The 72,089-nt window shown below is 36.5% G+C and overlaps 4 protein-coding genes across 4 annotated transcripts; 2 read left to right on the top strand and 2 right to left on the bottom strand.

The window, feature by feature from the left end:
* The first annotated feature begins 28,711 nt into the window (after nucleotides 1–28,711).
* On the top strand, nucleotides 28,712–30,347 carry LOC121972670 (IQ domain-containing protein IQM2-like). Its single transcript, XM_042524318.1, has 8 exons — nucleotides 28,712–28,989; nucleotides 29,082–29,196; nucleotides 29,280–29,345; nucleotides 29,428–29,516; nucleotides 29,597–29,687; nucleotides 29,767–29,913; nucleotides 30,033–30,125; nucleotides 30,213–30,347. Exons 1-8 carry the CDS (start codon nucleotides 28,712–28,714, stop codon nucleotides 30,345–30,347), a joined length of 1,014 nt encoding a protein of 337 aa, XP_042380252.1.
* A 476-nt stretch (nucleotides 30,348–30,823) lies between these two features.
* Nucleotides 30,824–55,278, bottom strand: LOC121970722 (protein SABRE-like). Its single transcript, XM_042521612.1, has 23 exons — nucleotides 53,901–55,278; nucleotides 53,174–53,285; nucleotides 52,007–52,252; nucleotides 50,601–50,842; nucleotides 49,714–49,933; nucleotides 48,651–48,824; nucleotides 48,489–48,566; nucleotides 46,764–47,012; nucleotides 43,905–46,010; nucleotides 40,235–42,152; nucleotides 39,830–39,924; nucleotides 38,147–38,503; nucleotides 37,918–38,036; nucleotides 36,521–36,770; nucleotides 35,840–36,064; nucleotides 34,543–34,682; nucleotides 33,808–33,880; nucleotides 32,961–33,062; nucleotides 32,699–32,875; nucleotides 32,041–32,379; nucleotides 31,797–31,964; nucleotides 31,330–31,708; nucleotides 30,824–31,247 (listed from the first exon to the last, which is right to left on the bottom strand). The coding sequence occupies exons 1-23, from the start codon at nucleotides 53,969–53,971 to the stop codon at nucleotides 31,156–31,158; spliced, it is 7,932 nt and encodes a 2,643-aa protein (XP_042377546.1). The 5' UTR covers nucleotides 53,972–55,278; the 3' UTR covers nucleotides 30,824–31,155.
* Nucleotides 55,279–55,581: 303 nt separating this feature from the next.
* LOC121972669 (ethylene-responsive transcription factor 8-like) lies at nucleotides 55,582–56,064 on the top strand. Its single transcript, XM_042524317.1, has one exon. It carries the CDS (start codon nucleotides 55,582–55,584, stop codon nucleotides 56,062–56,064), a length of 483 nt encoding a protein of 160 aa, XP_042380251.1.
* Nucleotides 56,065–57,768: 1,704 nt separating this feature from the next.
* LOC121970720 (pre-rRNA-processing protein TSR1 homolog) lies at nucleotides 57,769–68,014 on the bottom strand. The gene is made up of 21 exons (XM_042521611.1): nucleotides 67,860–68,014; nucleotides 67,706–67,788; nucleotides 67,403–67,480; nucleotides 66,610–66,741; nucleotides 66,377–66,427; nucleotides 66,146–66,289; nucleotides 65,928–66,050; nucleotides 65,745–65,822; nucleotides 65,394–65,486; nucleotides 65,208–65,330; nucleotides 64,335–64,418; nucleotides 61,824–61,922; nucleotides 61,136–61,318; nucleotides 60,832–60,907; nucleotides 60,414–60,517; nucleotides 60,080–60,339; nucleotides 59,397–59,483; nucleotides 59,053–59,280; nucleotides 58,454–58,532; nucleotides 58,303–58,366; nucleotides 57,769–58,198 (listed from the first exon to the last, which is right to left on the bottom strand). Exons 1-21 carry the CDS (start codon nucleotides 67,948–67,950, stop codon nucleotides 58,089–58,091), a joined length of 2,370 nt encoding a protein of 789 aa, XP_042377545.1. The 5' UTR covers nucleotides 67,951–68,014; the 3' UTR covers nucleotides 57,769–58,088.
* Nucleotides 68,015–72,089: the final 4,075 nt, after the last annotated feature.

Genomic DNA, 72,089 nt, shown 5'->3' with positions numbered 1-72,089 from the left:
ACTTCATCACATTTACTGATGACTTCAGTAGATATGGTTATGTGTACTTGATGACACATAAGTCTGAATCCTTTGAAAAGTTCAAAGAATTCAAGAATGAAGTACAGAACTAGCTTGGCAAGAGTATTAAGATACTTCGATCAGATCGAGGTGGAGAATACCTTAGCCATGAGTTTCGTGACTACCTAGCTGAGTGTGGGATTCTATCCCAACTCACTCCTCCTGGAACACCACAGTGGAATGATGTATCCGAAAGGAGGAATAATACCCTATTAGATATGGTACGATCTATGATGAGTCACACAGATCTTCCGACATACCTTTGGAGCTATGCTCTAGACACGGCAGCTTTTATACTTAACCGAGTTCCATCCAAGGTCGTGATAAAGACACCATATAGGATATGGACTGGGAGAGATGCCCAGGTGTCTTTTATGAGGATTTGGGATTGTGAGGCTTACGTTCGACGTCAAGTCTCAAACAAGTTAGGACCCAAATCTGACAAGTGCTAGTTTATTGGATATCCCAAGGAAATCAAGGTATATTACTTCTACATTCCCAGTCAGCACAAGGTAGTTGTAGCAAAGACTAGAGTCTTTCTAGAAATGGACTTTATTTCTAGAAAGACTAGTGGGAGCGCGTTCGATCTTCAAGAAGTTCAAGATGCGAACAATAGCACTGAAGCCTCGATGGAAGTTAAACTGGAACCACAAAATGTTGTGGATGATGTTGTTCCACAAAGAGTTGAGGAACAACAACCAGTTCAAGTAGATATACCTCTTCGCAGGTCTGATAGGGTACGTCGTCAGCCTGAGAGATACTCATTTCTCTTGTCTGACCATGATGACGTTGTGCTCATAGATGATGAGCCTACCACCTATCAGGAAGCTGTGATGAGACCAGATTCTGAGAAATGGCTAGAGGCCATGAGATCCGAGATGGAATCCATATACACCAACCAAGTATGGACTTTGGTTGATCCACCTGAAGGGGTAAAACTCATTGGGTGTAAGTGGGTCTTTAAGAGAAAGACTGACATGGATGGACTTGTCTATAAGGGTCGCTTGGTAGCTAAAGGTTTCAAGCAGATTCATGATATTGACTATGATGAAACCTTTTCTCCAATAGCGATGTTTAAGTCCATTCGGATCATGCTTGCTATTACAGCATACCATGACTATGAGATATGGCAGATGGATGTCAAAACCGCGTTTCCGAATGGAAACCTACTCAAGGATGTGTACATGACACAACCTGAGGATTTTGTAGATCCATGGCATACTAGCAGAGTATGCAAGCTGCATAGGTCCATTTATGGACTAAAGCAAGCTTCTCGGAGCTGGAATCTTCGATTCAATGATGTAATCAAACAGTTTGGTTTCATCAAGAATGAAGATGAGCCTTGTGTCTACAAGAAGGTTGTAGGGGATATAGTAGTCTTCCTCATATTGTATGTGGATGACATACTACTCATTGGGAAGGACATCCCTTTGCTACAGTCTGTCAAGACTTGGCTAGGGACTTTTTTCTCAATGAAGGACTTAAGTGAAGCATCCTGCATTCTAGGGATACAGATCTATAGAGATAGATCTAAGAGATTGCTTGGCCTAAGTCAGAGTACATACATTGACAAGGTACTCCTACGGTTTGCCATGCAGAACTCCTAGAAGTGATTTCTGTCGATGTCACATGGCGTGAGTCTTTCGAAGACTCAAGGTCCCTCTTCTAGAGAGGAGAGAGACCGCATGGATCAGATCCCTTATGCTTCAGTCATAGGATCTATCATGTACGTCATGCTATGTACTCGACCTGATGTCTCGTATGCTTTGAGCATGAAGAGCAGATATCAGTCAGATCCAGGTGAAAGTCACTGGATAGCGGTCAAGAATATTCTTAAGTACTTAAGAAGGACTAAAGAATATTTCTTGATATATGGAGGCAATGATGAGCTAGCTGTAAAGGGTTACAGTAATGCAGCTTCCAAACCGATCAGGATGATTACCGATCGCAGTTAGGGTTCGTATTTTGCATTAATGGTGGTGCTGTCAGCTAGAAGAGTTCGAAGCAGGACACAGTAGCTGATTCTACAACAGAGGCCGAGTACATTGCTGCATCAGAGGCAGCAAAGGAGGCAGTTTGGATCCGTAAGTTCATCACTGAACTTGGGGTGGTTCCTAGCATTGCTGACCCCATTGAGCTCTATTGTGACAACAATGGAGCTATAGCACAAGCAAAGGAACCTCACTCACACCAGCGGACCAAACACATACTACGGCGCTTCCATCTCATTCGAGAGATCATTGAGAGAGGAGATGTGAAGATTTGCAGAGTACCTACAGAGGCTAACATCGCAGATCCCTCGACCAAGGCTTTGGCACAGAGGAAGCATGAAGGTCACACTAGGTCATTGGGGATTAGAGCCTACACTGATTGGCACTAGTGCTAGTGGGAGATTGTTAGCTACAGCCCTAGAGCCAATCATTTGATGATTGTATTTTTGGACTTGTTGTATAATATTCTATATAAATAAAGGCATTTGGTTTTTGGTTATTATACTTACTTATATTGGTGCCAAATAAACTAAGTATAATAACGTCCTTGAGTAGAAGGTTCTTACCTATATCAATCGATTGCTTGAATCGATAGTGAGATGATATATGGAACACTACTCTTAATCATTCCTAGTCAAGTATTAACATTCAGGGACAATGTTAATGCAATAAGACTAGCATGTAGGTCAACTCGATGACTTGATCTCACAAGTCATGGATATAGAGATATCAAGTTGACACATGGGTATACATTAGAGAATGTATACTGAATGACCCGCCATGAGAAAGTATCATGGATCGTTATATGAGTGTCATATACTTTCTCATGTGGCTATTAGTATGACTACTAGTCCTTAGACCTGAAGTCACCATAGATCCCTACATAAGGAGTTATGTACTTTGGTTTCGTCAAACGTCACCCGTAACTGGGTGGACTATAAAGGCGATTACTGGGTATGTAACGAATTATGCAGAGGGATGTGAGTGATGTAGATGAAATCTATCCCTCCTATATGACGGGAGTGACATCGATATTCTTGATAGAGTGAGATCACGAAGTGCATGACCATGCCCAAATGAGTCAATATGAGATATTGAGCTCATTTGATTGAGTGAGTCTATTTGGAGTTCAAGATTTAGATTGGTCAGAGGATGACACGGTTTATGTCTCACATTGATCAATCTAGATATCTATGATAGAAGGACACTTGTCATATTTTGTGAGGAGTCACAATTAGTAGTCACAAGGTGATGTTGGATCTCAACATTCTTGTAACTTGGGTAGTAATGATGTGTTGCTAGATACCGCTCATTACTTATGCTCCTAAATAGGTTTAGGGACATTGCCAACGTTACAAAAACCTATAGGGTCACACACTAAGGACAATTAGATGGAGATTAGGTTCATATGATGAACCAAGAGGATTAGATTCATTTGATGAATCAAATTGGATTAAGAGTAATCCTAATTGGGCTAACTTGAGTTGGACTCAAGTTGATTCATGTGTTCAATGAGTCTAATTTAGATTATGACTCATTGAATCAATTTAATTAAATGAATTAGATTCATTATATTAAATTGGCTTAAATTAAATGGTTGGATTAGGTCAACCATGAGAGAGATTAAGTCAAGTTTGACTTGACTTGAGAGGAAGAGAAAGAGTCAAGTTTGACTTGACTTTTTGCCACATCACTAGTGAGTTGGCAAGATGTGAACCAATGATGATGCTCCACATCATCATGATTAATTAAGTGAGATGTCACCTCATGGAGGTTACAATTCTTCACTTTAATGGCTACACATTAATTGCACTTAATGCAAAATGGGAGTTACATTCTTTTGAATGTGGTCGGCCACTATGGTATGGTGTGGTGTGGTGTCGAATGAATTTTTCATTCATGTGTGCATTCACTCTCTCTTCTTCCTCTCAAGCTCTCCTTCTCCCTCTTCTCCTCTCTTGCCGTGACCTATCAAGGTGCTAGCACACCTTCGTTTAGGTCTTCTCCACCTAATTAGTTTGTGTGGATACTTCTAGAGGAGTATCTATTTTGATACTCTTGAGATCCGGCACCGTTTGGACGAGCGGGAACGCGAAGGGCTTCGCTTCAAAGGTATAACCCTTTTTCATGTAGATCTAGGAGTAGATCTTGGTAGAAACTCGTATTCATAGTTTTTCAAAAAATTTCTTTGCACGGATCCGTTGGCTTTGGGGCTTTCTGTTGGTGCAATCGACCTCCTAGGTTTTAATGTCAGACAAATATGTTTAAGTAAGAATGTTTTAGTATGGAGCTTAATCTAGGGAAGTCCTAGTTGTAGGCTAGGCAAGGGAAGTCCTAGTTAGAGGCTAGGCAGAGAGAAAAATCTCGGTGTATCGTGGAAGCCAGGTGGATAGGTCTGGAGGACTTGATCCCTGGGTAGCCGAATACTGAGTCCTAGTTGTAGGCTAGGTAAGAGAAATCTCGGTATGTCGTGGAAGCTAGGTAGATAGGTCTTGAGGACTTGATCCCTGGGTAGTTGAATACTGAGTCTTGGTGAGTGAAGCCAAGTGGAGAAAATCCTAAGGGGTGGTAACCTTAGGTAACGAGAAGTCTTGGAGGAGTGAACTCCAAGCAAGGTTGATGGGATGGTTTCTGGTCGACCGCGCGCGGTCGACCGGACCAGCGGATCTCGGTAAATCTAGGTTTAGGTTTACTATTGTTTTCTGTATTACTATTATTGTTGTTGGCTAATATGGTATTGCAGGAAAAGTCTTAGTGGATCAGGCGATCAGACACTGAGCAGGCAAAAGTCCAAACATGTCTGGAGGAGCATGTTTGGCAGGTAAGTTGAGGTAAACAACTGGAGGAGCGACAGTGAGGACGGGTTCTCAAAGGGAACAACCTAAGGTCGCTGATCCAACTGAAGAAACCGGGAAGGTTTCCAAGTTGAGATCAAGACAGGCCTACTGTCTTTATACTACTCATGCATTATATATTACTGTTTTAACCTTTGTGTTGCATGGATACTTTGCTTAACTCTGTGTTGCAGGTATAGCCGAATCGGTCGACCGAACAGAGGGATCGGTCGACCGAACCAAGTTGACTCAGCACAGATCAGTTATGTCAGCACCGATCAGCAGCAAAGGAAATAGAAGCTGATCGGTCGACCGAACCTGGGGATCGGTCGACCGAACCTGGGGATCGGTCAACTGATCCAATAGCATTTAATCAACATTAAAGGGTGATCTCGGCAGATTTCAGCGAACAAGGAAAAACCTTGTTCGGTCGACCGATAAAAGGGTTCGGTCGACCGAACCATTGAAGGCCAGTTAATGCAGAATTTACGAGCCAGCGTCAGACTCCAGCTGTGGGTGAGCGGAGCTGGTTCGGTCGACCGAACAGAGGGATCGGTCGACCGAACCTCAGTCCACCTATAAATTCAGACTTGAAGACAGAGGCCATAGAAGAACTTTCTGATCACAAGTTACTACTATGCAAGCGACTCATCTTCAGTGCAAAGCTACGTCATTTGAAAGAACCGACCTACGCTACATCTTCGATTCATTTGTCGGTATATTTATTTTTTGTTTTATACTTAATTGCTAATAAGATAGTAGGTTTGTTACTATCTTATTCTATTGTACTTGTACGATCTGCTTCTCTCCGAGGAGTTCGGAGAGAAGGGTTTTAGTGTTTTGGCCATCGGTGCGGTCAAGGACCGCGGGCCTTCAAGTAGGAGTGGAGCTAGGCTCTGAACGAAGTAAACGATTGTGTCTCCTTTCTTATTTTCCGCTGCACGATTCTAACTTAAAAAGAAAAGAATAGTTTTTAAAAAGAAGCGATATTCACCCCCCCTCTATCGCGCTACTCAATCCTATCAATTGGTATCAGAGCAGGTTAGCTCTGAAATTTCTTAACCGATTTTCAAAGCATTTTAAAACTTTTTTCTTTTCTTTTAGTATATTAATTTTCTCTTCGTATATTTATCTTTCAAGCACTACTAATCCCAAGACAAAAGTCTTGGAAATATTTTTTAAATCTTTTCTTGCAAGAATGTCGATATCATATCAAGAAGGACGAAGTATCTATGACCCTCCTCTGTATGATCGAGTATACTTCAGTTCCTGGAGGCAAATGATGGAATGTTTCGTTGGAAGTAACAATTTCGACTACTGAATCGCACTAAGACAACCTTCTCGAAACTCAGAATCGAACAAAAAGGTAATGAATATGTTAATAGATGTTTTGCCTAATGAAGTTTTGTGTCAACTAGAAGGTTACAAGAATGCATTCGAGATGTGGACCAAGTTGATCAAGCTTCACGAGACCCCGTCGAGGCTAGAAGATCAAGGAGAAAGTGAGTCCGAATCCGAATCCGAATCCGGAGAGCTATCCTCAGAACCAGATCTAGAAGATCTAGACCAAATCAGCTTCATCGCTCTAGTGGCTGAGGACGAGGCTAATAGATCTGAACCCGAGTCTGACCGAACACTTGAGTCTGAATCTGAAATGGCAATGGTCAAGGGGGAGAATCCTAATGAGGATTCAAAAGGTAATATTTTAAATACAAAATTTAAAGAACACATAACGTGTTTTAATTGCAGTGAAAAGGGGCACTACAAAAATAAATGTCCGATGAGTCGATCTGCACAACCGGAGGCAAAGGAGGAGCTGAAGCCTAGAGTCCGGAAAAGGAAGGACCACATCAAATGTTTCAAGTGCAAAAAGATGGGACACTACAAATCTCAATGCTCGGAGAAAAGACTCAAGGATTCAGGGGGAGCTAGTATGGTAAATAATTTTAAATTATATGAAAATTTGCATGCTTTAGATCCTTCTTGCTTGAATGGTAATATAAAATTAAAAATGCATGAAAATTCAACATTAAAAATACTTAACAAAAATAATAAAAACTTAATTAATAAAATTAAAATTGACCAAATCAACCCAAACCTTAATCAACATTCAGATCTATTTAATCAATATATTCAACATAATTCGAATCAAAATAATAATTATCTAAAATTAACTAACAGCAAACAGAATTTAACTAAAAATCTAGAAAGTAAAAATAAGAAATTAAACTATAAATCAAACTTTAGAAAACTAAAAAAAACAAAATAATGTTTTACAAAATAAAATTAATAAATTAGAAAACATTATTAATAATTTTATAAACTCACAAAATCTAGATTTAAATTATAAATCAAAACCAAATTTAAAACAAAACTTTCATAAACTTAATTATAATAATGTACCTTTTAATTATAAAACTAAACAATAATAATAATAATAATAATAAAACAATAACAACAATAACAACAATAATAATAATAATAAAACAATAACAATAATAATAATAATAATAATTAAAAATGCATGAAAATTCAACATTAAAAATACTTAACAAAAATAATAAAAACTTAATTAATAAAATTAAAATTGACCAAATCAACCCAAACCTTAATCAACATTCAGATCTATTTAATCAATATATTCAACATAATTCGAATCAAAATAATAATTATCTAAAATTAACTAACAACAAACAGAATTTAACTAAAAATCTAGAAAGTAAAAATAAGAAATTAAACTATAAATCAAACTTTAGAAAACTAAAACAAAAACAAAATAATGTTTTACAAAATAAAATTAATAAATTAGAAAACATTATTAATAATTTTATAAACTCACAAAATCTAGATTTAAATTATGAAAAATGATATGTACAAAGAAAAAAACTCAAGGAAAACCTCAAGGATAGACACATAAAATGATGGGGCCCACAAAAAGTGAAATGGTGGGCCATGACTTTATGTGTCTATCCTTGAGGTTTTCCTTGAGTTTTTTTCCTTGTGCATATCATTGCTCTTAAATTATAAATCAAAACCAAATTTAAAACAAAACTTTCATAAACTTAATTATAATAATGAACCTTTTAATTATAAAACTAAACAATAATAATAATAAAAATAATAATAATAATAATAATAATAAAACAATAACAACAATAATAATAATAATAAAACAATAACAATAATAATAATAATAATAAAACAACAATAACAATAATAATAATAATAATAATAACAACAATAATAATAATAACAATAATAATAAAACAATAACAACATTAATAATAATAACAATAATAATAAAACAATAACAACATTAATAATAATAACAATAATAATAAAACAACAACAACAACAATAATAATAACAAAACAACAATAACAAGAATAATAATAATAACAATAATAATAAAACAACAACAACAACAATAAATAAATAACTAAACAATAATAAATCATGTATGACTTGTTTGAATTATATGACTTGCCATGTTCATGCATACTTATCTATTATTTAACATGTCATGCATCTTTTCTATATGCTACTAGTTTAGAACGGTTAATTAAAAAGGTTTACCAAACCCTAACAACATAGCACCGGAATGGATTGGGATGATAGTATGTCAAGAAAACTTTGTCGAAGACATGTCTAGGCTGAATATGGAATTCTACCTGGTGCACTAGACTTAGTGGATCTGACCGAAGCTACCCCAGTTAAACATGGGCTAGTTAGACCAAAGCTTAGTATTAAGTTTTTTTTGGCAGGAACAGTTTGGAAAGTCTTCAGCAAGTGGTCTAATGATATTCAAGTAGGTCATATGCCACGCCACTGAACTGAAACTTATCCTTACGATGCCTGCTTGATTAACCCAAAGCTAAGTTTGAATCTAACATGGGTTCAATAATCTTTTTCAATAAAATCTAATTCAAACTAAATTAATTCAAATTCAAACTTAATTAAAATTATTTTAAAAAACTTAATTAAAATTATTTTAAGACTTAATTAAAATTATTTTAAAACTTAATTAAAATTATTTAAAAACTTAATTAAAATTATTTAAAAAACTTAATTAAAATTATTTTAAAACTTAATTAAAATTATTTTAAAAACTTAATTAAAATTATTTTAAAAACTTAATTAAAATTATTTTAAAATTTAATTAAAATTATTTTAAAACTTAATTAAAATTATTTTAAAAACTTAATTAAAATTATTTTAAAAACTTAATTAAAATTATTTTAAAAACTTAATTAAAATTATTTTAAAACTTAATTAAAATTATTTTAAAACTTAATTAAAATTATTTTAAAACTTAATTAAAATTATTTAAAAAACTTAATTAAAATTATTTTAAAACTTAATTATTTTAAAAACTTAATTAAAATTATTTTAAAACTTAATTAAAATTATTTTAAAACTTAATTATTTTAAAAACTTAATTAAATTTATTTTAAAACTTAATTAAAATTATTTTAAAACTTAATTAAATTTATTTTAAAACTTAATTAAATTTATTTTTAAAAAAAACTTAATTATTTTTAAAACTTAATCAAAATTATTTTTAAAACATTAAATAAATTAATTTAACCTTTAAAAAGTAATTAATTAAACTTAAATAATCATACTAAATTGAAACTATTTTTTAAACCAATTATTAATCTAACAACCTACAACCGTAGCAATTAAAATTAATTAATAATCATTGAATTTTAAAACTAATCCTTTATTAATTAGTTAATAAATTTAAAATCAGTAAACTAAATATTAGTTCAAATAATGTTACCATTAATTAATCATTCATTTTAACCCAAAATTAATTTAAGTTAAACTAAAATTCAATTTAAGTAAAGTCATCTCACATAATTATAGGATTACCATACTTGAAAATTTAGAATGGGTGAGATGCTAAGAAAATTAAAATTTAAACTATTTTCTTAAAAAAGATTTTGAAAACTTATAAATCTATTTTCTTATAAAATATTTTTCAAATCTTGATTGATGATTGATTGAGTGTATTATATATAATTATTGTTATTCACCGCCTAAGTCTTTAGAACCTTAAGTCAATCGTGACTCTTAGACACACATAGAAAAGTCTTCCTTATGGGTAACAAGGATATCTAAAAAATAGTGTCCAGTTAAGGGGAAGAGACTTGGTTGAAGGACATATTTTTAATTCAAAATCATGCTTTTGAAAACATATTCTAAAAAAAAAAAATTTGTTTCAAAACACTCTTTGAAAATTGCTTGATAAAACTTCTTTACAATTTTTTTTTAAAAAAAATCTTAAAATCTCTTAATCAAATATTTTTAAAAATATATATATATTACTTTTACAAAATTCTTCTTCAAGCATTATCTTTTCAAAATCATATTTTTCAAACTCATACTTTTTGAAAAATACTTTGAAAATTACTCTAAAAACTTTATGTTTCATACTTTGAAAATACTTTGAATATTTTGACATTCATATCTTAGTAAACCAGTAAGAAAAATTTTTTTTTGATAAAGTCCAAGCCTTGGAATATCTTTTTAAAATCCTTGAAAATGTTTTTAGCCTTGAAATATTTTATATTTATTTTGAAAATGGTATTGAACTCAGATTTCAAATACTCTTTGGAAAGAATGCTTGATAAAAACGCTTTACAAATTTATTTTTGAATTTTTGAAATTTTTTAATTAATATTTGTTGCGTGCTCACTTAGAAAAATACATCTTATTATTGTCCTTCAAAAGGGTGGGAGAATACCTTAGAAAATATCTTGGAAATGTTTAAAGGTATTCTATCATTGTTGGTGCAAAACTTAGGGATCCTTAGCAATTAAAAGTCATTTATGAAGGGTTCTTTTTGTTGTACGACAAAAGGGGGAGAAAAGAGGTTTAAGTTAGAAATCTAAATCTTTTTAAATTGACCGAACTTAAACATATTTGTCAAACATCAAAAAGGGGGAGATTGTTGGTGCAATCGACCTCCTAGGTTTTAATGTCAGACAAATATGTTTAAGTAAGAATATTTTAGTATGGAGCTTGATCTAGGGAAGTCCTAGTTGTAGGCTAGGCAAGGGAAGTCCTAGTTAGAGGCTAGGCAGGGAGAGAAATCTCGGTGTATCATGGAAGCTAGGTGGATAGGTCTGGAGGACTTGATCCCTGGGTAGTCGAATACTGAGTCCTAGTTGTAGGCTAGGTAAGGGAAATCTCGGTATGTCGTGGAAGCCAGGTGGATAGGTCTGGAGGACTTGATCCCCGGGTAGCCGAATACTGAGTCTTGGTGAGTGAAGCCAAGTGGAGAAAATCCTAAGGGGTGGTAACCTTAGGTAACGAGAAGTCTTGGAGGAGTGAACTCCAAGCAAGGTTGATGGGATGGTTTCCGGTCGACCGCGCGCGGTCGACCAGACCAGCGGATCTCGATAAATCTAGGTTTATATTTACTATTGTTTTCTGTATTACTATTATTGTTGTTGGCTAATATGGTATTGCAGGAAAAGTCTTAATGGATCAGGTGATCAGACACTGAGCAGGCAAAAGTCCAAACATGTCTGGAGGAGCATGTTTGGCAGGTAAGTTGAGGTAAACAATTGAAGGAGCGACAGTGAGGACGGGTTCCCAAAGGGAACAACCTAAGGTCGCTGATCCAACTGAAGAAACCGGGAAGTTTTCCAAGTTGAGATCAAGACAGTCCTACTGTCTTTATACTACTCATGCATTATATATTATTGTTCTAACCTTTGTGTTGCATGAATACTTTGCTTAACTCTGTGTTGCAGGTATAGCCGGATCGGTCGACCGAACAGAGGGATCGGTCGACCGAACCAAGTTGACTCAGCACAGATCAGTTATGTCAGCACCGATCAGCAGCAAAGGAAATAGAAGCTGATCGGTCGACCGAACCTGGGGATCGGTCGACCGAACCTGGGGATCGGTCGACTGATCCAATCAGCATTTAATCAACATTAAAGGGTGATCTCGGCAGATTTCAGCGAACAAGGAAAAACCTTGTTCGGTCGACTGATAAAAGGGTTCGGTCGACCGAACCATTGAAGGCCAGTTAATGCAGAATTTACGAGCTCGTCAGACTCCAGCTGTGGGTGAGCGGAGATGGTTCGGTCGACCGAACAGAGGGATCGGTCGACCGAACCTCAGTCCACCTATAAATTCAGACTTGAAGACAGATGCCATAGAAGAACTTTCTGATCACAAGTTACTACTCTGCAAGCGACTCATCTTCAGTGCAAAGCTACGTCATTTGAAAGAACCGACCTACACTACATCTTCGATTCATTTGTCGGTATATTTATTTTTTGTTTTATACTTAATTGCTAATTAGATAGTAGGTTTGTTACTATCTTATTCTATTGTACTTGTACGATATGCTTCTCTCCGAGGAGTTCAGAGAGAAGGGTTTTAGTGTTTTGCCCATCGGTGCGATCAAGGACCGTGGGCCTTCGAGTAGGAGTCGAGCTAGGCTCCGAACGAAGTAAACAATTGTGTCTCCTTTCTTATTTTCCGCTACACGATTCTGACTTAAAAAGAAAAGAATAGTTTTTAAAAAGAAGCGATATTCACCCCCCCCCCTCTATCGCGCTACTAGATCCTATCACTTTCGGGGTTTCCGCGACGCGAAAACGCGGTTTTCGCGGCCCGAAAAACCCAACAACACAACCACGGGATGCTGGGTTTCTTGGTGGTCCACCGCAAGTACTTTCTGATTTACCCTAGCGGCCTGTGAGAAATTTTCGTGTGTCTAGACCGGTCGCCCCAAGGTCGGTGTTACCTGTGTTAGTGTAATCTTGCTCCAAGTATCATTTACTTTTGATGTTTGGTTAAATAAGTATGAAAGGTCATATACTTGAATTGTTCAAACCTCAGTTTTGAGGTGTACCAGTCGACTGATACTTGATCCAAAAACACACATAGAGTTGCAGCAGCCTACCAGTCGACTGATGGTCAATACTAATCGACTGATATGTGACTATTAAGCCTCTGATGGCAGAAAATCCCCTAAATCCCTAAGTGTCATTGAAGCTCATCAATCAATTCATGTGAACACCAGTCGATTGATCTCTATAGAAAAGTATAAAATAAGTTTTTAGAGCTTGGAGAGAAATACAACTCTTTCATGCAAAAATATTCTTAAGCTCTCTAAGTGATCTCCAAGCTTTCATACTCTCAATCTTTTCCTCCCAAACTTATTCTTTCATCTTGTAAGTGGAAAAGATCATCTTGTAAAGGTTTCTCCACCTTTGTGTTTGATTCGAAAAGGAGAAGATCGTAGTGTAGGTGCAGCAGAGGCCGACAAGAGGGGGGTGAATTGCCTGCACAAATTAAAACTATCCTCCTCGGATCTTTCAACTCGAAAGTGCAATAGCAATAATAAAAAGTAACTTAAAACAATAAAGCTAAACAAAAGGACAGAGAAGACTGGGAGTTAACCTGGTTACAACCAAGAAGGTTGTTAATCCAGGGCGATGAAAAGCGCGCACTAGAAAAATCTCCTTCTCTGAAGGCGGAGAAGCCTTTTACACTCTTACAGCTCAGAACTATTGCTAGGAATTGATTGCAGAGTTGATGGAATAGTTGATTTCTAATTCCTAGTTCCAGAGGCCTTTATATAGCCTTTGGAAATTCTATCTCGGATGTCCAAGGCACCTTCATCAAGAGAGTGGATAAAACTTTATCCGAAAGCTCAACGTTCACTTCTGCTAGGTCCGAGGCACCTCCAACAGGCATTGAAGGCGCCTTCAAGCTGGAGGCGCCTCCAAGCCTGATGGAGGCGCCTCCAAGCTGGCTGGTAGCTTTTTCCAGCTTGCTTGCTTCTTTGCTTCGTCTTCAGAAGTCCCATTCTTTAGGGTGATTCCGGCCAACCTAAATAGGGCTCACCCGAATCCAATTTTCGGCCTTCTCCTCGAGTAACCTGTTGGTTGCTACTCGGAAAACCTATCGGTTCCATTGTATAAAAATTTTGTACAAAGGTCTGAACCTTTTCCTAGCTACCATGTGTTTTTTTAAATTAAACTTGGATCGCCTACGGAACTTAACACGTTTGATCCTAAGTTTAATTTATTTGTTCTTTTAGGTTTAGACTTGGATCTCCTGCGGAACTTAACACGTTCGATCCAAATCATCTAGGTTATTAATTCCATTAAATATTAATTTCCAAAATTGGCTTCCAGGACTACATGGCGAGGCACATGACCTTCTTGGATATGGGAACAACCACCACCGCCTAGACAAAGCCTTTTAAGGAAAGCTAATATTTAATTTCCTTAAATAACTTTAGGTCAACCAAAAGGAACAATCAAATCACAAGGAAAATAAAAATAAAAGAACACAACATCGAAAACTAATTCGAAAACTAGAATCGCATGCCTCTTGTATTTGGTATTTTTACAAAGAAATAAAACTAGTATGATGCGGAAATTAAATACTAGTATACCTTTTCTTTTGCAAACAAAAAACCTCTAGGTCTTCTACCGTATTCCTCTTCTAATCCCGGACGTTGTGTGGACAACGATCTTCCGAGACGAGAACCACCAAGGCACCTTCTTCTTCCTTCCTTCAAGTTTCGGCCAAGCATATCTTCTAAAGGATGAAGAATTTTTTTCACCAACCAAGCTCCAAGGGATGCAGGCTTTCTCTCCTTCTTCCTCAAGCTAGATCCGGCCACCTCCTCAAAGCTCCAAGAGATAAAGGATTTCGGCCACACAAGAGGAAGAGAGAAAAGGAGAAGGGTCGATCACACCAAGGAAGAAAAGAGGGAGAAAATAGAATAGAGTCGTTTTTCATGAAGCCTTCTCTACCCCCTCTTTTATAATCCTTGGTCTTGGCAAATAAGGAAAATTTAATAAAAACTTCCTTAATTCTTTTGCCATTGAAAAAGAAAATTTATTTAATTAAAAACAATTTTCTTCTCATCAATTATAATGACCGACCATATTAAAGCTACAAACAAGGAGAGTTTAAATTAATTAAAACTTCCTAATTTGTCTCCAAAAATTTATAAAAAATTTCTCCAATAATTTTCATCCCTTCATGATTGGTTAATAAAAAAGAAATTTTATAAATTAAAATCTTTCTTTTAAACATGTAGATAAAAAGAAAGTTATCTCTAAAAATTAAAATCTCTTTTAATCTATAAATAAGGAAAGATATCAAATCTTGTCTTAATCTCTTGTAGAAACTTATAAAAGAGAATATTTAATTTTTAAACTCTCTTTTAAATCATGAATATGGTTAAAAAGGAAAGTTTTCTTAAAATTTAAAATTCACCTTTTAATCAACAAATAAGGAAAGTTTTCAAATTTTAAACTCTCTTTTAAACATGTAGATGATTTACAAATAAGGAAAGTTTTTACCAAAAAATTAAAACCATCCTTTTAATCTACAAATAAGGAAAGAGATTAATCTCTTCTCTTAATCTTTGTAGAAAGCTATAAAAGGAAATTTTTAATTTTTAAACTTTCTTTTAAAACCATGATATCCACATAAGAATTAATTTTAATAAAAATCCTTTTTAATATTTTAGTGGTCGGCCACCTAAACTTGGGACCCAAGCTTTGGCCGGCCACCAACTTGGCTCATCCACTTGGTCTTGGCCGGCCCTAGCTTGGGTTCTAAGCTAGCTTGGCCGGCCCCATTGGATGGGTAAGAAGGTGGGTATGTGGTGGGTATAAATCTCTATATACAAGAGGCTACGATAGGGACCGAGAGGAGGAATTGGTTTTGGTCTCCCGATAAAATTAAGCTTCCTGTGTTCGCCCCGAGCACACAACTTAATTTTATCAATAATAATTCATTCCACTAAAGAACTATTATTGAACTACCGCACCAATCCCAAATTACATTTAAATTTAAAAGTCATGACAAAAGGCATGATCGCTAATGCAATTTTTAATGTTAACTAATGTGCGACCGATGGTGAGGTAGAGATAGTAGGTCCCGAAAATTAATGTTCCAAAAATTCAATTAAATTTGATGGCAAGAAAATTGGACCAAAATTCAATCCAAATTGCAACTTAAAAATATGTTATTGAAAATTTTGATCAAAATCATCAAACTAGAGGTTTCGAGTACTCCGTGCTTAGGGTGGATCCTCTAGACCACAAAGAGATTGGTCCTTCATTTGCATGGGTGTGATTTGATGATCCCCACCTATTAAATAGGTGGGGCGATCAAATCCCACTAATCCGCCTGTCCTAGTCCAAGAGCGTACTAGGACAGACGGTCCAGAGGATTCGCCCCCCTTCGTGCTAAGTGTGAAAAATAGTGCAAACTCACACTTTAGAAAAAAGCACGAACAAGAGAGAGAGGTGGCCACATCAAAGATACCCACCTAGAGTTCATAGAACGAAGAGAGTGAGGGGGAAAAACAAATGAAATCCATGGCAATACTAACTTTTCCATCCTAACATGAACCGTTGGCATTTCAAGAATCACCTTCTGTACAAAAATGGGGACCTTGAGAGTTAGGGGCGGAGCGAACTCCTGCATAGCTCACTAGTTTTCCACTTGTATCCAATTTCACATTCCTAGACAACAAAACAAGCACATGAAATCGAGCAACCTCATGCAATGCTCACAGAAGGAACAGGGAAAAAGAAATGGAGGGAGACAAGAGAGAAGGAGATGCTTGGAGGAGATTGTAGGTGTGGGGGCAGTGGTGGACGGGAGGAGGACCACAAGGACGGCGACAACGATAGCTCCTATAACGTGTATTAGAGTCCACCGGAAAGCTGAGAGGGCAGTCGACGTTGACCTACGCGGCTTCATCCCTCCAGTTTGCCTTCGCTTACTTCTCTGTGACCCTTCTCTTCTAGTTTACAAAAGACGAGAGGAGAAAGACAAAGAAATCAAAAAAGAAACAAAGCTAGAGATAAAATTTGGGTTGTGTTATAGCCTAGGATAGCCCATATGTACATCCGTCTCTGACTTAAACAATTTGTCTAACATCAAAAAGAGATGAAGTCCAAGATTGAAGTTAGGCAATGTTAGTGATCTAACATGAATGTTGAGTGACATGTACAAAGGAAAGTCTAGGTATAAAAACTTAGCAAGGAAAGTCCAAGATTGTAGTCTTGGCGGATGAAGTCCCAGAGTGTGGCTCTTGGCAGTAAAGTTCAGGAGGGGCGGCCTCTTGGTAAAGGAAGACTTGACATGACGAAGCCAAAGAAAGCACTTGAAGGCAAGTGCAAGGGTGAGTCATGGGCTCTGAAGCATTCTAAGGGTATGAGGATGATGGAAGTTGCTTCAGGGTGTAAGTCTAGGCTAGAGGTAAGCTTCGAGTATAAAAGGTCATACTTGAATTGCTCAAACCTCAGTTTTGAGGTGTACCAATCGACTGATGCTTATATCAGTCGACTGATACTTGATCCAAAAATGCACAGAGAGTTATTGTAGCCTACCAGTCGACTGATGGTCAATACCAGTCAACTGATATGTGACTGTTAGGCCCCTGACGACAGAAAATCTCGCAAATCCTTGAGTGTCGTTGAAGCTCATCAGTCAACTGATATCTATGAAAAAGTATAAACGAAGTTTTTGGAGCTTGGAGAGAAATACAACTCTTTCATGCAAAAACATCTTTAAGCTCTCCAAATGATCTACAAGCTTATATACTCTCAATCTCTTCCTCCTAAACTTATTCTTTCATCTTATAATTAAGAGGAAGAGATCATTTTGTAAAGGTTTCTCCACCTTCATGTTTGATTCGAGAAGGAGAAGATCATAGTGGAAGCTTGATCGTGTGCGCAGACTCTTGGATTAGTCATCTCAAGAAGGTGGAGACCAAGTAAACCAAGGAGTTAGCATTGCATTCTTGTTATTTCATTCTAGTACTTCCATTATTTTTACTTCCGCTAATAAGTTGTAGGTAAAAATCGAAGAGAAGTTATTCACCCCTCCCTCTGTTGGAAACCAAACAATCTGTAGCCGGAGATTTACAGGAAATTAGCTGAATCTAAATACTCGAATTAAATTCAACTCACAGTTAAGATGACCTGAGCAGATAATCTCAGGCTGCTAGCAGGGGTTGGTTTTTCTAACCTCAGAGTCTGAGCAATCAGATCGTCCAAGCAGACTGAAGGATAGACAGGCAGAGCGGGAGACCAGTCGGGTAGATCAGAAGGGCGAGTGGTCGACCCAGCAAATGAAGAGTCCAACCGAGCGGACAAACAGAGCACCGGACCGAGGCCTACGATCGACGCAGTTTCCTTGAAACAGATTCGTCCCACCTCCGGCTGTGCTTCGAGGTTTTCTCGGATCGTCTGTTTCCCAGGATACAACGGCAAGACCACGAACGCAACCAAGCACTGGTTGTTCGTGGCGAACTGAGAATGCACCTGAGTGCTATCACAAATAGTTTAGCCGAGCGGATGCACGACTGAGAGAAAAGAATCAGGGAACGAAGGTGGAGGAATTCTCTTGCTTTCGCTTTGCTTTCGCTTTTTTCTTCTTCGCTTTGCTCAAGATCCAGCCTCCTTATATAGGAGCTCTCATCTTGCCTGCAATAAATGATCAAATTATGATCATTTAATGTTGAGTTTAATTTCGTCATTAATGGCTTTAATGTCTTCATTAATGTCGAGACGTTACAGAATCATTATTAATGAGATTAATGTCGTCATTAATACTGAGACGTTACGAAATCACCATTAATGAGTTTAATGCCGCCATTAATGTCGAGATGTTACGGAATCAACATTAATTTCACATTAATGCTTCCATTACATCCTTGAGCAAGATTCAAGTGGCTATATGTTGGTTCATTCTTTTGGGTAAATTTTACCTCAACCGGTCCGGCATTCGACATGCACAAGTCGTGCTCGCGCACGAGTCAACCTTGGTTCGGTACAATCCGGGCCCTGGATTTGCACCCACCCCTGCGCACTCACGCGTGAGAGAGTCTCTCCCCATGCATATGTTTACAACGTCAATGCATGTGTCATAATTTAAACCAACAATAAAGCCAAGAGACTTCTAATGTGGGACTAAACTCATGCACAATAGAGTCTCTTCGTCTCCATCTCTTTATTCCATTCACATTTCCAACAATCCCCCACATGAATGGAAAACAGGGTATGTGATAGCATTCAACAGTTGAGTCAAGTATAGGATGGGTAGGTTTTACCCTTTGAACCCTCCCTTGTGAAGATCTGGTTGCTTACTGGCTGATAGTAGACATGATGTCTTTGAACTATACTGTCGTCTGTGTAAGCAGTGACAAATCTCACCCAAGACTCTCCCTGATACAACTCAGTTCTCATGAGTGTGTTCGTTCTTGGCCATGAACACGTCTGGTTCTGTGAGAAACTCTAAGAATTATGCCTCCAATTCTCTTCGAAGCAGCCCCACTTCTTTCTCACATAGGTGATCCCTCAAGAGTTCCAACTACTCTTTTTTTATCATTAAAAACCCATCGGCTTACCCTCGTCTAGTCACTGTTTCATTGGGCTACCCCCACAGTGTGTCTTGTCAGCGCAGATTAGTTGTCCCTTTGAACCTAGTTTTTGGGATCTCCAGTCAACATAGGTTGGGTGTCCTCTGCACTGATCGCTGACAACGACATCAAGCTCATTCCCTGTGATGAGCTTGCAACTAACTCTCGATTTAACCCTTTGGTTAGCGGATCCGCTAGGTTATCCTTTGACTTCACATAGTCAACAGTGATAACTCCAGTTGAGAGTTGTTGTCTAATGGTATTGTGTCTACGACGTATATGTCTAGACTTACCATTATACAGATGGCTCTGTGCCCGACCGATTGCTGATTGACTATCGCAATGTATGTATATCCCCGGCACCGATTTCGCCCATCGTGGAATATCTTGTATGAATTGTCGTAGCCACTCAGCCTCTTCACCGCACTTGTCAAGAGCTACAAATTCAGATTCCATCGTGGATCTGGTTATTACGGTTTGCTTAGAAGATTTCCAGGAAATGGCTGCACCTGCTAGAGTGAAGACATACCCACTCGTAGACATAGAGTCTTTTATATTGGATATCCAACTTGCATCGTTGTATCCTTCGATTACAGCAGGATATCTCGTATAGTGCAGTCCATATTCACGAGTATACCTCAAGTACCTCAGTACTCTTGTTATCCCTTTCCAGTGCTCAACACCGGGATTACTCGTGTATCTACTCAATTTGCTTACTGCGTAGGCCAAGTCTGGTCGAGTACAACTCATCAAGTACATCAGACTTCCAATCACTCGAGAGTACTCTATCTGCGAGATACTTTCACCTCGATTTTTCGATAGATGTTGACTCATATCTATCGGCATTCGTGCCAAAGCAGTATCACCCTTGGTGAATTTTTCAAGAATTTTGTCCACGTAATGGGATTGACTAAGAACAAGTCCTTCTGTCGTTCTAAGAATTTTGATTCCCAGAATCACATCAGCTAGGCCCATGTCTTTCATGTCAAATCTTGAGTTCAACATATCTTTTGTGGATTTGATTATCTTATCATTACTCCCAATGATAAGTATGTCATCTACATAGAGGCACAAGATGACATAGTCACTCTCTGTGACTCTCATGTAGACACATTTATCACATTCATTGATCTTGAATCCACATTCCTTCATGGCATTATCGAATTTCTCATGCCACTGCTTTGGCGCTTGTTTCAAGCCATATAATGACTTCACCCATCTACATACCTTGTTTTTCTGTCCTGGCACAGAAAACCCCTCAGGTTGGTCCATGTAAATTTCCTCTTCTAAATCCCCGTTTAGAAAAGCTGTCTTTACATCCATTTGATGTATTTTGAGATTCCATAGAGCGGCAATAGCCAACAATACTCTAATGGAAGTTATTCTCGATACCGGAGAGTATGTATCGAAGTAATCAAGGTCTTCCTTTGATTACCAATCTGGCCTTGTATTTATCGATCGTGTCATCTGACTTCATTTTCTTCTTGAAAATCCACTTGCAACCTAATGGTTTACTTCCCGGAGGAAGATCCACAAGCTCCCAAGTGTGATTTTGCAAGATAGATTCTATCTCAGATGCAATTGCCTCTTTCCAGTGAGGTCCATCAAAAGAGCCTACAGCTTCTGAGTAACTACGGGGCTCACTCTCCAACATGAAAGTGATAAAATCCGATCCATAGGATTTTTCTACCCTAGCTCTTTTGCTCCATCTAGGCTCAACCTCCACTGGTTCCTCATTGTCATCATTTTCTTCTTCACCTTGTGTTTCATTCGCCCGTTTTGAGGAGCTAGCATCCTCACGGGTCTTATATGGAAATACATGCTCGAAGAAAGAGGAATTTCTCGATTCGATTATCGAGTTCTTATGTATCTCCGGTATGTGTGACTCATACACACAAAATCGATAAGCACTGTTGTTATGTGCATATCCAATAAATATGCAATCAACAGTCTTTGGTCCTATCTTAATCCTTTTTGGATCAGGCACCAACACTTTGGCAAGACACCCCCACATTAGTAAATATTTGTAGGACGGTTGTCTTCCATTCCACAACTCATAAGGGCTCTTATCTATTTTCTTCCGAGGCACCTTATTTAAAAGGTAATTAGCTGTTAACACAGCTTCCCCCCACATGAACTCTGGCAATCCAGAGCTTAATAGAAGAGCATTCATCATCTCCTTAAGAGTTCAATTCTTTCGCTCAGCAATCCCGTTTTGCTGAGGAGTATAAGGAGCTGTTGTTTCATGTCTGATCCCATGTTCAGCACACAACTCAGCGAACGGTGACACATATTCACCGCCTCGGTCACCTGGAACCACCTTAATCTTTCTATTAAGCTGGTTTTCAACCTCGTTCTTATAGAGGGCAAATTTCTCTATAGCTTCATCCTTAATTTTGAGAAGATACACATAACAGTATTTTGTGTTATCATCTACAAAAGTGATGAAGTATTTATTTCCACCACGCGTTGGCGTACCTTTTAGATCGCACACGTCAGTGTGGATTAGGTCAAGTGGTTCGTTACTTCTTTCAATATGTTGAAAGGATGACCTTGTCATTTTCGCTTCAACACAAATCTCACACTTGTGTTTTGGGTCAAGGTGGAATGTAGGTATGCTTTGCATGTTTATTAATCTACACAATACATCGTAGTTAACATGTCCTAGTCTACCATGCCATAAACACGAAGACTCAAGCATATAAGTGGAAGAGCTTTCAGTTTTATTTATCTTGGGCCTAATGGCCATTACATTGAGCTTAAACAGCCCATCAAATACATAGCATCTTCCTACAAACATCCCATTTTTGGACAATACAACTCTGTCCAACTCAAAAACAATGCGAAAGTCATGCTTGCTCAGAAGTGATCCGGACACTAAATTCTTCCGAATCTCCGGAACATACAGCACATTGTTCAGAGTGAGGTCCTTGCCCGAGGTCATCTTCAGCATCACCTTTCCTTGGCTCGTGATGTCCGAGGTTGCTGAGTTCCCCATGAACAGTTTGTCTCCAGTGACTTCTTCGAAGTTGTGGAGCAACTTCTTGTTGCAGCAGACATGTCGAGTGGCTCCAGTATCGATCCACCATTGTCGCAGGTTTGAACCGATCAAGTTTAGCTCAGAGACCACAGCGCAGAGGTCGTCCATTTCTGGTCCCTCGTTCAGGTTGGCCTCCTGCTTCTTCTTCGGCTTTCTGCACTCCGAAGATTTGTGACCCACTTTGTCACAGTTGAAGCACTTCCCAGATAATTTCTTCTTGTTGATGCCTCCTTTGGGTCCTATCTTGGAAGACTTGGGGTTCTTCCGTTTCGAGCTTTGTCTGTGCTCGACCACGTTGGCTTTGACAGTAGCCGGAGAGAACAACTTTCTCTCTGAACTCTTGTTGTCTTCTTCGATGCGAAGTCGAACGATGAGTTCCTCCACATTCATCTCCTTCCGCTTGTGCTTCAGGTAGTTCTTGAAATCCTTCCAGCCGGGAGGCAGCTTCTCGATGATAGCAGCCACTTGGAAGGTTTCACTCAGAACCATCCCTTCTGAGTGGATCTCGTGCAAGATCACCTGAAGCTCCTGGATTTGACTGATCACCGTCTTGGAGTCAATCATCTTGTAGTCCAGGAATCTGCCCACGATGAACTTCTTTGCCCCTGCGTCCTCCGTCTTGTATTTCTTGTCTAGGGACTCCCACAGTTCCTTAGCCGTACTCTTCATGCTATACACAGCATACAACGAGTCGGCAAGGCAGTTGAGCATGTAGTTTCGGCAAAGGAACTCGGAATGAGTCCATGCCTCCACTGTACTGATGGTTTGCGCATCAGCATCCTCAGTGCGTTTGGGAGGGTCCTCGGTCAAGAATCGAGCCAGATTGAGTGTGGTCAGGTAGAAGAGCATCTTCTGCTGCCACCTCTTGAAGTTTAGTCCACTGAACTTCTCTGGCCTTTCCCTATGACTGATTGGCATAGTTCCAATCGGGGTGGAGGGGCCTGAACATGTTGAGTCTGTTGCACCTCAACATTTCGTTCCGTGGCCATCTCAACAGAATCGAGTCTGTTTCAAGATTGTTGGAAACCAAACAATCTGTAGCCGGAGATTTACAGGAAATTAGCTGAATCTAAATACTCAAATTAAATTCAACTCACAGTTAAGATGACCTGAGCAGATAATCTCAGGCTGCCAGCAGGGGCTGGTTTTTCTGACCTCAGAGTCTGAGCAATCAGATCGTCCAAGCAGACTGAAGGATAGACAGGCAGAGCGGGAGACCAGTCGGGCAGATCAGAAGGGCGAGTGGCCGACCCAGCAAATGAAGAGTCCAACCGAGCGGACAAACAGAGCACCGGACCGAGGCCTACGATCGACGCAGTTTCCTTGAAACAGATTCGTCCCACCTCCGGCTGTGCTTCGAGGTTTTCTGGGATCGTCTGTTTCCCAGGATACAACGGCAAGACCATGAACGCAACCAAGCACTGGTTGTTCGTGGCGAACTGAGAATGCACCTGAGTGCTATCACAAATAGTTTAGCCGAGCGGATGCACGACTGAGAGAAAAGAATCAGGGAACGAAGGTGGAGGAATTCTCTTGCTTTCGCTTTTTTCTTCTTCGCTTTGCTCAAGATCCAGCCATCTTATATAGGAGTTCTCATCTTGCCTGCAATAAATGATCAAATTATGATCATTTAATGCTGAGTTTAATTTCGTCATTAATGGCTTTAATGTCTTCATTAATGTCGAGACGTTACAGAATCATTATTAATGAGATTAATGTCGTCATTAATACTGAGACGTTACGAAATCATCATTAATGAGTTTAATGCCGCCATTAATGTCGAGACATTACGGAATCAGCATTAATTTCACATTAATGCTTCCATTACATCCTTGAGCAAGATTCAAGTGGCTATATGTTGGTTCATTATTTTAGGTAAATTTTACCTCAACCGGTCCGGCATTCGACATGCACAAGTCGTGCTCGCGCACGAGTCAACCTTGGTTCGGTACAATCCGGGCCCTGGATTTGCACCCACCCCTGCGTACTCACGCGTGAGAGAGTCTCTCCCCATGCATATGTTTACAATGTCAATGCATGTGTCATAATTTAAACCAACAATAAAGCCAAGAGACTTCTAATGTGGGACTAAACTCATGCACAATAGAGTCTCTTCGTCTCCATCTCTTTATTCCATTCACATTTATCCAACACCCTCCTCCTCTAACAGGACACAAAGATCCTAAGAACTTGGTTCATCATTTTATTCTCCTCGAGACGGGATAGTTGGTTAGTGCATGGGGTATTGCCACCATGAGGTATGGGGACAATTTTTGCCCTCCCCATGCACTATTCACTGCTCGAGTTATAATAGTCACTCGTAATTTACCTCCCTTCATATAGCCTGGAGACAGGCTGTGAGGGACACTTGGGATGAACGTTATCATATTTTGTCACCATAATTGAATTAATCATGCCCTCAATATCTCCTCCGTGTTGATCCTGGGATGAGTTCGTGGGGATATTATAGACAAACGTATTCGTCTTTTACCACTAATGATAAATGTTAAGGATAAAATTATAATAATCGAGGAGTCAAAACTTAATAAAGAGTTCACCGCTTCTGTAGACCCCTACTTAGATACGTACCACTTAGATTTTTGTATTTTACTTCCCTTCCCATGGCAGTAGATAGCTACTAATGTGGTGGTTACATTTTTTTTATATATAATTGAATTAATCATACTCGGCATCCATTCAGTAATCGATGCATCTATTATCAACCGAGCAAGGACGGATCCATATAATGGAGGTAGAGCCCAGCCCTGTATAAGATACTCAATTGTACATCTTAATCATATAATTAAAGAAGTATAATCAGTAAAAAATCTATTTAGTCCATTAAAATTTCATCCCTTCGTACCCAAAGACCACCCCCTCTAATTCCTAATCCGTCCTTACAACCAACTGGCCATATTTAATCGGGAACAAATTAAATTAGTTAATTAATGAAAAATAAAAAGTAAAATTATTATCTGAAGAGTAAATTAGTATATATTTTTTTAAAAAAAAACGCCAAGTTGTCAATTTTCTTTGTTTCTTTTGAAAAGCGTATTGTTAATCATAATTATTTTTGTTTGAATGACTTTATATTATCAGATTATTTAGTGTAAAAGCTTAATGATCTTAACATTTACTGACTTTAATTTTTATATAGCCTAATCTGAATGTATTATTATCACTTAGCTAAGACAACTTTAACAAATTTTGTTTATATGATATTTTCTAAAATCCTTAGATATTCAAATATATCATCGGTAAATTAGAGAAAGATCCTCAATCATAACTTTAATTTTACATGCAATTCTCAATCATAAAAAATTTTATTTTCACTCCCTACATATAAAGTTTTATTTGCTTCATACAAATATTATTACCTAATTGTCCCTCAGATTTTTTAGATACAAAAGGTTTAAAAATGAGTATAATTCCTCTTAAAGTCAGTACTTTATACTAGAATCGAATATATTTTCTATCAAAATTACCCATCATATTTTTTAGGTACAAAAATTCTAAAAACAAGTATAATTTTTGTTAAATTAAGCACTGAATCGAATGTATTTTCTATTAAATTAAGCATGGTTTTTTTCTTGCTTAATATAATTTCTCCTAAATTCAGCATCATTTAAAGAAAATCTAGTATATTTTCTATCCAATTGAGTATCATTTAAGAAAATTTAGTATATTTTCCATCCAATTGAGGTGGAAAAAGAATCGTGTTCAAATTAATAGAAAATATACTAAAATGAGTATAATTCCTCTTAAAAGTAATACTTTCTACTAGAATCGAGTATATTTTCTATCAAAATTGAGCACAATTTTTTCCTGCTTAATATAATTTCTCCTAAATTCAGCACCATTTAAAGAAAATATAGTATATTTTTCATCCAATTGAGTATCATTTAAAGAAAATCTAATATATTTTTTATCCAATAGAGGTGAAAAAGAATCATCCTAAATTTGATAGAAAATATATTAAATTATATTCTAGTTTAATGTAAAATTAAAGAGGAATTATACTTATTTTTAGATTTTTTATATTTAAAAATATCATAAATAATTAGATAAATATATTTGAATAAGGAATGAAAAGAAATATTTTTTTATCAATGTACAAAAATTTTATTTACTAATTGAGACGACATGCAAATTTTCCCTATCGTCATATCTAAATCCGTAATATTATATTGCAGCTGTGCCATTTCGTGCACGTACTACAGTTCGGTGCATGGCTCATGCATGAACAAATATCACCATTATTTAACTGCCTCGCAGCTGCCATAGTTACATAATTAATTAAATTAAATTAAATTAAATAATCCTCGATCGACAGAAACTCTCCATCGCCTGAATATACAACTGTAAACCTAAAAAATTAGGCTTGAGATCGAGACAGGAGGGGAGAGTTGACCAGCTCTGTGCACCCAATCTTTAACCAATTTGACATCTGGAGTATTCTAGCCGCAAATGTTTGCCTTTTGACTCATGATTGTTGTGGAAAGACAGGCCAGTTTTCCTTTGAAAGACATCTAAAATTCAACTTCGACAGAGTCAGCCAGCTCCCAAATGTCAACCTTAGCTCGTTTAATTCCTCTGCATCATGCACGATCTTGGAAAACGTCATGAATATTGATGCGGCGATTAAGATAGGGCTCCTAAGTAAAGTTAAGGAGATCGGATGATATGATAATTATAATCAAAGAAAAGTCAAAGTCAATTTTTTTAAGACAGCATAGTTGATCATTTCGGTCGAGAAACAACTGACCTGACCTTTAAGCCGGCCAGATCGAAGGGCTGGTCGGACCCTAATTTACATGGCTTTCATAATTAAGCTTTGAGTCAAGTCAACATAGAAGCTAGCTCGGCAGAGTGATCTAGCCGATTGGATCACACGTCCGATCAGACTAGCTGGACACTCAGTCGACTTGAGCTCCCTAATTCGTTAAAAAGGTCAAGTGAAGGCCGAGTCTCCCGTTACAATTCTCTAAACCGACCGAATGGTACCTTTGAATGATAGCCAATCAAGATGCTCGAGAGGCTCGATCAAGTTATCAAATAAACACTTAGTGGGCCCTTCAACCCAACGACCTCATGATACCCTTTTGGCATTTTGTACCATATGGAATAAAGGTTATTCGGTAGATAAATTGTATAATAGAAGTTTCCTCTCTGAGATGCATAGAAATTGCAAGTCCATTTTAAAGAGTGTTAGAGCATCTTTATAATTTATCCTTTTTTTATAACACTTTGAGATTCAAATATAAATAGTGCTACTATAAAAAAAGGTCTACACTTATAGGCACAAGTATGCTCACACAACACGATACAATTTTACGCACCCACTATTACTATTCCATTCATTTTTTCTTCAAAGTCAACACCGAAAACCTCTTCCTTGATCCGATATTAGTATCTTTTGTGACACAGAATAGTAAAAAGTCCTCATTTGATCAACATAAGAATCATCGCCCTCAACTCGCCACCTTCATTGTTTTGGACAGGGTCAGATATATCATTTGTTTTATTGCTTTTCAAACGAGTTTGGAAAAAAAAATTCTTCTGAAAAATAACAGAATACTGCAGTTCTGTTTATGTTGTATTTCGAGATACGTCTTCCTAATTATCTGTCGGCATTTTGAATATCGAGCTACCAATATAATTAAGTGCATTAATTATATTCTTGAACTTGACTGAGGAGATCAAACTAAAAGTCAATTTGACAATTCTGTGCTCTCTCTCTCTCTCTATAAGCGCGTTTAGTGAACAAGATCTTGTAATGTCAACCCACCAAATCTCACGCAGCCGTCATTCATTCATGCAGGAACACGTATACGCTTGAGGAAAAAGAGCAATTTATTGCCTTGTGCTTCATCCAAAGTGTAATTAAACGCACTGGAGATTCATATATATATATATATATATATATATATATATATATATATATATGAATCTTATGTCGATGATGATAAGACATACTAACAGTAAATCATTTGTCAAGAAGATGACAGCGTATGTTATACATGAGTTTGGACGTAACAAACTATTGTGCATGCAGGGTCGGCATGCGAAGAACAAGTGCCTCCAAGCCCTATTTAAACACATCCATTTCAGATCTAGTTATACCTCTGCCTCGCTTCTGCAATACGCTCCAAACTCTATTTGTGTGGTGAGGTTTTGATCTTTAATGGATCTTCCCTGAGTTGTTTTTTTATTGTTCTTTATGTGTTTTAGTTGTTCCTTCTTGTTTTTTTTTTTTGCCAAAAAAGATGAAAACTGTGATTCCTAAATCTCATTGCTGCTAATTTGAAGCATGAGATGCATAGCATCAAGGGCAGCTCTTCCATCTCCCATGAACATGGAAATGTCATTCTCGAGTCCTAGAGCTAGCTATGAAGCTAAGGATGATGGCATTAAGAGGTCCCTCGAGGTTTTAGGCGCTCAAAGGTTTTTGCTTGAAGGTCCTGTGATCTCTTCTTCTTCTAGTCCTTTGAAGAAGAGATCAGTCGAATCGGGCCTGAGTTCTTCTAGTGAGACGAGCTCCAACCACCGAGCTGCTGCAGTGGAACTAGATAAGGTCTACAAGTGCTTTTGGACTCGAAGAAGGCTTTCAGATTGTGCCGATGAACAGCTTTGGTATGGGCTTGATCCCCATGGTTTTTTTTACTTGTTTTCCATTCTAAAAAGGACTTGCTTAGCATCTATATGTTTGAATTTGGACATTTTAGTTGGAAGTTGTTGGATTTTGTGTTGCTCAAGCTAAGTTCAGTGTCGTTTTTCGATATCAAGGAACCAGAAACAGCAATCTCTCGATGGTCCCGGGCAAGAACCAGGGCTGCTAAGGTAGTTGGCAATGAGAATTGTGTTCATTTTGGTAGAATGTGCAAGGTTAAGTTTCTCGTTCCTGGATTGTTGTTGTTGTATAGGTTGGCAAAGGTTTGTCCAAGGATGAGAAAGCTCAGAAACTCGCCTTGCAGCATTGGCTAGAAGCAGTAGGCCTTCCGCTGCACAATAATTCTTCTACATTTCAGTTAATGTTTTGCTTGCTTAATTATCGGTAAACCTTCGATGCAGATCGATCCCCGACATCGGTATGGCCACAATCTCCAATTCTACTATGAGTGCTGGCTTCAGTCTGAGAGCATGGAGCCATTCTTGTATTGGTAAGTTTGGAGTATATAGTTTCACTGAATTGTGTTTGTGGTTGAGAAACTTAAACCACCATTCATGTGGCTTGTTATAGGCTTGATGTTGGAGAAGGAAAGGAGGTTAATATCCAAGAACAATGCTGTCGGTCGAGGCTTCAACAGCAGTGCATCAAGTATCTTGGCCCTGTAAGCACTTGTATAATATCAGGCATGTCGAACATTTGGATACGAGTAATCGTATGATCACTCATCACTTGATTTGCAGAAAGAAAGGGAGGCTTATGAAGTTGTGATTGAGGATGGAAAGTTCTTATACAGACAGAGCAGGCAATTGCTGGACACATCTGATAGTGCTAAAGATGCTAAATGGATTTTTGTATTGAGCACATCAAAGAAATTATATGTTGGCCAGGTGAATTTGCTTAAAATTCATTTAAATATAAATGAGAATATTGTAAAGAATTGAATCCAATGACATAGGCAGATCAATATAATTAACTCCTCTTAGTAAAGTAAATTGTACTTCTTCAGAAGAAAAAGGGCAAATTTCAGCATTCCAGTTTCCTTGCTGGAGGAGCTACATCTGCTGCTGGTCAATTAGTTGTAGAAGATGGAACTCTCAAGGTGAATCTTCACTAAATATGTTAGTTTATGTTTCATACAAGTTATTCGGAGAGCATTTGGTTTACCTACTTGATCATGATTTGTTAGGCTGTGTGGAGTCATAGTGGGCACTACCGACCGACGGAAGAGAACTTCGAAGAGTTCATGAGTTTTCTTGTGGAGAATAAGGTTGATCTTGTCGATGTTGGGGTGACCAAGTCACATGTATCTACTATGAGCTAAGTTAGATAAGTGAGATCTTGAGTGTCTTGGATTTTAGATGAGTACTAATTTGAGTGAACTATCCATCTAACTCGAGCTAGTCTATTCCTCTTGTTTGCCTTTGCCAGAAAGGTTCTAGTGGAGAGTATCATGAATTCAGTCATGCACTCAAAAATAATAACTCTGGATTACAATTCACTGAAAAAGAAATCAGCTAGAACCTAAAAGTGAAGTGAATGGAGAAAAACTAAGTAGTGCTGCAGCAGCAAAGAAATCTTCAATTGAGGCATTCAAGGAATTGAACTGCCATATAGCGCTTGCCGATCTTGAACACGAGGTAAACGAAAAGATGGTAATAGAATCAGTTGACAACCAGTCGCAAGTGTTCCTTTCTTTCTCCTCTTCCTCCATTCAATAGGCAAAACCCAATTTTTTGGAGACCCAAGTAAATACTTTGTTTTGGGCAAGAAAAGACAATCTTATTTATTCTACTTTCTGAATGACACTCTTATTTATTAACTATCAGATGATGTTCTTTCACAAATTCAATCAAAACCATCATGAAGAAAATTTGAGATGCCACTTTGGAAACAAATTAAAAAAAAAAAAAAAAGAACTGATGTGTACCCTTGGAGTACATAACCCTTTCCGGTTGTTATTATCTCCGTGGCTACATTCTTCTTAGAATCTCTTCCTGAGCTTGCATTTCTTCAATCATCTGCTTCACGGTTATTGTCTAATTCATCACAATCGCAAAATTTATGAGTGAGAAACTAGCTTTTTGAAAAAGTCTTGGCTAAAAGCCAAGATTCCCGTCTGGTGTGAGCTATTAGTTGTCCTCTCCATATGATAATTCACCCGAAGAATCACTTTCTAACAGCATCATGTCCTTTGGAGACATTGGTTCTTTGCTATGTTTCCCTGTAAGCATGAATAGCAAAATGATCAACCTAAAGTTTCCTGCTTAATTATGACAGCGAATACAAACGTTGGCATTATTCACCTGAAGTAGATTGAACAAACTTCTTTGAATGTCGGCGTATAAGCTTCTTAGTTTTGGCAATAGTTAGTTGTCTAGCAAAGGGACTGAGCTCAACATCGCCATCACTCCATTCTCCATGTTCATTGTCATCCTCTCCTCTCATAGTTCTCAGGACGTATGCTTTTGCCTTCTTTTTCTGAGTGTTGAACAATCCCCTTATTGAGGTCACAAATCCATCACCAGCTCCATCATTTCCTCTCTTGGGGAATGGCATCGGAAATTGATCAGACTTTCCACGTTGTTGATCTCCATCACTGTCACTGAGGTTGGGATCATTGACAGGAAGGGCAGCAGCTTGGGCATCCTTTTGGCCCTGGGTCTTATCTTTGAACTTCTTACCCTGAATCATGAGTAAAAAAAATGAAATCGGTATGGGTTTTATCACTAGTTGCAAAACCAATTGAAGATTTCAAGGCATCATCACTTGCCTGCATGCCGGCTACTGATTTTAAAACTCCCCACACAATATGCTTCTTAATCCTTGCAAAAAGTCTCCTCCATGTTCCAGTAAATTCATCGCGGTGAAAAGTGTCCATCAGCAATCTAAAATCACTGAAAGCAATCCTTGAACCTTCGTATGTAACTAGCAACTCAACCTATGAAAACCAATTAATTGTCTTAATATTTATGCAAACTTGCAAGTTCACCATGTAACTGGGTAACAAATTGTACCTGGCTTATTTTAATATTGTGGAATTCCTGCATTTTTTGTCTAGATCTCTTGTCATCATTGGATTTCACAACCTTCTTTTCTTCATTAGTAATTTGACTACCAGATTTAAGTGCCTTGGAATCTTTTGTTTTGTTTTTAGAATCTTCAGCATGTGGGCTCCTATTTTCTGTTGCCGAATTAAAGAGACCACTTTGTGTAGACAAACTTTGCAAAACAAGTTCATTAGCAACAGAATCTGCAACAGTCTCTTCCCATGTTCGTCCCAAGGAAGAAGTCCGTCTAAGTTCCGGATTTGAATTTGATGCGGTATTGGATTTTGTATTTTGCACTTTTTTCACCTGCATGGATACCCAACCATCTGAGGAACACGATAATAGAAAAAGATGGTACTGCACACTTTGCATTCCTTTATGAAACTTCAGCTAATAACTGTGAACTAGTGAAACATTTTGTTTATGGATCAGCAGAAATCCCTTATTAACTGGAAAATTCAGTTGATGAACCTCATTTTTAGTTTATTACCAGAATTACCTTTTGTAATGTAAATTTAAACAAAATTTTGTAAAATGAAAAAAGCCAGCAAATGGAAATCAAAACAATGGATTGTTTTAGTAAACAAGCACAGCTTTCATGATGTGTATGTAAAAGTGAACTTACTTGAGACGAATCACCCTGAACTTCAGTGCCAGAAGTAACTGAAGATGATTTTGCAGTTGATTTTCCAGGTGCCTCAGATTCCTTTGCTGATTGGTTACTTGATGCAGCCGTTTCAGATCCTTGTGAAGTTTTCTTTCCTCGTTTTGTGCCAGAAGTTGTTGAAACTTTCCAGACCTCCTAGAAATTTAAAAACGAGATAAAGATTATAGATGATAGTATAGGTGGAACTCAAACAATTACAAGTTTATGATTTTTGACTGACTTGTCGTTTCAATGAATCATGTTCTTCTTCAGGGAAAAGATACTCCCACATCATAGTATACATTGTTTCAGTCAAATGTATCCTTAATGGATAGATTTCTACCTGCAGTTACAGCACATCAATATGATTACCTTGCTGGAAACGGCTTCACCAGATAAAGAAGATAAAAAATTCCAATAGTTCAGAAACAAAGAATTCAACAACAGATAACCAGATTATCATGATATTAAACAAAAAGATGTCTACCTAGAGAGTTGACATACCTTCCCATCAATCAGTGCATTCAAAACTGAAAACAATAATATAATGTAGGATGTACACACTTGTTGAATTGATTTTTTTTTTATAATTGTCAAAGTAAAGTCTCTGTAAAAAGGTTTCCATAAGACAAGGGATGTCTTCTTTTTTTTTGCACATGCACCCAAACCCACAGGGGATATTGCCAAATCTTTGGGAGTGAAACTCTGAGTTATGTCCTCTCATGAAGAACTCTTTGAGACATACAAGACCCCCAGGAGCCTGACTCCTCAGCAATGCGAGACTAAAGTTGCCACATGAGAGGTAATCAGGGCAGCTAAAAGTCTATATTGTTCGTACAGGCTGACAGCATTTTTATTGCATTGACAAATTCATGGATCTGCTAATGTCTAAGTATATTCCACTCTAGGTGTCCCAAAGGGTGGAGATCTATTTGAAACCTATAAGAACTTGAGTCTCCCTAATCCTTTCTAATGTGAGATTCTATTATCATGAAACTAACGCATCATTTACTGGATTTTGAAGATAATTGCAAAGTTAAAATGTAAAAAAATGAAGAGTTAAATCAGTTATCTAGCTTCAGAATGACCTGAAAATGTTCAATACTAGATTTGCCATCTTTTGGAGCTCCTTGTTTTGCATTGACACGAAGCATAACTCGCCTGTAATCAAGTTCTTAAAATTAGAAGAATACATAGAAGACAACTGTTTACGAAAATCAGGCAACCACTAACTTAAATTAGGAGCATAATCAAGTGAAGCAAGATGAAGGTTGGTACACATTTACTGAAAGTCAAATATAATTGCAAAAAATTGCAATGATTTCAAGATTCTCAGTATATTTGCAATAATATGCATCACATGAGAAAATTCCATACATTGTCATATATTGGTCAGTTATTGACATGACAAAAATAAATCATAAGTTATAGGACCAATTCAAGGAGAAAGGATGAAATATCCACTCCATGAAATACAGAACCAACTAATTGGAACTAGGTAGGATGGCATGCCTTGTATTGTAAAGCTCTAGTATAACATGCAGTATTGTTCCTTTTCTATTGAGATTTCTCCAGGTTCTAACAAGAGCTCAAGCGTCCATATTAATATGTCATAGTTCCCAAAAAAAGCAATCAAGCCATAATTTGTAGAGTTTCCAAATGTAATGAGTTCTGAGTTGAACTGCAGATTATTGATCACCAAAGCATTTGAGTGCCAATTTCTAGTGTGTAATAATACAATGAACAAAGACAATAATGAAGTTATGAAGCATATGAAGATATTTTTCAACAAGCAAATACAAACAACTATTGTATTGTCTTACTTGCCCCATTCTGGAGGTGCATTCCAGGCTGATAAAAGTGTATCCGATTTGGAATTTGCCACACAGTTCTTAACCACAATTGACTTTGTAGTGAGTTGAGCAATACCAATGTCTGTGTAATCACGATCAAAATCATAAATCTGCCAAAAAAAACAAGTATTAGACGCAAATGGCACATGTTGGGATTTTAGAAATGACAACATGAATCAACAAGATGGAATCCATAATCTTAAATATGATTTAAATACTGACAGAGCTTCTAATATTTACTTGAAGAGATCAGCCTGCTAGCTATAAATTAATTTCAGATATTGTCTTCATAAACAGTGCTAACAAAGAAGACTCCATTAAATTCTGAATATAGTTTGCAGTAGAGGAACTAAGTTGATGACTAAACTATGAAACTTGAGGAAAGGATAGATTGAGAGAAGAACCTAAGGTGAAAGAAAAAAATTCTGAATCAATTTGGTTTTGTACCTGAAAGATCAATTACTTATGTTATCTATTTAGTAAGAAAACTTTCAACAAAATCAACAAAAGATTATTTTGCACATATTTTTTTATTAACAGAAAAATACTGAGAAATTCATAAAGTTCTAAGATGCTCATTTCGTTGGGTTTAAAAGGAGCATGGAATGTATAATAATATTATTGATAACATAAAAAAATATATACTATGCTTTAGTTACTATGTTAAGAATAAGTGAGTGTAACAAAGGATTATCTCAGTTTAAGTTTTTAGCTTTTTGCACGAGTACAAGAGAAATATCAATTGAGGTTGAAAGAAACAAATTAAGCTAGGATTAACATGTTCAAAGATGACCAATTTTAGACTAATTGAATCAATTGAGGTTTCAAGATGTACGGGCTTGAAAGAGAAGCAAGGAAAGGCTACTTGATTGAAACTGGCTTCAAAGCTATAGCAGTGAGATAATCTTACATATACTTCAACAAAGGGGTTAGATCCGATCCACCTAAAATGATTAGGATTCATGATTTGTTTTATTGCTGTGGTTATTCCATATAGTAGTATACTAGAATAGATTCTCCTTTAAACAACTTTGGTGATATATGGCAATGATAGAAATGAGAGGGCATATGTTCTATGAAAAAAAACAAAAATATTGATTCCATAGACCTGAGAATTAAAGAAAAAGGAACAAACAAAAATTTGAAACAGAGCATAAAAGACAGCATAGGGTAAACAAGGTAGTCCATATATGAGGAAATAGAGCATGAATGGTTTATTTAGGTAATGTAAAAAAAAAAATCATTATGATAATAATAAAAAACTCACCATGTCATTAATTTCAGCTTCAGCAAAAGGTTTGTCATCAGAAAGCATACTCCATACCACCTTATTGATTCTGACATAAACTCTTATAGCACAAGAAGGGCTTTTGTTTTTCTCTTTCTCCAGCAATCTTATTTCTGCAGCTTCTTGCAAAACAAGCCTCAATGCAGAAGAAGCCTCTTTTATAGCTTTACGAATGTTTCCCTGTTCTTTCTTCAATTCTTCTAGCTGAGTATAACATCAACTAAAAATCAATAATACAATTATGATCACATGCATGTAGATACTCTAACTAACCTATAAGAGTATCAAACAGTAGTAGTTTATAGGGCAAGCTAATGCTTTTAACTGGAATGGAAGACCAAAATGACCTAACAGAACTTTAAGCACAAGTTAACCATTGCATTTGCGAAATTACAGAAAGCATGATGCTCCAATGAAAATTGACAATAAAGACAAATTGATGGTTCAATTAAGTTGAACATCTTCCACTTTATTTGTATTTATTTACAAAAAAAATCCTTTATTTTTTCTTTTTTCATTCTATAAGATTTTTTGTACTAATGTTTTTCTTGGTTTTGATGGAGATCAAGTGGTTTTTTTTTTAATGGTGTCGAAATGTTGATGATCAATATTTGTTTTCTTTTTTACTCTTGGACACACACTCTTAGTTTGAGATCTCACCAGTGTTAGCTTTGAACCTTCTACCATCCACAAATCAAATTTGTCTGGAGATGGATCAGTGCCATCAGTTTTATCAGTTGTAACTCCAAGAACCTTAACATCACTGAGAAGCAATTTATGTTCCCTTCTCCTTTGCTCAAGATCGATCTTTGCAAGATCTACCTCTTCCACGCCATCAGGAACTAACCGATCAAATTCATCTCCAATATCTTCCTTGTCATCAGAAAGTGAGTGAATGTTTGGGGGAAATCTGGATAGAAGGAACATCAGTTTATATCATCAAACATCAATCATGAGCTATTAACTACTTACAGAGGAGTCAGTTATACGTTCTTTTGTTGATCAAAACATAAGCTTAAAAGGATGTCACAATTTCTATCCAAAATTAAAATCCTATATGTTTTTCTAGAAAAGTATTATGATAAAATATGCTGTATTAAATAAAATAGAACATTGTGGTAGTGAATGTTATATGTGCTATAGTGAAGTATTAGGTAAGTGATCCTGGATACATTTTTCTGAGGAAGAGTACAAGATTTCACATAGTGCATAGACAGTTTAACAGTCAACCTATAAGATTAGCCTCAATGTCAAATTACTCATTCTAGTTGACAAATTCCAAGTACTATGGGCAAGAAACAATGTTATGAATAATTGAAATGTATCACACTAAATATAGTGCACAACAAGAGTACAAGCTCAACAAAAAGGAACCGTAGAAGCGTTTTTAAAACAGAATCATATTACAGCAGGCATCTTCTTCTCCTTCATGGGGTTTTCGACGGTAGGTTCACTCCTAAAACTTAAGGTGCATCTGTTATAAACTTTTTTAATCAAACAAGTAGCTCTCACGAAATTGGCACTAGATTTAATAATTCTCTAGTCAGAGTTTTAGGGGCCTTCTAGTTCTTCCATTTGAACTTTGGTCTATTTAATGAAATAGTAGCATTACCATTACATGCCTGAGGTAGCCTCCTTTCACCTATATGCTATACCATAAGACATATTTACAAACAGGTTCTGTAAAATATAATTTAAGAGTCCTTAACATTCCTTGTCAAACTCGGTTAAAAAAAATCAAAGCTTGTATTATTATACATAAAATCAATTTTATGACCTGCAAACAACAATTAACATATCTTCTAATGGATGAAGTGAAGCAATCTTAACCTCACTTCATTTGATGATTTTACATCCAAGAAGATCAGTATGCCACAGACCTCTCCTAATGAACTAATTGCTGACATTTTTACAAAGCCTCTCACTACAACTCGATTTATGTTTTTATATAACAAGTTGGGCAAGATAAATAACCAAAGCAACAACACTATCAATTACCTAATTCTGAAATTTTATCCAAAAATTTGAAATTGCTGAAGAATCTAAACGTAACTTACTTGGGAGACCTGGCAAAAAGAAGATTTGTTAACACATCGAGCATGATCCGAAAATGTCGTGATGTCATTTCTGATGTAATATTAGGGGAGTTGAAAGTTAATTCTTTTAATGGCTTCACCTAAAACACCACATTGCAAGAGAAAGAGAATAAAGTAATTAACTTAGAAAGGTCATGCTACAATAAACAAATGAATTAATGCAAGGTCTAGCAAAATTAATGAAGTCTACCTTCAGCTCAGGTGTTCCTCCTTTATATTGTGTGTACTGAAAGTACATTTGGCAAGGCATAAACACTCTCTCCAGTAAAGGACCAGTGCGTTTTACATTAGGTGAATCTTTGAGAATTTTAGGTAACCATTGAATTCCAGCACCTGGATCAATATCTGTAGGTGCTACATGAGCTTGAACATGCTCAAGCATCATAGACAGCTCCATTCTTTTCCATGTCATTTCAGGTACGTTATCAGGAATCACCACATTGCTGGTGCTTAAAGCCTGTTCAATTATTTCAGGGCCGACATGAACAATTGAACGAAATGAGCGAGCTAAGACACGCCCACTGGCAGCTGCAAGTAGAAACCTACCCTGTGCAAGGATATTTAAATAATTGTTAAACCATTTATTACATGATTTAGTAAAATTAAACTGTGATGGATACACAATACAGAAACCAGGAACTTCATCATCAAATTTGCAGAAAATGGAGAAACTAAGTTGTTGCATTACTATTATTTAACACAAAGCAGATAATCTCCGGGCACGTATATAGATTGGATGATTTATACTGAAGCTATGGGATAAATACTCTGTGCATGCATATCTTTAACACTTGCAATCAAGCCATGAAATACATATCATATCTTCCAATTTTAATCACAAATTATTTGAACCTGTTGTGCTTGAGTAAACTCAACTCCTCTACCAAGCATTTTGACTTTCAACCAGATCATTTCAAATGAAATTAAATAAGCACCTAAATTTTTTCATCTTTGAATTTGAAATATGCCAAATAAGCCCAGTGCATATTTGACTTCTTGATTCCTTGTGAGTTTATCTCTCCACAAGCAAATATAAAGACCACTAGAGGTGTTGTTGGGTAATATTTTTCCAATTCTTGTTCAAAAAAATTCTAGTGTGCACACTGGTTTTGCATGTTGATTTGCTATAAGTCGATCATTCCACAAGCAACATGTAAAAATCACTTTTATTACATCTTTCTGAAGGGAGTTAAAGAAGGCTACAATTTATTGATAGTATAAGAGTTGCTAATTGTCTAGAACTTAAATACATAATACACATGAGAAACAGAGTACCAAAGCCCCCCAAAAGAAATTTTGCTTCATTCTTTTTTGATCTAGTAGACAAAGAGGAAATCAGAAATCCTTTAGAGTATGGCCAACTTTACTAGGATATATTTTCTAGGAAGTTATTCCATGGCAAGACAAAGCTTGCAAACTTTAGCAACTGTTTTCTTGCATAGAGCTTGATGAAAGAATAAAAATTCATGTAATCAGCCCTTTGATGACGATGACAAAGACAATGAATTTAGCAATCATGTTAGGAAAATTCTAAATTTCCAAAATAGTAATAATTTAGAATTAGTTACTATGGTACCCTTACAAATTTCCCAAGTTTGTAATATATAATTCTTGGGGTCATGGAAAAGCAATCACATTCCTACATGGGATCAATAATCCCAGTCCAAATGGGATAGCAAGGAATTTTAGATTTTATCAAACACCATGAGCCCCTGTTGAACTTTCTTTCTTTCCTATAAAATTTCATGGAATGGAGAGAGAAAAGAACTCCCATACCACACATATGGGCTAGGCCGTATTGAACTAGTTTTCAATCTTCCATTTCTTTTATCAATTATCTAATGTATAGAAGTAATATGAGAAACATGCTTACCTTGGCTTCTTCTGAGTGCAGATTGAATTGTGGCTGGATAACATTGACCATGAAATGGCATGTACCCTCCTCGTCAGTGTCAGTTTGTTGCTTCGCTGGTGGACGAATAAATAGAAGTTAGTGCTTATTATACTTTTGACACTGTAAAATCTAATATATAACTATGAAAGCACAGAAGGAATTTTGTGTTGCAACTATTTGTTGCTAAAACTATGCACCATGCAGTGAATTAGTGGTGAGATGGAATTGGCTGGCATAAGTATAGCACAACCAATCTAAGACTTCAAGGAGCAATACACTTCATAAATCTAACAATAATCAAAAAAATTTAGTGGTGAATATTTTAAACCAATTGCTGCTTAGGTCAAATAAATTTCTTCAGAAACTTAAATATTATTAACTTACCAGTTTGAGCAGAAGGCACTGCGGAATTAGATGAATCTTGTGCCTGATTATCGACAAGGGATGAATCTTGTGCCTGATTATTAACATTCTGTGCTTCAATGGGAGATTCACAAGGAGATGTATCAGCCATAGAATTCAACTCTGGATCATGAGGCATATCCGTCTCATCTGTTATTTTCTGACTCTCAAGTAATTTTCTCTGTGAGTACAGCTTAGAAGGAGAAGGCTTCGAAGGTTCAAATGCTTTTGAAATTCCCTTTACCATGGACATAACAGCATTTCTATATTCCAAGGTCCACAAGAGCTTAAGGCCATAGACAAATACGCGTTGGCAGTTGTCAGCAACTACTACAGTAAATCCTTCATCATCAACAAAATCAGATTGCACAGGATTGCTTTGTATTCCGTTTTCAATTTCAGAAATAGTATTGTTCATCTCAAGGTCCTTTCTTCCATTTTCTTGCCATGCTAATAACCTTGTTGGATCTGCCTTTGAAGTTTGTCTTCGTATAGTGAAGTAGTCAGAATACAAAAGAAATCCATTATCTTGTGTCTTATCCTTGCAACCATAGTTGCAATTTTCATTACCAAACTTATCTGTTGCTTCATTTCTTGAGCTTCTCATCCCCATTATAATTTCTTGAGTTACAGAACTATCATTTATTTGGTCTAAAGAAACTGTCAGCATGTGAATATCAAAACCCTGATAAACGAGATCAAGGGGTTCACGCATGCAATCAAAAGTAAATTCCTGCCTACCACGGCTAATACAGATTTCATATTTCAATTTTGACATTTTGAGTGTCATTCCATTAGCAGGATCATCATCTCTCAAAGGTGCATAACAGATGCATAGAGGTGTAGTGTCAATTCGGAGACAAAATTCAGTCATAACTCTGTCCAGTGACAAATTACCAGACCTAACAATCCTTGGAACACCAAAACGCGGCCATCGTGAGAACATCCTTAATTTATGAGGAGGTAGATAATTAAGAACACTGAATTTGTTTAACCAAGCAAGATCATGAGCACAAAATTTTATAGTTGGGGAATCTATAGAGTTGGTTTCTATCTTCTGAGAAGATTCAGACGATGGTTCATCTATTTTTATATTATTCAGAACATCAGATGAGAAAGAAAGTCCGTTACCACTCATTTGTGAGTTATTCAGTGAGAAGTTCCACTTTAGTGATAGAGCAGTAGAGCGAAAGGGATCATACACTTTCATCCTTGGTTTTCCTTCAATAGGAAGTGAAAAAAGATAATGATTCAGTGGACTTCCAGACTCACATCCCCACTCCATCTGCACCTCTGCAAGAAAAGAAGAAGCGACTAGAAAAGGACTAGAGATATGGGTTGAAGATTTTAAACTGAGACTGTCCGTTAGAGTCTCTAAACTGCTTGTGTAAACTTGGAATTCTCTTGCCCAAAGACCTACATATCCATCTCTCTGTTGTATCTCCATATTTGCAGAGATTATTTCCAGGTTATTTTGTTTTTCATAAGGGTTAGATGTTCCAAGGATAAACCATTGAGTTTCCACAAATGATAAATTAGTCTTTCCATGGATGTAGTTCCTCATCTCATCCCACCATGGTAAACTTTTTTCTTTTATTGGTGGTTGTGGTTCAGATGAACTAGCTAAAAATTGTGCAGCATAATCTAGTCCATGTGGATCAGTGCAACTCCTAGTTCCAAGATTAGCCCTACGAAGAGCTACTGTGAATGCATAGCTGATATCAGCAAAAACTGGCTCATATCCCACTCCAAATGACACTTCCCCTTTTTGAAAATTAATTGGCAGATCAAGGTAAACTTTGTTTGCAGGAGTTGTACCACCAGCTGAGCGTAACATACGAACTCTCCACCGTCTTCCAACATAACAATCTTGCAAAATCTGTGGCTGAAAACTAGTTGCCTGTACACATAAAAGAAGAAGAGGAAGTCAAGTGCCACAATAAAGACTAGTGCAAGCTATTCTGGAGTTAACCATTTGCTAAAAAAATTTGAAAAATTACCACATCATATTGAAAATCAGATATAAAGATAGGCAATAATAAATTTTTCTGTGTATATCAGGTCTAAAATTTCTAGCTCACTAAAGATCAACCAGTTCTCATGTAATTGCATATATAAATCAAGATCACTTCAGTAGGACTGTAGGAGACTAAGATGAACCGTCAATTATTATTTGGTACATAATTGAGTACAGAAAGTGGAGGCCTCTATGACTTAAAACTAGCCATCCACATGAGGAAAAATCTTATTGTACCACAAGTTTCCTGCTCAAGAATAAAAAAACATACAATATTTTGTTCATTTCTTCATAGACCTAGGAAATTGCAGTTTTTTATAAAATAAGATTTCGTTCCATACAGCTAAGACCTGCACTTTTCTCTTTTTTCACATAAAGAAGAAAAAAGAAGAGATTTAGTCAAAATCTCCCTGGGATGCACTTTTTTATTGAACACAATTACTTTCAATTTAACTCAAATTCATTAAACATTGTCACTGTGGACAACCAAATGATTAACAATGTTAACATCAAAGATGAAGTGGTAAGCCAACAAAGTTGAGTCACCTAGTCCCAACTAACTGAGGTCAACTACAATGGATAATATCCTGCCATCAATAGCTATCTAAGGCTATATTTGTAGTAACATTTAAATAAAGTAAATCACACTTGATTAAGTTAAATAGAATGTTTCTTTCAATTTCTTTCATCTTCAATTCTAATGGATTCAACTTGTCTAACCATAAAATTTATTTGTGCCATTGAGAATATTTAGGAGATCTTATTCTATTTTCCTTTATTTTATCGTGCTACTTAAACAAATGTACAATCTTACAGGATCACCTATTTCCTAAATGCCTGTCAAGATGAAACGATTCATTCAAAATATAGTTGGATGCTTAACCAAATATATATATATATATATATATATATGTATGTGTATAGTTGGATGGTTATTTTCTTCTTGATTGAAAGAACATGTAGTGTATATGAGAAAAGCGAGAATTTAGGCAAACCAAAGTTGTCTTGTTTGTCAAATAGATGAATATATGAAAGGAGCTAGTTAAATAGCTAACTTGAAGCACATTGTTCGCATTTCAGATCTTAAATGACTAGGCAAGTAATCTAATCACCAATGTAAATATTGACTGGATAAAAATAATACATTTGAAATATATATAGTATGTTTGTAGCTTAGTTCCAAATTAAACACTGTGATGTAGTTATGTGGCTAACACTGAATTCTAAAAAACAACTCATGTTGGTGCAATGCAATAAATTTAAGGTGTTGTAGAATACTAAATGTAAAACAAACAAGAAGTTTTTTCCTAGACTATAAATTATAAAAATAGTTTCTTCTATCACCATGTTATATGCTAAATCTAAGTTTTATTGACTACTGACCATTACTATGAAATATCTAAAAGGTGAAATGAGAACCTAGTTGCAAAGAAAGTTACACATTATTCAGAACAAAGTGAAAAGTTAAAAAAATGTTTAAAAGAAAGAACAGACAGATATATCATTCTCATTCCTACTGTAAAAACATTTATCCAATATTCCAATATGAATATTGATTAAATAAGAGGAAATAAAGGTTCACAGACATGTATATTAATGTCAAAATACAGGAAAAGCAAACTATCTTTTGTTTACCTGTTGTGCTACCACAACACGTCCTTGACATTTAGCAGAACTTCCATAAAACAGTGGGTGTGTGTAGTCCCTAATTTTCACTGCTAAGGATTCTGCATTTAGATCAATATCACAGCCATACAATTTGGAGAAAGGTATATCTTTCTCAGAGCAGATGGGGTCAGCCATTTTTAAGAACTCAAGCATCACATCACTGTCGATCCTTGTCAGAGTTGCATCTAGCTCTGTTGCACAAACTGACATGAGAGAAACTCTATGAATACTGGGTTTAAACCCTGATTGAAACCCAAAGGTATTAATACCAGAGCCTTCTGAGGTTTCTATCTTTTGGCATGCCTCATAATATGATCGAAAGGCATTCTTAGAGATCTCTGTTCGCAGAAGTTCAACAGATGAAGCATCAGAAGCATCTATCTCCATTCCATTATAATGAATTTTTTTATCAGCGCCTAGGTTATTAGGCTCTGGGGTACTTGAAGCTATAGTTGGTAGAAGCTCATCTAGAAACTTGAGCCGAACAGCTGCCTCACAAACCTCCTTCTTCATCAGCTGATAATGTTCATCAAGCCAGGCCTGGATGGGTTCCTCCTCAATTTCCACTGTTAACTTCCGAATAATTAATCTCACTGAAAAAAAACTTGATGTGGACTTTGATTTTTTGGTGCTATTCTTCTTTCCATTTATTATTTTCTCCAACTTAGCAGCAGAAATAAGCTTTAGGGCTCTCAGTGTATCTTCAACTGTATCATCAATAGCACGTAATTGCAGCCTATATGGCATGCAGATGTAAATATCAGGGCTTCTAATTACCCAATCCCTTGCAGTGGCCATTTGTGATTTTGAATCTTGCAGGTTTTGTATGGAGGATGCTGGAATGCGAGAAACCTGCAAGCGACTAGTTCGAAAGATTCTTGCTTCGTTGAAAGAAACCATCACTTCTTCAAATAGAACACCTATTTTTGCATTTTCAGAGAAGATGGACTGTACATGCATTACTGTTTCCACACCATCTGCAAGCCCAGCTGATACTTTCAACATTTCCACATCAATGGCAAATATTGAATCTCTCTTTTTTTGTTCTTTTTCAGTTGGGCTTTTGTCAGAAATTAGTTCCTTGCTTGGTATAGGTGCTGTATCAATTGCTTCTGCCTTCATTAGATGGTCAGTGCTATGATTCTTCTGATTAGACATCAGGTATTTCAAACTCATAGCAAATTCTTGCAATGCTAAATGAACATCAGGCTCCCACCTGATGGATAAATCAGACACATTTAGGAGAGAACATAAAACCATGTCATTATGTCCACTAGAACGACGGACAAACTTTGCTTTCTGCATAGTAAGCAGTGTTATTTCTGTACCAGGATTCTGCTCTTCTGTATATTCAGAGTAGAATGAGTTAGTGCTATCAACTTCAATCTGCATGGACTGTTTTTCCTTGTTGAAAACAAATCGAAGATGAAGGATTTCAACAGAGGTGGAGAAGTTCAAGAGCTCGCAACCGTTGGAGCTCAAGGATGTTATGCTTGCTTCACGAGGTTTCCCATCAGCACCAACTGATATTATTGCCTGGCCACCTTGAGATCCAAAATTAACACGCTTAGGATCTGCAACCGTCATATCTGATAGACTTGTTTCACCAGAATACTTAACCAACAATCTCTGAAGACTACACTTTACAATGTTGATTCCTTTTGAGGTATCTTTCTTAAAAGGTTTTTTGGCCTTATCTTGACCAATTTTTTTACTAGAGGAAGATAAATCTTTCAGAAGTTCTTTAAAAGACATTCCCATCTTTATGAGTCTCTCAACATGATTCAACCCAAAGAACACACTCATACCCATCATATCAACAGCCAGAACCAACTTTAGCTTCTTCGCCTCTTGCCCCTCCTGGGACTCCATTTCCTTATTACCAAAATCAAGAACCATTTGTTCAATCTGAACTAATGAGCTTGATTTAATATCTGCACCTATCAATTTCTTTTCTAAAGATTGCTGGTACACATCTTCTGTGTTCAAGTGAAATTGACCAAGTTCAGCATGCACTTCAAGTTTCTTACTTTCTATGTTATTTGCAAAAAGATGAAAGGATCGAAAGCATCCCTGCATTATCAAGGTACACTAAGAAGTCAAATTTACAAATGGTAAGACTGAATAACACCATGTCATGATAATTAATGTTCATTGAAATGCCAAAATGTTATCTTTCTCTCTAGAGCAAATTGGTAACACTGACTGGCCACAATAGAAATAGAAATGAAGAATCGACAAGTTTAAGAAACAGTGACCAACAAATAATACTAAATAAGTGATTCATTGCAAAAATACACTGCATAGACTGCTCTAGTTAGTATGATAATGAAGTTATAAATTAATTTACACAAAAGTCATGATGGACACAATATCACGTAAGTTTCATAAAAGAAAACTTATACCAGAGTTGCAATAATTTCTGGGTCCGTTAATCATATTGTGTATGATAAGTTTCTATACTATGGTATATGATAATGTCTACCATGTCAAAAAAGGAAAATATAAGAAAGAAACAAGGGCCAGCAATATATTAGCATGTGCATCTCGAGAGAAAGAGAAGGCTATATACAGGAGTAAACGCATGTTTCCGAGAAATGCATTGCTTGAAGAAGTATAAAGTACTGTACAGATCCTGATACAATCTTAATAACCAACAAGGAACTAAAAGATTCCCTACATATGGGTGAGTCAATATGTTGGTTTAGTTAGTCTATATAGCTTACTCAAGGTTCATAACTAATTATTCTAACCAAACAACCAAGACATTTTGAGGGGAAGATCTAGCAGATAAATAGCAACTCTCAAGAATGAATAATAACTTACATGGAATAAAGGAGAATCATCGATATTATGAATCATAATAGTAATCTCTGGTAGAGAAACTGTGCATTTCCACATAATAGTAGCCATCTTATCCTTTGGTTTATTTTCTTGGTTAGGACTTTCCTCACGAAGAACCATCGGTTTTTGTTTACCCGACTTAAGACAAATCCATGGTTTTAATCTGCTGACAATAAGATTGCACCTAGTGCTGCTTATCTTGACATCAACCTCAGCACTAATAGGTAGAGGCTGCAAAAGAAAAGAAATCACATAAAATGCAGCCACAAATACAAACAATTAAAATAATTGAACATTATAAAATTGATCTAAGCTTAGAAGAAATAACTAAAGACACAAAGAACAGATTGCCTAAGGGCACTAACTAATATATATAAACTAGGTTTCCAGAATAAAACTGTTGATAACAATGAATTTCATTAGATAACTTTAGAGTTTGTAGTTTAACTGTGTTTACTACAAGAGAAATAAAATCGTATGGGTAGATAAAGAAGAATAAAATTGAAGAGGGAGAGCCAAGTGATTCCTCCTTCCTACAAGGGAGAGATACACAGCATGAGGAGAAAGAATCTCCATTTACCCATCCAAATATGAAGTTTGGAAAGTTTTGTTCCACTTGGCATGGGGCACAAGTAAATCTCTTCTTTGTGAATCTTCTCCAACAACATCATCACCACCAAGACAGCCAAATGGCCCAAATCCAACTACTGTGTGATTTGGTGGAACAATTCCAGGATCAGCAACATGGGGTTGAACTCCATAGAGGGAAGTCCAACACATTCAATGACTGCTTCACACGGGAGCCAAGTAAGCTTGTGACTAAGGGTTGAATATCTTGAGTTTACTGAGGCTGCATCCAACTATTTTTAAGTTTTCCCAAGATGTGAACGTCTCCAAGAGAGCATCCAACACATCCAACACATCCAACATGACTGCTTCACACGGGAGCCAAGTAAGCTTGTGACTAAGGGTTGAGTATCTTGAGTTTACTGAGGCTGCATCCAACTATTTTTAAGTTTTCCCAAGATGTGAACGTCTCCAAGAGAGCATACAGGTATTGATTTCATAATGGTTTCTTAGTGATTGTAGGTTTAAAGAATCCGTGTTCAGACATCCATATGATTTCCAGGTGCCTTCTCAATAACAATGAAAACCATCTATGAATGTTTCCTTTCCATTTCCACTTCCTCTTTATGTTTTCATTTCATTCATTAAAAGAAAATCTTTTAGGCATAGAATAGGTATAAAATGGGAAAAGAAATTTAATACTATGAAAAGTCAACTATGCACTCTCGCAAGCTAGCTATTAATGTTTTTATGCCCCCGAAAAGTTACATATTTACTATAATAATAAAAAGTATGGCCAAACTATAATCAGATCGAGTAAAATTGTTCTGTAATTTTTGAGCTAAAGGCTAATGAAAAAAATTATCATTTTATAATAATTGAAATGATATAAAGAGTGATTCAAAGACATTATGATAACAACAAATCATGAGTCTCAATTACTTTTTTTCAGCCACGTTGATCTTGTTCCCACATTAACATTATCTACCACTTTCTTAATAACACCTAACTCATTTGGATCTCTTGCTACTAAGAAATGTGATAGGATAGGCATGCTCAAAATCTGGTAACATCCTTTTCATAAATCAGGATAAAAAGAAGATGTAAATGTCAAATACAATTAGCCAATATAGAACTCACTTGCATTGGAACATCAGCTCTAGCTATAATTGCAACTTCTGAAATCTCCAACACTGAAGTAACCCCTTCCTTAAGTAGCTGACATGAGAAAAAAAAAAAAAGGCATATTAAAGGGAAAAGTAGGGTATATATGAAAAAAAAACTATTTAGGTAAAAACATACATGAATTTGATTAAACTCCAAATTGAGTGAAAAATGTGATGTGGCCTCTCCAGCATCATCATATGACAGAGTTTTAACACTTCTCAGCAGGATGTCAGTCACTGTATTCTTTGCAACAATGCCCTGACCTTGGTGCATAAACATCACATCTAGCTCTTTAATGTTGAAGCTAACCTTCCAAGGAATAAATAAACCATGTTTAATATCACTATGAAATGCTTCAGCTAGCAGAAAAGATTTATCCAACTAGAAAATAAATAGCCCATCTTAGAATTATGAAAGTAGAAAAAAAAAAGCAAAAATATGTTAATACATTATAGGGCACTTAACAAAGTTAAAGAATATTGAAGTAGCATAATGAACTAGCGTCACAATTAGCAGTGTGATTATCACTTGAACCTACAAACCAACACAACAAGCTCAAAGCTTCTATGTAGGACTGCTTGGGGTATCAAATTACTATTTGAGGCTTGACTTTATTGTAATGCCTAAAGTCTAACTAGGGCTAGATTCTGAAGTTAATAGAATGTGATCCAAATGAGTCCACCATCCAAATAGGCTTTTACTGCAGAAGGATTTACTGAATTGGGCTTGCCATATACCAATTCTTTAAACTTATTCAGTGAGACATAAACCATAACTTTAAAGCCAAACTACCTGGCCAATATTACTAAGTTAATGGTATATTCTTTAAATGAAAGAACCAAACGGTTGATCCACATCTGCATAAGTGGGACTTACTAGTGCAAAAATGCTTTCTTATAGTGAAATGTACCGAAATGGTAGTTAAGGATGAAGTCTTTAAGAACTTAAAATGTCATGAATAACAAACCAGACCTTTGTGTTTTCCCTTAACAAGTATGTTCATTGTCAAATATGTTTTTCTGAAAGGATTTAGGCAGCTTGACGCATTGATGCATGTTTATCACATTGTCACAAAGCACAATTCCAGGGATCAAATAACTGTATTCAAATTCTGTTATGAAGATAAGTTATAGATTCTCTAGTCTACTTTAATATAGAACAAAAAAAAACATTGCATCAACCCACAGAGAGGTCAAACCTGTTCTGGAAATGCAAGAACATGTTTCTTCATTGTTGATGTTGAAGATTTACTTTTTTCAGACTTTACAGAGCTAATATCCGAAGCACATTCTTTGCTCGTATCAAGACCAACTGAGCTTTTGGACTCTCTCTTGGTTTTAATGAATAGGCTTTCCTTCAAGTTAATGCCAATCATTCCACATGACACATCCAAATTACTAAATTTGACTCCAACTTCCCTGTGGCAGATGATTTGAGAAGCTTTAGTTTTTTACCCATCCAAGATATTCCTATGTAATCTAGTATACTTGAAAATGAAATTCTCTTAGTTCTCTCTAAGATGGAAAATTCATGTTATCATGAATATTCCGCCATATGTTATAAATACTGTGGAAACTAATGAATACAGAACATAAAGATAGGGCTGATTTGGCTGATAAGCACAAGTATACACCAAGATATAAATAACAGGGTTTCATGAAGCTGAAAAATATTTCAAAATTAATGACTTCAATAACTTTTATATTAAATGTATCCACCATTGTGACTGCAGTTCACAGAACAACATAGGCTCACTAAAACAAATTTGTTTGAAATAATGTTTTAACAAACAAGAAAAGCATTTTAGAGGGAACTGTTTGTGGAATCTTATCGCAAATCAAGAGGTTATATAAGCATTTTGAAATATTGAGCCAATTGAGACATCAAGGCAGGTTATTAGATTGCATGGTTAAGACCTTGACAGCATGATTGGTTGTCAACTGCTTGACAGTTGAAGAGCTAAGACCAAGCTATTGGCAATGAGGAATCAAGGATTCAAGATGCACATGATCTCTACATGTTTCTTAAGTGAAAAGTGGAAAATTATTGAGATTTCATCAGATGTGACTAAAATGGTAAACAGACCTTTTGTAAGAAAGCTCACAGATGAGAGAGAAATCTTCACAAGTGAAAGGAGAGAACTTTGTTTCCACTGGCATATTCAACCTTTCTAATGTCAGACTGGATGGCTCTCCAAGATCAGGCTCTGATGATATATCGAAACCAAAATGTGCAATTTGAAGTTTGGGATTAAAACTAAACTTTGATTGTTGATCTACTGATGCATCCAGTCTCAGTCCCCTTACTTGAGCTGCAGATTTCGGCCCCTAGATGTTTGGGCAAAGAGCAGCACAAAATAACAAAGCCTTTAAGTCAAAATGAACAGTCTAAAAGCAATGAAGATCAAGTATAATGAACATAACATAAATTAAATACTTCAGGCGTATGTTTAAGCGAAAAGATCAATATATGTATGTATTAACATGTTTCATATGCATTTATATGTCACAGAATGATTTTAAGTAATTGTAAGTTTATAACTTCTTGCATTTATTTCAATGTAGAAAGTTCTTAACTAATCAGATGTTAAACTGTCAGTGCCTTCAGAAATGTCAGAAAGTTTGTTGCATTACCTTCAGATAAATTCTTTTTGTTCTGGTTCAAAAAGTATTTTGTGCAGTAAAGTTAGAGCTCACAGCATAGATACTTAATCCTCTTTAGTAAAGTGTATGCATGGAGATAGGCAACTTCCAAACAGGCTAAAAAGTCATTAGGCTTCCTTCCACATAGCTACTTTGTTGTATTTTCTTTGTGTCATTAGGTACTAATCACTGATTCTCTGCATATTATCAAGTTCTGATGGTGGTTAAATAATGTGTGATGGATATGGATCCTACATGTTATTAGAAATTAAATTAATTGTGAAAGGGAAAGAAATCCGGCCTCTCTTCTGCAATTTGATTACATGAAGCAATTATAAAATCAATAATGTATCTTTATCCAGCTTTTACTTTTTCTCCTTTCTTTCCCATTTTTTTTTTAAAAAAAGGTGTATCACTTTAATCATTGCCTTTTTCATTATTAAGTTGTGTTTGTTCCAACTATATTCGGTATCGACTACACAAATCTTATCTCTTCGTTGAACTGGATTTATAATTATGATCACTCCATTGCTTGTGACATATAAAAATAAGATTACAGCATATATTGGAGATCATATTCCATGTCTCAGAAGCAGGCAATTTTAATGGTAGTCCTAAATGTCTATCAAATTAAGTAAATCTTCAAATAAAATATAATAATATATTCCCAATATTACATTTTATGAATCAACCGCACCCTGGATTTGCTTGGTAAAGAGAGCTTACACCATATGAATAGTTAGAATAGCTCATTTCTATAGCTTGAGAATCTTGCATCTCTAATTATGCTAGTGTTCATTCAAGAAATCCAATCTTGCAATAAAATCTAGAACTATAAAAACTACATACCTTCAAATTAATTTCTGTCACATACACTGCAAGAAATCTTGCGATGTTATATAAGAATGTCCATGCTCCTTTCCCTAAGGATCGAGAACTTCGATTTCGAGATTTACTCTTCTTGGTACCTTTTGCAGGGGAACATAAATACACTTCCAAGTCAGATATTAACAGCTGCAATTTCTGGTCTTTTGAAAACAGTGATTCGCGTAAAGTAAGTTTGATTTCACCAATCAATATGGATTCGATGCCACCCTGAAAAGCAAAACATATTATTTCTCAAATCAACAAAAAAAAAAGAATTATATTACACCATTTACCATGTCAGTTAAAAGAGATACATATTGTCTTTTGTAGCATTCAGCTAAATTTACTGAAAAACAAATTATTATTTATTGATAATCTATGAATATATAACAGATTAGAAATAAAATATCATGATAATATATTATGAATCATCAAATATAATTTTATTATTATTTATTCATTATTTATATTATGTTTTTGTTTAAGCGTGCAAAAATACAAGTACCTAGGCATGTTCTATCCACACTATGTCCAATAAAGTTCTCACCTAACTAGACTCTAACACAAATGGCGAATATATCCAAACACCCAACTCGTGCTTCCCCAACACACAAATCTCCTCCTAAGAAGAAAAATCTGCTCTTTACATGTTCTCCTATAGTCATTGGCAGATGTTGCGATGCATTGCCCATGTCTGTAACAAAAACTAACGTAAAATCCTAACTCGGCACTAGAAGCTGGGGAGAACCACTGAATAATGGATGGTGGTCAGGCCTCTATATGTCTGAACTATAACTGGGTTGCACTAGCACCCCTTCGTGAGAGTTTAAGTGGTATTGCAGTAGCCTTACCAAGAGCATGCCACCGCTACTCGTTTGCATGGCTCATCATTATCCAATAACTCAAGTTGAAGTGTATTCCTAAAGGTATATCAAGTCTCAAAATCTAAGTCACCATCATAAATTCTGTAAAATAAAGTATCCTAAACTATAGTAAGGTTATTTTATTTCATCATTCATCATAATTTGGAGCAGAGAAAAACTTCTGTAAGAAGTCAACATGATTTTTCTTATCATATGCATCTGACGTTTGGTTTCAAATAGTAGCTTCTAGAGTTGCTTCTGAACTGCAATGAAACATGAAGAGGACCTTTTTGAATGTCACAAAGACATCCTTCAAACAATTACATCCAGCAACTTGGAAAGCCACTGATATTCCAGCCGTTTTGTTCAATATCAGTGCTAACAACCTCAAAAGAAATCTGCAACAACAAGCACAAAGGAGAAATTAAAAAAATAAACAGAATTAACTAATGCAAACTTATAAACTTTACAGATCAACATGCAAAAATTGCAGGTGTCTTTGTCACAGATGTATAGAATCCTACTGGGGTTTTGTAGTTAGTTCCATTAGTGTACCTGTTTACAATCTAACACTGGCTCTAGTTATGAGTGAAAAATGCTCTGATGTACACTATATCATATTTAGCAAGTAAAACAACTTTCTCAGATGTTGATAAGGTTTAGTAAAGTATCTCATATTCTTCCGTCCTTGGATATAAAAGTGAAATCATTCACCAAACAAATTCTCCTGTGCCTTATGGAGAGGATGTTTAACAGGCGACAGCACCTGTGCACAGGAATAGGTAATACGACTTACATTCTCATTTTCTCTAAGAATTATGGGGAGAAAAAGGATAACAACTCCGTAAGAAGACAGTGGAAGCTAAAAAGGCCAGCTTTAGTTATCGTCTTGTCGGTATAAACCCTCAGCGTAAGGCTTTTAAGTGAAGATCGAGACCAGAAACCAAATCGACAAAATAAACTAAATTTAGCAGAATAGAAGGAGCAGGACCAAGAGAAATGGATGAACTTACACGGTGAAGACCCATCCGACGGCGCAAAAGACAGCGAGGCCGAAGAAGAACTTGAGCAGGAAAAGCGCCATGCCGAATTCCGATGCAAGCTTTGCTCCACCGCCGCTTCCTCTACCACAATCTCGTCAAGAATGTCATCAGCTTGACCTCCCTCGCTCCCTCCGGTGGCGCTCCTCCGGGTCTCCAACCCCAAGTATGTCCTGGAACAGCCCTCAAGCGATCGTCTTCGCTCTCTTTCTTTAAAGGAGGCGATCGGGGTGGGTCGTCGCCTTGTAGACTCGAAGAGGGTCCGCGATCCGATTTGGAAGCCGGAGCGAAGGGAAGGAGCGAGGGATGGCTCTCGAGTGTCGCCGAGACGTGCGCCATTACCAATATTAAATAAATGGTTAAAAAAATTTAAAATTTGTTCCTATTTATGGCTGGTCTTCAATTTGGAAGCCTCATTTTGCTTAATAAAATAATAGTCAAAATTTTCATTTTATCTGGCAATAATGTGAAAATTGTCTTCCTCTTCGTAGCGCCGTTGCTTGCTTCTCAGTTCTCACGCCTTAGCCATCGTCCTCCTCCTCCGGTAACGCGCAGATGCGGCGAGCTTTCCTTGTATCGCATCCAGTAGCCGCAGCTCTTTCCGTCCACCCTCCTCCTCCTCGCGCAAAGATGACTCGACGAGCTTCTGCGGCGCACGGTTCTGGCCTCCCATCCTCGGTCTCTCCTTGCTGTTGCGATCCCTTCTTAGTTCTTCCCCTCACGCCCAAACGGAGCGCAGTGTGTACCTATCGTGCAGATCGCCTACACTCTTCTTTTCTTCAGATCGAACATAACCTAGATAATTTGTTACCTCAACTTGTGGGGCGTCGACCTTGATAGTAAACGAAGCGATTCTAAGTCGCCCGTTTTCAGTAGGATAGGATTTGATGCAATTAGAAATAGAATCATATATCCTCTTTAATTCTTCCACCGATTGTGCCTTTACCAGCATTGCGCCGGTAGATCTTCCCTTTACCGGCGACCTCAACGCTGATCGCCATTCTCACCGGTGAGAATCCATATAAAAAAAAAGAAGGCGATTGCTTAGCGAACAGCCCCACGTTTGGAGCTTGGTGAAGCAGCGAGGAGGTGAGGATCCACTGTGCTTCAATCATGGCCTCTTCGTCGAAAGGCACAACTTCTCAACCCAGCAGAAGCTTACGCTTGTTTGCTAAATCTGGAAATTTTCAGCTTTCTCCTAACAGATTAATTTATTTCCTCATCCGCCAGCTTGTCATCCTACGTGTCTTCTTAGTTAACTCACTAATCCTTATTGTGCCACTAAACCTTGTTAGTTCAATTAATAATTTATTTATTAATATGGTGAAAAAAATATATTTGGGTTTGATTCGATTCAAGCGCTTCGAGATCGCCGTTCGTTGTCCGCACTCGGGTGGGTCCAGCCGCCTCCAGCCGTCAGATGGGGCGCGAACGCGGTCGCGCTGCGTGATTCGTGCGGAGGTTAGCGAGCTTACGGTGCTCCGCGTGGAGTCACACGTCGCCCGCTTGCCGATGGCGAAACATCGGTAAGCGGTACGGTCTGACGGTGACCGTGGGAGAAGACCTGTCGGGCCGAAGCCAGACCGACGTTTCCGGCTATAAATATGGAGGTCTTCGGAGCTGCTTCCCTTAACCTCGAAGTTTTCTGGTGTAGATGGCGGCGGCGACGGGCGGAGGAGCGCGCGGGGAGGGGCACTTCCGCGGCGTGCGGAAGCGGCCATGGGGACGGTTCGCGGCGGAGATCCGCGACCCGTGGAAGAAGACGCGCAGGTGGCTGGGGACCTTCAATACGGCGGAGGAGGCAGCGAGGGCGTACGACGATGCCGCACGCAGCCTGCGCGGCCCCAAGGCGAAGACCAACTTTGGATCCGCCGGCGAACCACAGATCGCGTGGGGGCCGACGCCGACTCCGCCGGGCTGGGGATTAGGGGGGATCGGCGGGCGGGATCTGTCGCTAGGGCCCACGGAGGGCGGCGAATCAGGGAGCCCTGGGTGCTGGAAAATCGAAACCGTCGAAGTGGTGGCGGAGGCGTGGGTTCCGCAGGAGAACACCTCCGCTGCCACCACCGCCGGCCGCGCGCCGGAGGCGAAGACGCCCTTGGCGTTCGATCTTAATTTGCCGGCTCCTTCATTTTGATGTAGATCCGACGGCCGCGATGCCTTCGATAAAAGTTTTCGATTTTTTTTTGTAAGCTGTAGAGAAGTGGTTCAATTACGAACCGGTTGTTCGATCCGAGATTAGACCAGTCCGGTTGGATCTTCAATCTCATAAGTGCTTGTTTTAGGAAATTTAATGACCAAAATGACACTGAGGTAGTTATTAATTACTTAGATCGCGGCCGGCCCTTAAATACATTAAATTTTAATGAGTAAGGATTTGGTAAAAGTTTATTTATACTCTTTCAATGTTCTTGTATGAATAGAAATTGATCCCCGGGGTTATGATATAGCGGTAGAGTATTTAAATTGCTACTCAAATATTCACGGTTCAAGTTTCAACTATAATGAATTTGTAAAAAAATTTCTTTCAAATGGGACACGCAACTAAGACTACGTTTGGTAGGATGTAATTTATCTTGTAATTATTACATTACAAGGTTAATTATTTTATTTGGTTTAATTTTAAACTTATAATATAATGTAATCTGAATTACAAAAATTAGTGGATTACAAAATAAATATTATGCAATCCAATTACATTACGAGGTCACCATTTAATCAAAATTTTAATATCGAATATACCTCTAGTCCACCTCGACCGCTAGTAGAGGCGGTCAGTGGAGGAGGTCAACAGCGACGACCGTTGATTACCGCAAGCTCCGGCAGAGGTGCGGCGGGTGTCGGTAGAGGTCGTATAATATTTTTGTCATTTTATAATAATACGAATTACACTTCTTATAAAAAATAATGGACACCAAATAATAAAATATAATGACCCGTGTAATCAACACATTACCTACATTACATTATTAAACGTAGTAATGTAATCAAGATTACATTATATTACAAATTTGATTACATTATAAGTATATTATATTACACTCAACCCAACGTAGCCTAAAGAATGTTGAATTCTTGGGCTGTCCGTTGCGAGCGCTTCCCGATTTATCTTGGTGATCAGTCGAAAACTTTCATAGGGTCGGATCGATCATCCCAAATTCAACGTTATCCAACCTGATTAATCTTTTTAGATAAAGAATTTATTACAATAACACAATAGGACAGGATTAATTTTTGAGAGACACATCTAACAAAAAATTCCTCTAACCCCTAATCACACTAACTCCATAACACAAGGGATTCCTGGAGTGTGAGACCTTTTCTACCCTTTTATGAATATAAATTGTACAAATAAATTATAAATAAATAAATTTATAACATTAAACTACAAACAAACAAATTGCAAAATAAGAGCTAATAAAGTCTGAATCAGCCGAAAGGTCTATTGGCTGCTTTTGCCGAAGTGTTTCTTTTATTTCTAACTGCCGGCTTTTGCTAAAATATCTCTTTATTTCTAATAGCGTGGTGAGGAATGCTATCACAAGAAGACAAAAGTAAAATACGAAAAAAAAAAGTAAACGGCGGCCGCCACGCTAGTGGGACAAATCGGCTGCTGCGGCGCCGCCGGCGGCGGAATTTGATAAGAAAAAAACCACGCCGCCCGCCACTCATCATGTGTTCGGCGGTGCGATCCCTAAGAAATGGATCGATCCAGATTGGAAAATAATATTTTTAATATTTTAAAAAAATTATAATCGCAGCCAGAAAATAATCGAATTATTACCCAAAAAATAAATAATTCCTGCAGAATGAAAGTAACCATCTAATTAGCACTTTGCAATTTTTCTAGAAATCCAACCTCATTATCAAAAATAACTTGGAACCAGTAAATGCAGTAAACAATAATATCACATTTTGAAGAAAACAAATGATAGAATAAATAGGAAGCACAGCAAAAAGCTAGTAACTCGTCCAAAATCATATGGTGCATCAGATACATCATGCACCAAAGAGAAAAACTACAAGCTGATACAATGTACAAATTTAGGAAATGGCTAATTTGAATGTAGATTCCCATTCTTTGGTTTCTTTTGAACCGGAAGTTTAATCCCAGTAAAGGGAGGGAATATTTAGCCTACTCATGTTGCTGCATTTGATGTCCTACGAAGCGTAGCAATGCTCCGGCCACTTGGGGTAAACGCGTTTGTATAGGCTTATGCACACGGTATCATTCTGCTGAATCACGCCATTGAAGATACATTTCATAGCGCCTGAAGGATAAACACACAAGACAGAGGAACCATTAGTCCAAATTTGTGACTGTTGAAGTTATAAATTTATAAATTCTAAATTTAACTGGATCGGGACTGCATACCGTGAGTCCCAACAGTCTCCATGATTCTACCTCGACGACCACCTTTTGTCCATACCTCTAGTGGCTGCACGTATCAGAAAATATATCAGGAATAATTTCCACTGTGAATATCACTTTAAACACCCTGCCAACAAACAGCTGAAAGACTTGCCTTGAACCATCTGACATCCTCAGGATTATGGAACATGTACCGCACTATGGACTTAGATTTTGACACTCTTTGCGGGTAGCTGCACAATAGATCGTATCGTTATTAACTAATAGATACTCTGAAACATGAATGGGTAGTATAGAAGCAAACTCAACACAAATGGGTAGCAGAAAAAATTATTCTCAGTGCTAAAGATGAAACGAAATTGATGGTAAAAAACAATGAGTTCATATAATCACATTATAGCAGCAGCATCAACATGAAAGCATAGAAATCATCATAATTTCAGATGAAAAGGTATGGCAATGATTATAGTTTTCATGACAGTAAAAATAATGTAATGGGGGAAAACTGAGTGCATCTGCATTACAACTAAGATAACCTTTGGAACACAATAAACAAAAAAAAAAGTAATAAAAACAGTTGTCAAGGTCTTTTTCACAAAAGAATTTGGAAAGAATCACTTTACTAGGAAACATAGCATCAAGAAACAAAATTATTAGGTTTGCAACTAACTGTACAAGAAGATTGTAATTAGCTAGTAGATATGCACATTCACATTTACATGCGAGTAATAAAAAAACCAAGAAAAAAATTACCCAGTTAAAATAATCTTCTTAAGGATTATCCTATCTGGGTCCACTGATTTTAGTGAACCAAGGGCAGCAACAGCAGGAGCTTCTCCATCTTGAGTCTTCAGAATTACCAATGGAAGGGGAGGAAAGTTAATAGGGGCATAAACAGATGCCATAGAGTAACGTCCTGGATGTAGAAATCTCTCCATTTTGTGCTTATCAGAATTCAAATTGTCAGAAGAAAACAAAGGCCTGCAAATAACCAATGTTAAAGACTCTTCAACTTCAATTGTTTTATCTATAAAACTGATAGGACTACAAGGGAGTTTCAGTGAACGTATAAACAACAAAGTTCACCAAGATAGTACCTTGCATTGAACTGACGGAACCCTACATGGAAACTGAGCATCTCTTTGGACCGTATAGGAGCATCATAAGAGTCGTGTTTCTTAATGCTGTAAAACAGAGAAGAACTTAAGAAATGCCTTTCAAAATTTGAACATAATATAAAACTCATTAATCAAACTTTAAAGGTATTGTTCTTGGGACAGTTGCTCTTCAGTTAATTTAAATGACCCATCCATGACCATCCATCAACAGCTTCTCTTAAATACCAATTTATAGCTACAAGCCCATCATATTCTAATTTGTATCTAAATTTTTCACATGGATAAAAATACTTTGATCAGAATTTCAAGAATGTTCTAAGAAACGGGAAGAAATTATGAACAAGTCAGTGTACATTATCTCAGATAGTACTGCTTCTGTAGGTCTCACAAATGAGGGTTATCCACAATGTTCCTTTTCTAGTGATTTATTACTTCCTACAAACTAGATGATACCATTAGATACTAACATGGGTTGGAGATGCAAGACCATTTATGATTGAATTTCAATACAGGTAGAGTCAATGGATCCATGAGATTAATGTAACTAAAATATAATCAAAGCAATAAAGATCAATAACAGCCATCAGAATCACCATCCCACACACTGACAATTAAAAAAGTATTCTTCTATCCGAACATGAGAACACACGAAAATAATATACCTAAAGTGCTGGACGGACATCTTTGATTCATGTTGTAGAAGCCCACATACAAGCACAGGTGCCTTCCTTAAGGGTAAACATAGCCTAGCAGACACTTCCAAAGGTACACTTTTCAAGTAGATTCTCACATATGATCCTACAGGAGCACATTCATTCGTGTTCCCTTCATCTACCTCAAGCATCTTTGCAAGGACATTCTTTTGCGTTTTAGCAAAATTGTCAAAAGCAAAAATTCTTGAATATTCAGGGGGTAATGATTCCTGCCAATGAAAAAAGCACATGATATAAAGAGAGAGACAAAAAAAAAGACAAAAAATTAATATAGGATGGTCACTTTTGGATCCCATGAAGAGGTTCGAAAAGACTTGAGTCCTCTATATTTGGCAAAACGCTTTTTAGCTGGGACATCAATTGGTGTTTCTACTTCATCAGGAAACTCTACACAAAAAAAAAAACTTTGGTTAGACCATAAAAATGTGAGAACAAAGGTGTTCAGATATTTAATTGACTCATTAAAGAAAATGTTAACGCATAGTTCACTGAAGGAAATAATAGGTGTTGACAATTTATGTCCACCTGAAGCAAAGAAACTGACCAAAAAAAGAATTGATCTAAGTTGCAATTGCTTTCAAGAATAAAATGATGATATCCCATGTTGTGTTGTATAAATAGATGAGATTCTCAACAGTTAAAAAATACAAGGAGAGGTTCTTTTCTTTGTAAATTTAAGTGATTTAGCAGATGATAAGTACCTTGATCATCAGCATATGCTTCCTTAATTTTCTTAACCTCTGCTTCTATCTGTTCCTTTGTCATGTTTTCATCGTCCTGTAACACATTATGTTCACATAAGAAATTAACATGGAGAAACGAGCAGAAAATACAGTCAGACAAGTCACAAGAATTTCTAGCTTAGATGACAGGCATGAGAGCAAGGCCTACAATCTTTAAGTAAAACAAAAATGAAGCTACAACCAAGCATTGCTCACTACCAATACTTGATGAATTAAAATGAATTATGCTTTAATTTAGAACAGTAATCATGTGAAAACTCACAGCCATTTCAGTATCCCCAATTGTTTTATCATCAAAATTTTCACTGACAAAATGATCATCAATATCTGAATGATCAGAATTTTCTTGAGCTGCTTGGTCTCCATGTTCAGCTATTATCATACCATCATCATCCTCTTCACTAAGGTTAGAGTCATCATCAGTATCCTCCACAATCCAAGCAGCCTAGAAAACATGGCAAGTAAATGTGATTAATGAATTTTTCAACCTGCACTTAGCAAGGAAAATGAAAAAAAGTAGATGAAAAAAGAGCCAAATAAACAAAATTATTGCAGAGATGATAATGCTAAGATAGATGTTTAGAGTTTAAGAGGGAAAAACTATTACCTAGGAGCAATTAGGTGTAGCTACAATGGATTGATAAAGATATAAAAATAGGTTAGGATGGGATACACATGTTTAAAGGCAAGCAAAGAATTTGCTTAGTCTAGAAGTAATTCGGTTTGAAGGTGTAAGGATTAAAAGCCTTGAAAGGAGACCAAAACAATCTTAATCAACATGGTTGAAAGTAACCTGGAAATTTTGAATGTTTGCACTGATAAGTTCCTGATGGAGCAATATCCTTACAAACAGTTCCAATAGTTAGGAGTCTTGGGAGTCAAAGTTTATTCATATTATACCTATGCAAGGAAAAAAGTAAAGTGTAAGAACTCCAAATTAACGCAATAACCTGGTAATCTGAAGTGCCTCGAGGAAGTTTCTTCCTAACCAACTTTCGCTCTTTGTTATTTGTCTCGGCTTCAGCCATCTCTGCTTCTGTTGGCCATGTCTACTCAAAATATACACATAAGCAAACAGAAATTGCCAATTGAAGCATAAAATTATGACCATAACAATCAGTAAACATTTGAATGAACGCAGAGGTTACAACTTAAGATGATATCAATGGTAACCAAAAGATCATTGCTTTGTTAGCTTCCACAAAAATTATCTGACAACAGGTGGATTAATTAACATGAACTATATGTCACAACCAAATATGTACAAACTTGTATCTTATCACACATAAAAGTAATGATATTACAAGTTCTGTTGCTCTCATGCCATCTTCATGTGCACAGTTGAAGTGAAAGGGGGGAATTTTGTTTTTTTTCTAAATTGGCAAGTGGACCATGAGGCATACCAAATGTACAGAGCTAAACCAGGGTAGCTGTTAAGGCTTCTATTCATTTCATTTTATTAAGAAATTTGTTTTGTTTACAATGCACGGTAGGAAGTGGACTGTAAATATGGATAAGACGATGAACCTATGGCTCACACAACTAATCCTAAGATTCACTAATAACTTGAATACTTTTAATCTCATCTTGGAAATTGCTTGGTTGCAGTGTACTAATTGGACTAGTACAAAACCAACATAGCAAATAACAGAATATTTATATGCACTTTACTAAACAGAACTAACATCAGAACTATATGCTCTAGGTAAAAAACCTCTAGTTTCAACTGGTTTGACTAATATTCTAAACATATTTTCTGGTCTCTTCTGCATACAATAAATAAGGCAGAAAAGCCTATAATGCCAAAGAACAGGTCCAGAAGGTAGATTAATTACAAACGACTTGTCTGGTCTTTAGCATTAAGAGAACCTAAACTAAGCAAAGTAAATAGAAATCAGTCAAATTACAGATGCACAATAATCAAGAAGCGGACAAGTAATAAGCTAAGTAATAATAATACTAACATAAAAAATAAAATAAATAAATTTGTGAATTTTCTATTTATTTTGTGTGATTTTGTTAACAAAAGCCAAAAAGTTAACTTAAAAACAAGCATTAATGATGAGCTAGAGTCTAGATTCATCAACAATGACAAAGGCACTCTACTAACAATTACTCTCCAAACAACAAACGGATGGGCATCTAAAGCTAAAAAATATATTCGAAAGAGCATGGATGATTTCGAACACGGTGGCCTTTGCAGCTTTAATGTAATTATGTGTGATTTACCTTTATCTGTACTACTGTGTATTACAAGTTGTTACAAAATTGATAAGCCACAGCCCAAATGTTGGTACTGGATAGCACACGTATTAGAATGGAAATCGTGAGGCCACCTGAACTTTAGTCAAATATTTGGCATCTTTTGACAGTCTCGCAACTGAACCAGTGTAACATGCCCAAAGGTAAGCATAAATAGCATACAAGTCAAATGTCCTAGAGCCAAAAGGTACAATTCTCCAGGGCAGTTCATGCTGCGAGTAACAGACCATGCTGATGGTCATAACATAAAAAGAATAAATGGGAGAGAAATCTCAGACTTTGCTAACAATCTTTTATGACCAATAAACTGCTTCCTCCAAAATGATCACTAAGAGTGTGTTTCCTATGAGGCAGGAAAGTAAAACACAAATAGAAATAAGGCAACAAAAATATTTCTACAGTGAATCTTTCCCTCTGTTTCATTGGACAGAAAAGAGGAGGGAAGGGAAAGACTGGGATGTTCTTTTCTAACAAATAAAGTTTTGAAAAATAAATTTCTCCTCTTTCCTTCTCCCTAAGGAAATTGACAAACAAAAAACTCTTCTTCTTTCCTTCCCTCCAAGGAAACCAAGAAGGAAAATGCTTCTTAATCCTTTTCCTATAAGTATTTTTTTCCTTATCCTCTTTCTTTCTCAGGATATTTTCTTCCCTCATGGGAAACATCCCTGAAATAAGTAATATATTTAAGAGATGCCAACTCCTTGTGCTGTAATAGAACTAATTGATAAAACAATGATTTCAAAAGATGCCAAATAATAGGAATAACTCAAACTTTCCTTCCAACTGAATCAAGATTCATAGTAAATAGAAAGATGAGTAGTTATCTTTTGTAGTATGACCTAGGTGGATATATATTAGTTCAAAAGGCAAGGAGAACCTTGCAAAATACACCTTACCTCATAGCAACAAAAGGAAATAAAAGTGTCAACATATGATCATGGAACAATCAATGTAAATTTCTTATGCAAAAACAGACAGAAAGTAAAGTGGCTACCTTTTACTGTTACATATTAGCCCAAAACAAAAAAGGAAGAAAAAAAAGTACCAACATATGCTTATGGAACGAGCAACAAATCAGATATCATAAGCACAACCATAGGTTAAATAAATTCAGCAAGCGAATCAAATTTCATAGCTTACAAAAAACAAAAGAAGTAATTCAGTAGACAATACATGGATCAAAAGAAATCCATCCTCACCTGTTCACCTGCAAGAGGGTCGGGTACATTTTCAATAACCAAAGGTTCCTGCTTCAAAGGATCTGGAAGTAGAGTCTGTATGACCTGCATGTTTTCTCAAGCAAGAAATTCCACTTAGGTTAGCTGATTTTAGTCAAATAGATTATATCACATGTATAAATGGAGGATAGTAAGCAACAGTTAAGTAATCAAAAAATAGATTATATCACATGTATCAAAAATTAACGCTTTGATAACCAAAGCAGGAAAAAAGCAACTATTGACAAACCTGATGAGAAATTTAGATGCAATGTATTCAACCATATTTAACTAAACTGTCTTTACATTAGTGAATCATTAAATAATAGAATTTGCTACTGACATAGACAAGGTATGAGGTCGTAATTTCTATGTATGAGATTGTAGCCCATTAATCAACCAAGTTTGTTGTGATAAAATCTCAGACTGACTGCTATTAAATCACTTCTTCACATGTATTCTATTTTTACTCCCATTTTAGTAAAATCTACTTAATCAATTATAATCCATCACATGTATTCTCATTGCAACATGTAACCTTTGTATCTTGATTTCATACCCCATATTATAGCAGAGCTGAAGAAGAAATATTGTTCAAGCAATACTTATACAACAAAAACAAAAAATGTAGATGATGTCATGATTTATAAGAAAATACTTAGCCCAATCTATAGACATGAGATAATTATCAGAAGAGGTTTTCTTTGTAAAAAACTTAACTACATCAACATCAAGAGAATACCACAAATCACTTATAGGAGAACTTAAAAGAGTTTCAAACAAGCTAACAAGAAACCCTTTGAATCTAGAATTGAAAAATGGAAGATCATTTTATTTCTTTAAAAATAAAATTACCTGCGAACTATTCATATCATCAGCATCCATTGAGTTAGAACTTTTCCTTTCATTAATAGGGAATCGATCCTTAAGGATATCAATCTTCGCTATCGGAAAATCTCCAGTGCCTGAAACATGAACCTAGAGGGGAAGAAGTAAGAACCATGCACTGATAAAGAAACATGCCCTAGATAAAATACTTACCAGTTGGTTAGCAGAAAGACTGTGAGCACGCACATAACCAGACAGAAGCAACGAGCACATTCCAGGATTATCGTGATCAGGTTCTAGAAGTGTCTGATAAAAGTATTGTAAGAGAAGTTGGCAGGAAATATGCAGCATATCAAGTAAGGCAAAAAAAAAAAAAATAATAACTCACATTATGTGCTGTTAAAACTGACAAATAAAACATACACAAAAATATTGCCAAATCAAAATGCAGATCTAGTGATCATATGACATATGCACGAGGATAACATATTATATGCTCAAACAATATAATAAGCCTAATTATATCATATATATCTTGTATAGAATTGCTTCGAAAAAGTGCACCTCTTGGGACATAAGATAAGGTCTTTGATTCCTCCAATGAGGGCATGAAAGGCTTTGCTCCTTGAAAAGCCACATGAACTACAAGAAAAGGTCATTTACAAATAGTAAGAAGATGTTTAGAACTTTGAGTAAATATTTCAATCTAATGAGAATGTTTTTGGGTAGACCACGTTGTGGTAGTACCTTATGCAAATCATCCCTAGTATCAGCCAGATAAAATTTACAATCCTCAGGCAACTCAGAAGAAAGATGAGAAATGCACAGCTTTTTGAAGTCTTGTTTTCGTTTTATGTCTGAAGGAAGATCCTGTTGACAACATCCATTGTCCAAAATTTATGCACTCAATTTGTAACAATAGAAAATTTTGTGCGCATGAAAAGCATGCAACATTAAATATTTACCCTAATTAAGACAGCAGTGCTTGGTAAACCAATGGCTCTGAAGACAGAAAGACATTGCTGTCCAAATGCATCCACCGGGTTGCTTGTTTCATATTCATCAACCAATGAATTTGCAGACACTACAAATGCAATAAGATCTGCTATCTGTTTTCAAATAATTTAAGAAGATAAGCATAACTTGTCAATTATATATAAAAACATTTCTATGAAATGCCCGTGTATATTTGATACCTTTGCCATTTCCACGCACGATAACAGATCTCCATGTGGAGCTTCCAGGACCTTCACAGTTATTGCCATGATTAAAAAGCATATTGTAAGTTAAACAACAACATTTGGCACATAAAATAGCACTATGACATAGATTGCTAGACATAGCAAAGAGTCACAACAGTCAACTAGAATATGAAGATGACAGTCAATAACAGGAAGCATAATAGCAAATTTTGCAGTAAGGAACAAACCGTTAGCCTAAATTTGTAAATTGATGAAGCAACAGTGTTTGACAAAGGTGATGTATCTTCTCCTGATGATAGCATCAACAGATCCCTTGCAACTTTACCCAAATTTGTGGATGAGGAAAGGTCAAAAAGGACCTGACACAAAGAATATAAATTAATGTCAGCCTTACTTAGAAGGGAAACAAATCCAAACCCAAAATTTAAGTGCATATGCAAGAAAAGTGAAAGTAACACAGATTCAGTTTAAAAAGTACCAATTGTCAAATACAAAATGTGAACTTTGCTAACCATATTGACTATTAACCACTTGTCAATGCTTTTAATGCAGAAGATAATGACATCAAGCCACAAGTCATACATCAGACATAATCCTCACACAAGACACTGCAATCTGATGTACAAGATTCTGATTTTAAGCTAAGTGCATTGTTTTTATCTTATCAACATAGCCTATAATCAGGTAGTCTAGTCATTAACTGAAACTTAAATTTTCTTAGATCGCCATAAATTGTTTATGGCATATTTATCAAAAAAATAAACAATCAAGTCAATTAAACCACCGCATTAATTTAAAAAATGAGTTAAAACAAATTCAAATAAGTTGACACCCGAAATGGAAATTTTTGTGGAGAAATTCACTAGTAATTTATATTGTGAGCCAAAATTGAGGAATATCTCTTAAAGATGAATTTCCTTGAATCTTGACAAAAAAAAAATGGTAGCTCCAATTTTCAAGTCGAGGAGCAACAGTAATGGAATAATGAACAAAAAAAAATTCAAGTATAGTATTACTCACAATAACACGAGGTGGACTTGAGGATCCAGTTGAGGATCTTTTCTCCTTTAACAAAGCGGCCCTTTTCTGGTCACGGATCTGTAGTTCAAGAGATATCAAGAACTAATCACATTTAAAAGAAAAAAAATCAAGTTTTTCTTTCATTCTCAAGATGACAATCCTTCATACATCAAAACAAACGCAGGTACTTCTTTGACTTGAATCAAATTCTGATCTTACAACAAACCATGGGAGGAAAAGAACGCCCTCGCGTTATGCTTGATAAAATTCACAACAAATGAAACAACTGTGAGCGGTGCCTACCATTTTGCTGCGCTGAATCCGAGCAGCACGTGCCCCCTTCACTGCGGCCCGGTGAGAATCTGGCTTCCCGATACGTTTGCCATCTAAACACACACAGATGGCCTTTCAGGAAATGCATACGACCGAGAAAATTCAAATTCAACAATTAACTCACCAGTGCCGGAAGTCCGGTGGAGCTGACGAGAAGATTTTGAAGCGAAGCGACTCTTGTGAGCCTTGTTCGCCTGCGTGCGCGAGCCTCCCATCGAGGCGTAAGTACACGAAGGCGAGCCGCAAAAACCTAGAAAGTAAAACCCAATCGGAGTTTAGGCATCCGGCGAGAGGAGGGAAAGTCTTTTTATTTATAGCTAATCGGGCTATCGGGATCCGCTATTGGAATCCACAAGATTTGTTAATAAATTTAATAAATTAACTTTTAATTTGTCATTAATTATTGTCAAACTCTGAACATCTTAAAAAAATTTTAGTTTTAAAAATATTTTTATGTTAATACTATAACTCAACTCTATATATTTTGATTTTTTAAAATAAAAATTCTTTAACTCCTACATATACCATTTAAAAAAAATAGTTTTAAATTTTTTTTCTTGAACTTTGTAATTCAATTTCTCGAAATTTTAAAGATAAATTTTAATTGATTTAATCTTAAAATTAAAAATAATAATAATAAAACATAACTACGTATTTCAATAGAGACGTTAAGATCAATTTTAGATACCACGCACAACACAATTAAAGACCGTTCCACGATGAATATATAGATATATTCTATTTCTTATATTCTATTTCTTAATTTTTTTATAACTCCAAACTTAATCTTAAGAGTCGAAGTTTCTTAAAATTGAAGGTAATTGTCCTTTACTATTCCAATTGTGACGCTTCACTCAATTTCATAACTGTTTGTTTTTTATATAAATAATTTTTATAGTCTACATATTCACACTTTCACTCATTCGATTATTCATTGAGGTTAGCAGCTCTCCTGATTATTATTGGATAAATTTAAAAACGCTCACAATGATACAGCAACATTCTCTCTTTATCTCATACCGCACTTGAACTTACAAGACATTGTGTTTTATCAACACGGTCGCTCTGCCAAATGTGATGTGCATGTTTTAATTAAAAATCAAAGCATAATACTTTGATAATCCATCAAACATCTAACCGTTGTACAGTGACTGAGGGCTTATCTCGTAACTCATGATAGTAAAAAAGACAAATACGATCTTATTCGTGCTCAAGGCCTTTAGAATAATGATTAACACATAAAAAAAAATTAATTCACACATAAAAAAAATATTTATCTCAATTTTATTATGATTCAAATCTCAAACCTTAAGATAATAATATCTCATGAAATAATCACTACATCGTCCAACAAGACTATTTACCTCATAACTCATGTTAACACTCAACGTTGTCTTCGCGGTTTAGTCAATAGATCTAGATCGGTGCGGTTCGACCAACTGATCCACCGGTCCAACTGCTAAATTGGTATCTGAAACCGGTTCGGTTAAAAAAAATAAAATTATTACAATACAACCCCGAGAAAAGAAACATATTCTCGCGCACAGCCCTCTTTCGTATATCGAAACGCGCAGGCCATCTATTCCACCATTCGCCTCCTCTACTGTTCGTCTCGATCTCCCGTCCCCTTTGCTCTGCCTTCTCCAATCTCCTCGCGCAATTCGCGTCAGATTGCCATCTCCGAATCTCAGCTTTCTCCTCTTCCAATTATCAGTCAGTATTCCAATCCGATAAAGCAGCTTTTTTTCAATGAGAATTCGAGCATCCAAGACTCCACCTTTGAGCTCCATTTCCGACCTCGCTCCCTCGATGGACGCTTCTAGTGATCCAGCGAACCGCTGCGAGGGTCTCGATCTCTTGGTGCTGGCCGTCATCGAAGTGTTCGGGGAAAGAGCTATGGACGTGGAGCGAGAGGTGGACCGCGGAGTTGAATCTTGTTCGAAGGGGAAGGGGAGGAAGAGGTCATTGGCAATGCCCTCGAGGTTCCACGATTCCGTGATGCAGCCATGGAAGCGGAGCACGAGGCGCCGAGTAGTCAAGAAGAAGGGAACCGATTGAGCCCAAAGGTGGGGTTTTGCGACTGCCTCTTCTACTCGACCTTATCGGATTGATCGATTTCGAGGAGATTGAGTAGAAAATGGATGGATGAGATCTTTATTACTTGAATTTTTCTTCCTTTTTTAGTCGGATTTGAGAATCGTCGGAGTTCCTCACTCTTCAGTTTCAGATTGCTACAGTCTGAGTTAATCTATAGATAGTTTTCTTCTTCATACTGTTTTCTGATACATATAATGGAGATCTCATAGCTTATAAATGTTTTTTCTATAAAAGATTAGTTTAGAGCACAGAAATGTGATCGTTCATCTGGTTTCACTTGGATTATTTTTCTTCTTTGGAATTTCCTTTTATAATCCAATATAATTGAGAGTGTTAAGTTGTCCAATTGTTTCTGAACTTTATAGCTTCTATACTGTTGCCCATTGTCCAGCATGTGTTCTTGACATTTGGATCAGGAACAACTTCATGTATCTTGCCCTACGGAACTTTTTTGAATCAAATTCAAGGTTTTGAGAAACAAGAAGTGTAAAAAAAACAAAAAAATAAGGCCTTTTGTTGCCAAGTTACTCCAAGTCGTAGCAAACAAACCAATTAATGGTCATGTTCTTGTTGCCATGGTTCATCAGAATTTGTAGTTCTCTTATTTGATACTTTGAGGAACATGATGCTTCTGAAAAAAAATACAAAAACATGTAGTTACAGTTTAGTATTAATTTGTCTTCTTGTGGAATAATCCTCATCATTTGTAATCGCTTCTTGGTCTCGAGTTTGGTTACAATCTATAATTCTGCTTTATTGAGTTACTACTAGTATTGAAGTAGTTCCAAATCTTAAACTTGGTCCTTGCTCTTGCTTTCACCTTGAAGTTCTCTGGTTACTTACTTGAACAAGTTGTATCACTCTTTATCGCTATAGTTGCAAGTTCTTGTTCATACCTCTCCCACTGTTGAATCAATCCGTGTGCCAGAGAAAAAGAAATGGCACAAACCATCATGCTTTGTTAGACTTGCTAGTATATCTTATCAGATTCTGCACCATTCACTACCATTAGATCGACTTCCTAGTTCAAGAAGGTCGGGGAAAACAGAGACGAAGTGTTGCCGAAGCGATAGTTATGCTGTTCTGGAATGTGCTTTAACTTCTGTGAGTTTGCTGCTTACTGACCACCATGAAGAAGTTTCTTTTCTGGGAAGTTTTTCGACAAAATTCCTGGATTACATGCGTATTGATGGACAATTCTGTATGGTTTTCAAGTTTGTGTTTGACTAATCCTTCAGAGAATCTAGAACTTGATTAACTAATTTGCTTTGTTAGTGAGTTTAGAAGGAATCATATTTCGGCATCGCTAAGGATGAAGATCAAACCATTAAAGGCATGTTTACTTGAAAGGATGAAGAGAGGGGGAAAGAAAACCTCGAAACATATCTCTCGTCAAAGTCACATATGATAATAATTAGGGGAACTTTTATTTTCAACCTTATAATTATTGCTATTCAATACTTCTGTGATTTTTATTTCAGTCCTCATACTTTTATAAATGATATCAATTTCGTCTCGTCTTTATAACAAAAGGTAATTACGCTCATCTAAGATGTTCTTCACAGTCCGTCCCCATGTTATGCAAAGGGAAATAAATCACAGAGTCAACTTATATCCGATCGTCAAATGATTCCGCCTCCCCCCATTATAATGGATTAGGGGCATAAATGAACTAGTCGAATAATATGAAAATATTGATATTTGAGTTCGAATTTGAAAAAAATATATATATATGATATTCGAATTTGATTCAAAGCTCAAAATTATAAATAATTTTAATTCAAGCTCGGTTCAAAATACAATTTGAGCTTAAGTTCGAATTGTTCGAACATTGATTAGAGCCCTATAATTTGAAATGATTCAAATTTAAGTTTAATTCGAATTATTTGGACAATTTGAGCATATTTAAATTAAAAATATATAAATTAATCATAATTCGATTTGTGAACGACTTGTAAACAATCTAACAAAATATTATGGTTCGAATTTGATTCGAAAAAATTATCAAACATATTAGTTCGATTCGAATTCAATAGTTTTAAATATGAATCAAATATTCTTAAAACCAACTTGAAAGCTCAATTCATTTGCACCCCTATTATGTGATTCAAGTTGACTCTGTTCACTTCAAGCGATCCCTCATTGTTGGTTCCACAACTAAATGAAGTAAATCATAATGATTGAGAGATATCTTTAGGTGGAAAGGATTTTACTTAAAGCCGTCAATTTGGGTTAGACTAGTCGGGTTGGCCTGCCC

This window comes from Zingiber officinale, chromosome 4A, assembly GCF_018446385.1.
Source record: "Zingiber officinale cultivar Zhangliang chromosome 4A, Zo_v1.1, whole genome shotgun sequence".
Classification (NCBI taxonomy): domain Eukaryota; kingdom Viridiplantae; phylum Streptophyta; class Magnoliopsida; order Zingiberales; family Zingiberaceae; genus Zingiber; species Zingiber officinale.
This window is presented reverse-complemented; position numbering and strand designations above follow the sequence as displayed.

What these genes read in the sequence shown, in the direction of transcription:
- LOC121970720 (XM_042521611.1), bottom strand. Translation starts at nt 67,950, where the DNA reads ATGGGAGGCTCGCGCACGCAGGCGAACAAGGCTCACAAGAGTCGCTTC. An exon ending in ATGTCCGTCCAGCACTTTAG is followed by an intron (nt 59,484 to 60,079) that starts GTATATTATTTT and finishes TCTGTTTTACAG; the next exon opens with CATTAAGAAACACGACTCTT. An exon ending in TTCCGTCAGTTCAATGCAAG is followed by an intron (nt 59,281 to 59,396) that starts GTACTATCTTGG and finishes GGTTATTTGCAG; the next exon opens with GCCTTTGTTTTCTTCTGACA.
- LOC121972669 (XM_042524317.1), top strand. Translation starts at nt 55,582, where the DNA reads ATGGCGGCGGCGACGGGCGGAGGAGCGCGCGGGGAGGGGCACTTCCGC.
- LOC121970722 (XM_042521612.1), bottom strand. Translation starts at nt 53,971, where the DNA reads ATGGCGCTTTTCCTGCTCAAGTTCTTCTTCGGCCTCGCTGTCTTTTGC. An exon ending in TGGAGTTTAATCAAATTCAT is followed by an intron (nt 48,567 to 48,650) that starts GTATGTTTTTAC and finishes TTCTCATGTCAG; the next exon opens with CTACTTAAGGAAGGGGTTAC. An exon ending in GCACCTCCAGAATGGGGCAA is followed by an intron (nt 33,881 to 34,542) that starts GTAAGACAATAC and finishes ACTTGATTACAG; the next exon opens with GCGAGTTATGCTTCGTGTCA.
- LOC121972670 (XM_042524318.1), top strand. Translation starts at nt 28,712, where the DNA reads ATGGAAATGTCATTCTCGAGTCCTAGAGCTAGCTATGAAGCTAAGGAT. An exon ending in TGCAGCATTGGCTAGAAGCA is followed by an intron (nt 29,346 to 29,427) that starts GTAGGCCTTCCG and finishes CCTTCGATGCAG; the next exon opens with ATCGATCCCCGACATCGGTA. An exon ending in GCATCAAGTATCTTGGCCCT is followed by an intron (nt 29,688 to 29,766) that starts GTAAGCACTTGT and finishes CTTGATTTGCAG; the next exon opens with AAAGAAAGGGAGGCTTATGA.